We start from the raw sequence: 72,089 nt of genomic DNA, 5'->3' as shown, positions 1-72,089 counted from the left end.
TCAGAGCCCAGATGTCGAGGAGACGGTCCGCGGGGAAGTCGGCTGCCGAAGACCGCAGCATTCCCAGTAGCGGGCGACGGTCTTGTTCCCGACATTACCGCCGGCAGAACCGGCAGGAAAGACTTGGTGCAGGAGGAGGTGCTCCGTGGTGGTCCTGCGGGATGTATAAACCACCCGCAAGTCTGACACCCGTTGACTCAGATGAGTCCGGGGAAGAGGGATACCCTCCCTCAACGGAGAGCGTCTGAGGACGACTCTCCCACATGGAGCAACTTATGGAGAAGTTGCTCCAACAATGATCTGCTCCGAAGGAGGGAGCAGTATCAGCACGGGCCTCTACAGCAGGCCGTGCCAGCAACGGGGAAAATAAAACGGGCCAGGAGTACCTAGGCAAACCCAATTGGAGGGTAGGCCAGGAGGATCCCGGATGGAGAGGATAACCTCCTTCATGGGTAACGTGTTTAAACGTTCAAAACCCACATGGAGCACCTGATGGAGAGGTGCTCCACAATGATATACTCCAAAGGAGGGAGTTATCAGCCCGGGAATTATGGAGAACCCGCAGGCAGCGGCACCTGTTTCAGGGCTGCACAAATGTCTCCTGCTCTGAGGAGAGGAGCATCCACGGTCAGTTTCAGTCTGACCCAAAGCAAGAACCTCATTTAGGTCCGCTGGATGGGCCATGTCAGCGCAGGTATCCTCAGGGGCCTGCGGCAGCACCTGTTTTCAGGGCTGCCTACAAATCTCACTCTCAGTGGAGGGGAGTGTGAGTGATCAGTAGGTAACTGATCTCGAATTTAAAGTATGAACATACTGAAGCACATGCATATGGCCTCAAGAGCCAGCAGTTGGCAGAATATCCGGCAAGGGAACAGCGCTATCAGGGTGACATTGGAGAAACCAGCCGCCGAATCCTCTCTTCAGGTAAGACCAGAAGAAGGAAGCAAAAGCTGTCGGACCAATCAAGGTACAACGACAAGCAAACTTCATCAGTAGTCGACAAACACACCCCACACCTCCATAGGGGGTAAGCAGTTCACTGAAGCCGGTGGTAGCTTGAAAGCTGGGCACGGAAATATGATCAGAGTCGTCTTTCAAGGCAGACTCAGAATTATGGCCAGAATTGTCTTACAAGGCAAGCTCAGTATGATAAGGTTTTCAGACCAAGACCCAAGCAGAGGTCAGGAGAAACATGGAATCCACACTTCCTACCAGTCCTACTCCCAATCAAGGAGAGAAAAGGAACCCGCATCAGGGGCCTTTGGGCTTACCACAAGACCACCGGAAGCCATGGAGGTAGGTGGGTCTGGGTTTACTGAAACAAGGGATTGTGGACCATTTACATGTTGGTAATTTTACTCTTGTGTTTTTGTTCAAAATGACAATAACATGAATTTCAGATCTGGTTTTAGAAAACAGATAACAACATGTGATTATTTTACTGCACAACATACATAGGTTCCAAGCAGACTTAGAACTCGGACCGGAGTTGTCTTCGAGGCAGGCCCAGTATTATGGGCAGGATTGCCTTCCATGACAGGTGACAGATGGAGGATGTCACTTCATCCAGGTTTAACTCATTTGTGCAGTATAGACTTTCAGAACAGTAAAATTTTGTTATGGTCTAACAACTGTTTTATAGGAGCTTCCTATAAAATGGTCACATGGCATGCATCAACCTCAAAGATGCATACTATTCGGTGTCTATTCACTAAGAACAGGAGATATTTGAAGTTTAACTGGATGGCATGGCTCTGCCAAATGGGTTGACAGCAGCTCCTAGACTATTGACTAAACTACGGAAACCAATTCTGGGACTACAAAGGTCTCAAAACCACATAGTAATGGCATATTTGGAGGACATTTTCAATTTGGAGTCACCAAGAATTGGCAGAAGCATCAGTCAAAGCAAACCAAAACCCTGTTTGAAAGAATTGGTTACCTCATCCATCCAGTTAAATCAAAATTGACACCTACAAGGGTAATTGATTACCTAGGATTTACTATTAAAAACAGTAAATATGTTGGTGACTTTGCCTAGGGGCAAACGACAAGATTATGTAAGCCTGCTATGACCTGATAGTCAAATACTAGCCATCTATCAGGCAAACAGCGAGTGTAATTGGCAAATAGTAGCTGCATTTCCAGCAGTACGTCACGGGCCTTTGCATTACCAGAATTTACAGCGAGCAAAGGAACGAACACTCAGATTACATGCAGGCCAAATTGGCAAAACTATGGATTACCAGCAGAGGCCATTGTTGAATAACTATGGTGGATAACGAACGAGAGACAGCTCAAGGGAAATTTTGCTCGAAAGCCATCGGTGGTTCAGACCAATGCAAGCGGCTAAGGATGGGGAGCCACCAACACAGTCTAAGCTGTGGGGGCAGATGGAATGAGCAGGAGTCTGTAATTCCCCAACACAGGGAATCAATTACCCAGAATTGTTGGGGGCACAATTTGGACTCAAGGTTTTCTGTAGCGATATGCAACCGGTGCTTGTTCAAATTCAGATTGATAACACCACTGCGATGGCATATATCAATCACAAGGGTGGTGTAAAATCTGTATCTTGCGACAGATTGTCGAACCTCATTTGGCACTGGTGTATCAAGAGGAATATTTGGGGTACAACGGTCTATCTACGAGGTAGATATAACACGGTGACAGATGCTGGATCACGAATATTTAATAACAACACAGAATGGATGTTGAATCGGGCAGTATTTAACGAAATAACTACACGATTTGGCATACCAGATATTGATCTGTTTGCATCTAGACCAAACCATCAGTTACCCAGATATGTGTCCTGCGAGCTGGATCCAGGAGCTAATGCAGTGGATGCTTTCTCCCTCAATTGGGGAGGAATGTTTATGTATGCTTTCCGCCAATTTGTCTCACAAACCGATGCTTGACCAAAATCAAGCAAGACTGAGCCACAGGCATATTGGTAGTGCCAGATTGGCCTACTCAAGCCTGGTCCCCAAAAAATTGGGAATTATAGTCCAGCCAGTTATGGCTGTACCCAAGAGCAGGGACCTCCTAGTGAACCCAGTTACAGGGAGCAATCATCCACTACATGAACGTATTAACTTGTTGGTCTGCAGATTCTGAGGAGGCCATGTCAAGGCATAGGACTGTCCGAACAAATACAACACAGTTCGGATAACGGATGTCTTGGAGTTTCCTATCAACTGTACTATAACTATAAACTAAGTTATAGTGCAATCTATAGTGCCAGAGACGCATTCTCCTCCTATCTGATGCTGGAAGCAGGGCACGGGTCGATAGGAACGCATTCCTTTACAACACAATTCATGAAGGGAATTTACAACTTAATACCTCCAAGGCCAAGGTACACTGACACATGGGATGTGAGCGTGGTACTAACCCTACTTTGACAGTGGGGACCGCCTATAACTAACCCTGAAGGTGGTATGCTGACAAAGAGTCCAGACACTGCAAAAGCTACGGTTGGACTACATGACCACCAATATGAACAACATAACATTCCTAATCAGGAACCTGATAAAACAGAGCAGGCTAGGAATGCCAGGGATGGAGATCCAGTTCTTGGCATATCCAGAGGACCAACGGTTGTGTGTGTGGTAACACACTAACACCACTATCTGAGAGTTACGGAGAACCTCAGAGGCTCAGAACAATCGCTCCTCATCAGCCATAAAAAACCACACCAGAAGGTATCAACTCAAATCATCTCCAGATGGTCAAAGGAGGTAATGGCGGTAGCAGGAGTGAACATTTATATCGTTAAATCTCACCCCACCAGGGCTGCATCTACGTCAGCAGCAAGAGCTACGGACGTGCCCCTTAACGACATCCTAGTGGCTGCAGGATGGACGAACGAAATAACGGTCCACCGGTTTTTATAACAAACCCATAACCGGACTGGGGGTGTTTGCACGTACCATTTCAAGTTCTGTCCCTTAGTTTCCCCCCAAGGTTGGGAGGGGTAACTTTTAAAAAAACTTTTCTTTCATTTAAAGCATCAGTTTCTTTACTTAACTACGTAATGTCTGAATGCTTTAATGATTACACGCATCCATGGTCAATCCATTCAGTGTGTGACGCCTGGATTCGTAACCGGCGTAAAATCACAGAGCTTTGAAATCTTCACGTAGTCACTCACGTGACTCCGAAGTAAAATAGTAAGATTAAACGAGAACTTACCAGTTTGAAGTTTGATCTTGATTTTATGAGGAGTTACGATGAGCGATTACGTGCCCACCGCTCCCACCCTCATACTATCAAGGTCATATGGAAGTTCAAGTTTTTCACAATCTTACTATTCTCAGGTCTTCTTTTTTATCTGTGATTTAACACCGCTGCTTTGAAGATTGACGCGCACGCAGACGGACGGCCCTTCTTCACGTAATCGCTCATCGTAACTCCTCATAAAATCAAGATCAAACTTCAAACTGGTAAGTTCTCGTTTAATCTTACTATTCTATTCTATTCTATTCTATCTGACTGCCCAAAGTGTAACACCTCACATCTGCCATTTTTCTGTCCATATTTCCAACTGTATACTTTATCAATGTGCCTCAATGTACTTTCCATCACTCTACCAAATGTTGTGTCGTCAGCAAACTTACTGGTCATTTCTACATTTCAGTTCAAATCATTTCTATACAATATATATATAATCATTCATATCACAAACTAATGAGGCACGAGCATAGTTACTGTAAATTGCCAGTGGTCACAGACCTCCAGTCAGAATAATGCTCACCCTCCCCTACATTGCCCCACCACAACACTTACTCTTCTATGACATAGCCAATTTTGAATCCTGTGTGCCTGATCACCATGAAGACCATATGCCTATATCTACTGGATCAGCCTACCATGTGGGACAATGTTGAATGGTTTACTAAAATCCATGTCGACAATGTGTACAGCCCTACCCTAACCACTGCCCTACTCCTTAAAAATGTCAAAGCAAGGTTGTAAGACCTGACCTCCCTCACTCCTAATACGTTTATGCTTTTCCAAATGTGAGTAGATTGTATCCACAAGAATATTTTAGAATAATTCCCTCCCACTAATGGGATTACTGATCGATCGTTCCTTGGCTTTTGCTATCACGTTTCTTAACAAAAGGAACATTGGCTATTCTCCAGTCCTCTGGGGCTTTGCTACTTGCTAAGGAGGACACCATCTTCTGTGTGAGGGCCCCTGTCTCTCCTCTCTCAATTACCTGGGACAGATAAATAGAGGGATCAGGAGATTAATACCTGTCTGAAGAAAGGTTTTGGCCCGAAACTTTGCCTATTTCCTTCGCTCCATAGATGCTGCCTCACCCGCTGAGTTTCTCCAGCATTTTTGTCTACCCAGGAGACATGCTTATCAATTTACCCCTCCCCGATATTAGCCTCCAAGACCTACACTAAAGACCAGTGTAAAGTAATCATTTAATACCTTATCTACTTCCTCTGGATCCAGACATGGATTCCCTCCTTTGCCCTCGATTTACCCTATTGTTTTTAATGTTTGTATGAAATGCCTTGACATTTTTCATAATCCTACACACCAAGGGAATTTCATGGCCCATTTTGGTTCCTCCTGATCCCGTTTAATTTATTTCCTGTTTCCTTTATATTCTTCAAGAGCCGTGTCTAATTTCATTTTTTTGAATAAATTTGCAATATTTCTCTTCGTCTACAATTTCTGAATTTTACTATTCTTGTCTTTGTTGGTCTTAAATTCTGAGTGGTTGGCCTGTAAACATCACCATGTCAGATGCGGACTTATCCATTAACAACCGCTCCCAATCTACTCCCAATCTACAGCATTTCAACTCCCCCTCCCATTCCCCGTCCGACCTCTCTGTCCTAGGTCTCCTCCATGGTCAGAGTGAGCAACACCGGAAATTGGAGGAACAGCACCTCATATTCCGCTTGGGGAGTCTGCATCCTGCGGGCATGAATATTGAATTATCCCAATTTTGTTAGCCCTTGCTGTCTCCTCCCCTTCCTCAGCCCTCGGGCTGTCTGCTCCCATCCCTCAGCCCTCGGGCTCCTCCTCCTCCTTTTTCCTTCCTTCTCCCCGCCACCCCCTATCAGTCTGAAGAAGGGTTTCGGCCCGAAACGTTGGTTATTTCCTTCGCTCCATAGATGCTGCTGCACCCGCTGAGTTTCTCCAGCATTTTTGTGTACCCCCAATCTGCTCTCCCCAGTTCCTATCTTACACTGTTTTAATTAGCCTTTCCCCAATTTAGCACCTTACCCCCGAGCTCCAGTCTTATCCTTATCCATTATTAACAGAAAATGGAGTTGTGATCACTGTTCCCAAAATGGTCTCCCACTGAACTTCTCATCGCCAGCCAGGCTCATTTCCTAATGCAAGGACTATTATCGTCTATTCCCTGGTTGGATTATCTACATACCGTGTTAAGATGCCTCCTGGATGCATCTACAAAATTCTGCCAGATCTAAGCCTTCAGCACCAAGAGAGTTTCTGTTTCTGTGCCCCATGACTCTGTCTCTGTTGAAAGGATTTCTCTTGTGTTAAGAATTAATTAAGACTAATAGATAAATATGACCAATTCTTAAGGAGTTGGTCTCCTTTCATCGACTTTTTGGAATCATGTGATGCAGCGGTACCATAAGGATTGCTGATTTCAGTTCATGACGTGGATAGATCTACATCTCCGAATATAGATTTGAAAAATTCTCTTTTGGGGCCTTCTCTTCTATTTCTACTTTCCACCTTTTCTTTTTTATTTTATTTATTTATTTATTTTTTTTATATACACACTTCACATTTTTCTACTTTCTACCATCTATTTTCCCACTCTTTCCCCTTTCTATTGTTTTCTTTTTCTTGTCTTGCTTACTCATAACATAAAACTAGAGGTTGTACATGGAATGGATTACGGTATGACATAGTTGGCACCTAAAATTAGGTGCCACTGTATTGTTTTTGTATTGTATTAACTTCTAATAAAATAAACAAAAACAAAAAAAAACAAAAAAAAAGAATTAATTTGTTTCTCAGGGTTACTTGATGTCTTTATAATAGGCAACAGGCCCTTCATCCCCGATTTTTTAATATATAATAGGAAATAGGATGCCCACCATGTCCATATTTCATATTTTAAGATATGCTTTGTGTTCAATTTTGAAATAATTATAGGGAAGAAAGGAGCACTTTTCTGGTTTTGATATCAATCCTATCCAAAGCAGGTAACTGGATGCATAGTCCCAAATAACATTTCCAAGTGCGCCAACAGCAATAAAGCTAATATACTTCTCAGCTTCCAGTTTGGTTAAAGTAACTGAATGCGTATCTTTCTATGCTTCATGAAGCAGCTCGGCATGATACTGCTGCACACCAACTTTTACCAGGATCTTGCACAGCTGTTGTGCAGTGTGTAGAGCTGCTACCTTGCTGTTCCAGTGACCCAAGATTAAATCATAATCTCAGGTACTATCTGTATGGAGTTTACACATTCTCCCCGTGGCTCTCTGGATTTTTGCCAAATACTCTCTCATAAAAGGTGAGCCCATAAATAGAGTCATAGATATACACAGCATGGAAATAGGCCTTTCAACCTAACATGTCTCTATCGGCCAAGTTGGCATACTAGGCTAGTCCCATAGGCCTGCCTTTGGCCTGAAGCATTTCTCTTCATAAATCTGTCCAAATAGGGTGGCATAGTGGCACAGTTGGTGGAGCTGCTGCTTCACAACACCAGAAACCCAGGTACAATCCTGACCTCGGGTACTGTCTGTATGAAGTTTGCTGTGATTACGTCAGTTTCCACTGAATGCTCCGGTTTCCTCTCTCATCCACAAGATGTGTGGGTTTATAGGTTAATTGTCCTCTGAAATGCACTGAGTGATTGAGGAAGTGGGATAACATAGAACTAGTGTGAACAACTGATCGATGGTCGACGTGGGCTCGGTGGGCTGAAGTGCCTGTTTCCATGCTGTATCTCTAAACTAAACCGAATAAAATGTCTTTCGAAAGACGCAATTGCATCTGCTTCAACAGCTTCGACTGGTTGCTTATTCCAGTTACCAACCATTATCGGAGTGAAAAGATACGCCCTGAATTCCCTCTCACCATATGTTTCTGGCTGTTAGATGTAGGATCTTCTACCCTGGGGAAAAAGCCTGTGAATGTTCATTTTATCCATGCCCCTCATGATCTTGTGTGAAGAGGTGATCAATTCCTCAGCTTTCGTGATCTTCTCTGTAAAATTGGTTGAGAAGTATTGGAAAAATGCAGGGGAATTTAAAAGTTAAGCAGAGGATTACTGGAGCCAGCTGAAGCCAGCTATCGTGAGAGGTGGGACAGGAGCAGGACAGTTTGAAAGATAAGTGGTGCTGACATTCGATTTCACAATCGGAAGATTACTGAAGCCAGCTAACGAGAGGGGGACAATATAATGGTAACCAGTGGACAGGTTGGTTGATCAAAATTGGCTAATGGAGCACCAAATTAAATGAATGCAAGGTATGGCAGAGTGGTCTATTGGGAGTGGATATATTGGAGAGGTGCTAGGTGGAGGGCAAGAGTGAGTCTTCAGCTCAGGAGCATAATACTAAAGTGGATAAGATAAGAAAAGTGTGTGAGACTTACACATTGTTTTTCCTGGTTCAGTGCAGGGGCGAGGGCAGATAAATTGGTACAATGTTCCTCCTGCAGGATGTGGGAAGTCAGGGAAGCTGATGACTAGACCTGTGGGAATTGTGTCCAGGTGCAGCTCCTTAAATACTGATTTTGTGAACTGGAGTAGCAACTGAATGACCTCAGGACTACCTGGGAGAATAAGAGCTTCTTAGATAAAGCTTATAGTGAGGGTCACACCCAAGGTCAAGGAAGAGAGAAGACTTGCCAACCAACCCTTGACCTGCAAATAGACTCTACCAATCGACCTTTGCAAGTTCCCGCCTAATGCCTGCAAAATTGACCTTGCTCTAATTTAGGACCTTCACTTGTGGGCTAGTTCTATCCTTATCCAAACTACTTTAATAGAATTCTGGGCAAAGTCCTCCGCTTCTGACACTTCAGTCACTTGCCAAACCTCATTCCCCAAGAAGAGATTTATCTCTCTATTCTATATATTGATCAAGGAAGCCTTTTTGGACAAGGGGTGGCAGAGTGGCTCAGTGATAGAGTTGCTGCCTTATCACGCCACAGACGCGGGTTCGATCCTGAATATGGGTGCTGTCTGTACAGAGTTTGTAAGTTCCCCCTGTGACCGTGTAGGTTTACTCCGGGTGCTCCGGTTTCCTCGAAAGGCATACATGTTTCTAGATTAATTGGCTTCTGTGAAATGGAAGTTCTCCCTTGTGTGTTGGATAGTGCTAGTGTACGGGGGGATCGCTGGTCGGCGCGCTCGGTGGGTTGAAGGCCCTATTTCCACGCTGTATTTCTAAATCCTAAAGTCTAAAAGTAAAGACACATTGAGCAAATTCCACTCTCTAAGTCCATTACACAATGGGAGACCCAGTCAATATTAAGGAAATTGAAATCTCCCAGTCATACGATACCATTATTTTCAGTTATCTGCATCTGCTGCTCCAATTCATGCTGACTATTGGGACACTTCAGTCACTTGCTCCTTCAATCACATGACGTCAAAATGCTCGCTCCCTCACTACTTCCAAGTTCTGCCCAAATGGCCTCACTGAACGATTCCCATGAATATCCTCTGTGAGAACAGTGCTTATGTCCTCCCTAATCAAAAAGGCAACACCCCCCTCCCACCTCTCTTACCTGCATCTCCCTCATGGCTGCTGCATCTGAACCATGGAACATTGAGCTGCCTGTTTTGCCCTTCTCTCAGCTATGTTTCTGTTATGGCTATAATATATCAATTTTTCAGCCAGTCCATGTCCTGAGGTCATCATAAATATTTGCTACTGTCATTTGTATCTGATTGTATGTGGGTGATGGAATGTAATAATAATAATAATGGATGGGATTTATATAGCGCCTTTCTAATACTCAAGGCGCTTTTACATCGCATTATTCATTCACTCCTCAGTCACACTCGGTGGTGGTAAGCTACTTCTGTAGCCACAGCTGCCCTGGGGCAGACTGACGGAAGCGTGGCTGCCAATCTGCGCCTACGGCCCCTCCGACTACCACCAATCACTCACACACATTCACACACAGGCAAAGGTGGGTGAAGTGTCTTGCCCAAGGACACAATGACAGTATGCACTCCAAGCGGGATTCGAACCGGCTACCTTCCGGTTGCCAGCCGAACACTTAGCCCATTGTGCCATCTGTCGTCCCGAAATGTAGGGGAATATGATGGGGAAAGTGGGGAGAATATACATGTGGATTAATTTATATATACCATGCTTAGACAAGGTAGAATTTGTGTGGTGCATGCACGAGGGTTTCTTGAAACAGTGTGTAGATTGTTCAATAAGGGCACAGATTGCTGGATTAACTCAGCAGGTTTGGCAACATCTCTGGAGAACATGGATTTATTGAAGTTTCAGGTCGGAACCCATCTTCAGATGAACAGAAGGATATTCATTAGTGATAGCCCATCCCAAGCAGAGAACATTCTGGACCTTGTGTTTGGAAATAAGCCTGGGCAGGAAACCAATGTTTTAGTGGAAATGCATTTTGGAGATAGTGATCACATTGAGTCACAGAGTGTGGAACCATGTCCTCTGGTCCAACTTGCACACGCCAACCAACATGGTCCATCTAGCTACACTAGTCCCACCTGTGTAGTTTTGGTTGCCCCATCACAGGAGAAATTGAAGTCTTTGGAAAGGGTTCAGAGGAGGTTTATTGGAATGATTCCAGGATTAGGGCATATTGGTTACAGGGAGATGTTAGACAGATTTAGATTGATTTCTCTGGAATGCGGAGTTTGCAGGTAGACCTGATAGAATATATATACAATTATGGGAGGCATAACTAGGGTAGATAGCCAGAATATTTTTCCAGGATGGAAGAAGTAAAGACTAGAGGGCATAGTTTTAAGGTGAGAGGGGCAATGTTTGAAGGAGATGCACATGGCATTTTCTTCTTTACACAGAAGATGGTGAGTGCCTGGAATACATTGCCAGAGGTGGTGGTTGGAGCAGGTATATTAGTAGATATATTGAAAAGACTCTTGGACAGGCATAAGGCAATGCAAAGATTCGAGGGATATGGGTTATGGGTTACAAAAACTGCAGATGCTGGAATCTTGAGCAATACACAGTGATGAAGGGACTCAGTGGGCCAGGCAGCAACCGAATGGAGGGAGCGAAATAAACAGGCGATGTTTTGGGTTGGGTCCGTTCTTCAGACTTACTATAGAAAGGCGGCGGAGGATGTTGGAAAGGAAATGTCGAGGTGGGATAAACCCTGGCAAGTGATAGATGGATAAAGGTGAAACAATTTTTGGGAAGAAAAGATCCCTGTTATCATAGGGAATGCTGGAAACACTTAGCACATTGGACTGCATCTCTGCAAAGAGGAGCAGAATTAATGTCTTAACTTTGTCAAAGATTATTTGACTTGCTCTGGAAAATGAAGCTGTGCTGGATTTTTGATGTGCACAAGAATAGCTTTGGGGTGCAATATAGTGCAAATGTAACCTCAACAGGTTGTGTTTCCTCTTCAGTTTTATTTTAAATGCAACCGACTAGCCTTTGCTCTTTCGCTCAACATAATGTAATGCTGTGGTTTTATTTTTAGAGAGTGTGGAAACAGGGCCTTTGGCCTACCATGTCCATGTTGACCATCGATCACCAGTTCACACTATTTCTATGTTATTCCAGTCCCTGCACACTGGGAGCAATTTAAGAGGCCAATTAACCTACAAACACGTACGTCTTTGGAAAGTGGGAGGAAACTGGGGCATCTGGAAGAAACCCACGTGGTCACAGGGTGAACATGCAGACTCTACACAGACAGCTCCGGAGGTCAGGATGGAACCTGGGTCTCTGGTATTGAGGCAGCAGCTCTACCAGCTGCGCCACTGTGCCGCCCTCTTCTGTCTTTAATTTTGATGGCCATCGGTGGTTCTGCCAACATAATGGAACATCTGAGGTTGAGGGAGAATTGATAGAATTGTATGAAATTATGTGCGGCATACATAGAGAACATTAGTCAGATCTTTTTCCCCCAGTGTGGAAATGTCCAATGCTAGAGGCCATTGCTATAAAGTGAGAGGGGGAAAGGGAAAGTTTAACGGAGCAAGTTTTGTTTTACACAGAGAAGTAGAGAAGTAGAATGCATTGCCGGGGGGGGGGGGTGGTGGAGGCAGATAGATAGTGGCCTTTAAGAGGCTTTTAGATAGGCACATGGAAGTACAGGGAATAGAGGGATATGGATCATATGGAGGCAGATGAGATCAGTTTAACCTTTATGCTTGACACAAACATTGTTGGTCAAAGGGCTTGTTCCTGTGCTGAACTACATTATGTTCTAAATTGCTGGACGGATTTTGCCAAGAGCAGGGCTCGAGCTATAGGGAGAGGTTGGGCAGGCTAGGGATTTATTCCTTGGAGTGTAGAAAGATGAGGGGTGATCTCATAGAGGTGTATAAATTCATGAGGGGAAGAGATAGGGTAGATTGCTGTATTTTACCCAGTGTAGGAGAATCAAGAATCATAGGTTTAAGGTGTGAGAGGAAAGATTTAATGGGAACCTGAGTGGCAACTTTTCCATAGACAGTGATGGGTATATGTAGGTATGTTACAAAACTTACCTTCAACAGCACTGCAGTTCTGTCACTGCCCGTGTGCGCGACTTTGGCGCCTTTGAGAGGGGGGCGGGTTTAAAATGCCGTTTTCTCCAGGCTGTTCAAATCAATGTTCATCAGGCTGTTAAAGTTGCTGAAGAAAAATCGCTCCGACATTCGTTCTCTGGAGTTATTTTTAAACTGCGCTGGATAATTTAATTGCTAGAGTAAATTAAAAATCATCTTCTAAAGCCGTGAACACCGACAACTGGATGGATCTCACGTACGGGACAAAGCAAGGTACGCCGTTTATTTTTACATTAAAAAGTGCTTCTAAAGATGCTTTTAATCAAAATTTCATGTTGCGAGAAGGTGACTTGGGCCCCATCCGAACCGGCAATATTTTTCCTGCTGACATGGGGTTCAAATTCACTGCAACCGCAACGTTCCAAATGATCGCGTTCCAGAAAATCTCACTCGCAAGATGATTTAAATGGCCATTAATTTACGGGAATTAAACACTAAATTCCTTCCATTTGGCCTATGGAATGACAATGAGATTTAAAAATCATGTTATATTGTGAATTCTTGTGTGAATGTTATTTGGACACTTAGGCTATTTAAAAATGTTAACCTTTTCTTAAGAAATGGATAGATGTTTAGATCTAGTAATTGAATTTTGTAATTAGCTACAATTAGGTAACTAACTAATTAAATGCTTTAATTTCAGGTCATCCAAGTAAGATTGTTTCATATTTGTTTTTGAATGCTTCAATCTATAATAACTGAAAATTTCATTCAGTTCTCTTAATATTTAAGAAAGTTATGGGTTTTTGACTGTCCTCGATCACAGCTTTTGAGTTAAGTCAATAGAAAAGCAATAGGGAACAAGATGCTAATTCCAGAGTATGAAAAATGCCATAACTTTTTTAATACTGAAGATATGAAAGTGAATTAGGTGTCAAATTAAACTTCTTTACATGCTTTATTTGAGGGGATAAATTGCAGACTAGATTTTTAAAATCTCAACATTTTGTAGCATTGCTAGTATATGGAACGAGCCGCCAGAGGAGGTAGTTGAGGCAGGTACTGCATCAGTTAAGACATTTGGACAGATCCATGGATAGGAAAGGTTGACAGGGATATGGGCCAAACACAGCCAGGTGGGGCTAGTGTAAATGTAGCTTCATCTGCATGGGCAATATTTTGCTGAAGGGCTTGTTTCCATGCTGTATGATTCTGGCTTTAAATCAGTGGGACAATCCACAGGCTTACAAAAAGACCCAAAGTTTTGGAGGAACTCAGTAAGCGAGGCAGCATCTTTGGAGAACATGGATATTTGATGTCACCTATCTGTGTTCTCCTGAGATGCTGCCTGACACTGAGGTGCTCCAATACTTTATAGTTTTTTTAGCCAGGACCAGAGCCCAAGCTACAGGGAGAGGTTAGGCAGGCTAGGGCTTTATTCCTTTGTAAATCAGCATCTGCATTTCCATGTTCCTAGGGAAAATGACAGTTCACGTTTCCTGTAACAAGTCCTGATGCAGGGCCTCGACCCAAAACCTCGACTATACTATTGCCTGTACAGATGCTGCCTGACCCACTGAGTTCCACCAGCAGTTTGCCCCAGTTTCCATCAACTGGAGACTCTTGTGTTCCCAGGTTTTAGTTTCTTGAAGTTAGAATGACAATTATTCCAGCTAATTTATTTTGACGAATGGTGCCAACCCGAAATGTCATCTGTCCATTCCCTCCTCAGATGGCCATCAAGTTCCTCCAGCACTTTGTGTTTTGTTCAAGAATCCAGCATCTGCATTTCCTTGTCCCAGCTAAATCAATGTGCGTCCATTTCTCTCCATATAAGGACATTTTCAGCAGAAGTATCAAATTTAGTTATTTTGAGTCATAGATCATGGATGCTTCCAATGTCAGCTCTGTTTATTCTCCTCATACAGTCTGAAAGTCCCAATTAAACTAGTATCCCAATCCATTCTAAGATATAGTACTTTAGGTATGTTAATCTAGATATTAGTTCTTGCTCATTTCTGCTCTTGATGGCCTAGCATTCATTATTATGGTTTCTAAACTTCATTAATTACATTCCCATGCTAGAGAGAACAGTCATTCTGTGTTGAAGAATCCTTATACCATTCTAATCTCCCTTTTTCAGCTTATCCCTCAATCTTCAAGGGATATACTCGTTATGAAATCATTTACATTATTTAACCCTTTAAACTTTCTTTGTTTAGTTTAGTTTAGAGATACAACGCGAAAACAGACCCTTTGGCACACCGACCTGCGATGCCCACATATTAGTGCTATCTACACACACTAGGGGCAATTTACCAAGCTAATTAAACATGTACATCTTTGGAGTGTGGGAGGAAACTGGATATCCTGGAGAAAACCCACGCGGGTCACGGGGAGGATGTGACTGTACAGACAGCGCCAGTGGCAAATCAAGCCTTGGTCTTTGACGCTGTATGTCAGCAACTCTACTGCTACACAATCGTGCCACCTATGATCTTGATTCTGATGCTCCCTGAGCTGCTGAACATCAAATCAATTTTTACATGTAAGTTATTATTCCAAAAAGAAAATGTGCATTCCCACACTGGTAGCAAGTCTTTTGGGGCAGATTCAGGTTACACAAAGGAATTTTGTAAAATTCCTACATAATCTTACTCTGAATGAAAAGTTGATCTCACCTTATCTTTTGTTTGTACTAATTCATCTTTCAGGTACAACAGGGTTAAATGAAAGGAGTAGAGGTTTGTCCTCAAGCTTCAATGCTAGTTGACCATCAATAAAAACAGAAAATCCTCAGATCAGGCTACATTCATGGAGGGATGTTACAGATTCAAGTGAATGATCTTTTAGATTGGTTTCGAGATACAGCATGGAAACAGACTCTTTAGCCCACCAATGAAAGAATGAATACTTTGTCACATGTGACAAGTCAGAGTGATATTCTTTATTTTCTTCATACCCAAAGGTATGCAAAGAATCGCCACATAAAGAGCACTGAATAAGTCACAAAGTATCCCACGCCGGTTCTTCCTTTTTTTCTTCCCCTCCCCCCCCCACGCCGGGTCCTCCTTTGTTCAAGGGTGGCACGGTGGCGCAGTGGCAGAGTTTCTGCCTTACAGTGCCAGTAAACCCAGGATCGATCCTGACTAGGGTGCTGTCTGCATTGTACATTCTTCCCGTGAACGCATGGGTTTTCTCCGAGATCTTCGGTTTCCTCCCACACTCCAAAGATGTACAGGTTTGTAGGTTAATTAACTTGGTATAATTGTAAATTGTCCCCAATGTGTGTAAGATAGTGTTAAAGTGCGGGGATCGCTGGTTGGTGCGGATTCGGTGAGGCGAAGGGTCTGTTACCATGCTGTATCTCTAAACTAAACTAAACCTTTATGGAAACGTATTCTCAACTCCTGGACATTCAAGCCTGTGATATTTCAGTTATGAGGAGTGACTATATAACAGGTTGGTTTTATAGAGTAGGTGGCTAAGGGGTGACCTTATTGTTTTAACAATGAAAAGGGGTACACAAATTGATGAGCAACATAGATGGTATTGAAAGTAAGGATCCTCTCCCCTTAACAGAGATCTGTAAAACCATAGGGCATAGGATTAAGGTTTACGTGTAGAGGGATTAGAGAGAATTTTAGAATGTTTTTACTGTATGTGGTGCAAAATGAATGGGAAGGTAATGGAAGCTTGTTCTCAAAACATTTAAAAAAGAAGTTGGATGACCATTTAAAGTGCCAATAAATAAAAAGTGATAGACCCCGTGCTGATAAATGAGAATAGTATACATGCATACTTAATGGTCGGTGTAATGTATGCAACGTTTTTACAAGTCATCAACATGCACCCTCTGGACGTGAGGCTTTCTTTAAATGACTTGCAGATCTCATCGGTGTCGGACGTCTCTTTATTGTGCTAGTCACAACTGGGTTTTACACAAGACATTACATGGTGTCAGAAGTGGGATCCGATGTATTGTCTTGTACATGGATATCCATGGTTGGGTGAAGGGCTAGTGTGTATATGATGTAATGACATGAGTATGTGCAGCATCGGCAACTCTTCTCTGCATATTTGCAGTTTGGATTTGGAACATAATGGTGTTATAATTTAGGAAATAATTGAAGGCACTTTGCAGAACCATTGCTTTGTAAAGTAATGCCCTGCATCTTAATAAGGAAGGTATTTACTAGAATGTTGCCTGAGTTTCAACAACTAAGTTACAGAGAAAGGTTGAATAAGTTAGGTCTTTATTCTCTGGAGCGCAGAAGGTTAAGGGGGGACTTGATAGAGGTCTTTAAAATGATGAGAGGGATAGACAGAGTTGATGTGGACAAGCTTTTCCCTTTGAGAATAGGGAAAATTCAAACAAGAGGACATGACTTCAGAATTAAGGGACAGAAGTTTAGGGGTAACATGAGGGGGAACTTCTTTACTCAGAGAGTGGTAGCGGTGTGGAATGAGCTTCCAGTGGAAATGGTGGAGGCAGGTTCGTTTGTATCATTTAAAAATAAATTGGATAGGCATATGGATGAGAAGGGAATGGAGGGTTATGGTATGAGTGCAGGCAGGTGGGACTAAGGGAAAATAATTGTTCGGCACGGACTTGTAGGGCCGAGATGGCCTGTTTCCGTGCTGTAATTGTTATATGGTTATATGGTTATAAAGAGCAATACAGCATTTTAAACGGAATAGCCAACTTATTTTAATCGAGTTACCTGGACAGAGAGAATTACGTGAACTACTTGATTGGATTCAGATTAATTTTCTACTGGCCAAATCCAATTCAGTTTTTTATAGAAATTAATGACTAGCTTCAACTGGTCAGTCTTTCCATTTATAGTTAGTACAAGTAGGATATATTTACAAATAGTTACCGCTATGATAAAAATAGGAAGTGGTATTATCAGAAAGGAACTAAACTAGCACTCAGCAAATCTATTTAAAGCACACCATTGTGTAGCAGAGCAATCCCCACGTGTGACAAGACTTGCATTCAAATGCATTTGAAAGTACAGTGCAAAACTCTCAAAATGGAATACTTGAAATAAACTTTTAAAATTCTTTATCAAGGATTCACACTTTTGCCTTAGGGGAGAACATTTACAAATACTTCATATAAATATACAAAATTACTTTTAAAAAAATGATAGCAAGCTGGAGGCGTTGAGAGTTGGGAAACCCTCTTTCAATGTCCTTGTCTCTATTTGCAAAGAGACCATAAACAAGTTCTTCACCTTCAGTCTGCGAAATGGAGCTGAACACTGTTTTCATTGATTTCTTGCCGAGACAGTCTTCTCCGGAACTCGTCTGTTGTGAAGTAGTATATGATTGGGTCTAGACAACAGTTTAGACTGGCTAGACACAGGGCAATTGGGTGGAATTTGAGTATGAGCCTCCTGGTGGTACAATCTTCAATGCGTCCTGATAAAACCAAGAAATGCAAAGGAAAGGTGATGTGATATGGTGCAAAACAAATCAGGAAGACTATGGTGCAGGTCAAGACCATTTTTAAGGCTTTCGTCTTTTCCCCACTGTCTTGCAAGACGGAGTTTTTCTTTCGCAAGGACATGATGGTTTTCCACGAGCAGATCATCGTAATGATAAGTGGTAGCACAAAACCTGTTAGTTCAGCCAATGTGACCAAGGCAACAGAGGTAGGGGTATCAATTTCTATGATAGGAAGAGCTGTAAAGCAGCTGTTGAAATGGGCAGAGTTGTTTCTCGTATCTATTCTCATTAACGGAAAAGGCAGGCAAGCTGCCCCCACGATAAGCCAGCCTACGATGCTCACATAGACATCGTATCTCCGTTTGCAGTCCGTGTACTTGAAGGGCTGAATTAAGAACAGGCACCGTCGGACGCTGATGCAAACGAGAAAGAATATACTCGCGTACATGTTCACGTATTTAAGATAGAAGCAAAACATGCACAAAAATCTGCCAAAAGGCCAATCCTGGTTCAGGTAGTAGAATATCCGGAGGGGTAGGGACATTACTTGTGCCAAGTCCGCAATGGCCAAGTTGATCATGAATATCACTGCCCTCTTTGTTTCTTTGATATAGGCGTGGAATACCCAAAGAGCTAGGACATTCGCGATAAGGCCCGGTATAAATATTACAACGTACATGACAGCATACTGGAAATCAGCTGCATACCTATCATGACCGCAGTTCGATGAATTGTTTTTCATTTTCCAATTTCCTCAAACTGGGAATAAACCTGGCTAAACTGGGAAAAGGAGAATGAAATCTGAAGAATATTTGCCGTGATTAGAAAAAGACCATATGCTGGATGATATTCTTATGAAGACACTTTAAAGAGTTCTGAACAGCATATTTATAATTTGCCAGAATCTTTCTTCATTAAGATTGATCGTTGAATTCACCATTGATCCAAAGCTGATTTCAGGCTGCCGATTTATTGATGTATAAGGAGGGAAAATCCAGATTTAAGATGGGCACACAGACTTTAATAGGTGAGGTTCTTGCCATTTGCCCGGTGATGGTATCTCTTAGCTGGAAGTCTCGGTGAAGTTAACTTTCTGGAAATGACAGAAAACAAAAATTAAACAGAAGCTAAAACTTTGCTTTCCAGAACAGAAATGATATTGAACAAGGTCTCTGCACCCTCATCTTGGTCGGCTTGGCCAAATTGGGCCAAAGGGCCTGCTTCTGTGCTGTATGACTCTGGGATTCTACAGTGCAATCAGAACTTTCCTTATCTGTATGCAATACTTGGTGAGTGATCTAACTAGTGCTGTGTACTGTTCCAGTATAACCCATTATAACCCACTTGCTCCTACACAACAAGGGTGGGGGTTGGGGTCAGAGGAGGGCAAGGGAGTGGATGGAAGTTGAGGCGAGGTCCTGGGGGGGGGGGATGGTGGGTGTTCAGAGAAGAGGGGGGTGATGACTAGTGTATGGGTGGAGGGTAGCCGGGGTAACCTGGTTAAAAGGGGGTGAAGGGGAAGTCTCAGTGGAATCATTACTGAGGCTCCCTGCAGGGGTGGGGGAGGGGAGGGGGAGCAGTAGGACCCAGGAGAGTCAGACCACATGGTTTGGGAATATGCATCGTGGAGGCTATGGGCCTGGTGCTGAGCCTGGAACTCTGGTGAGGTGACGCTGCGGCCCGCTGGTGGGTAGTGGAGAGGCGAGGGTTGGCGGAGTCGCTGGCGGAGGCCCGTGGGGGGGGGGGGGTGGAGTAAAGGTAAGGGTCAACAATGGACCTGTGGGTTCCACCTTTCCAGAGACATTAATGCTGGCTCAGCTTTGTTCTGTACCATCCCATACCTCTAGTTTGTCATATCTCTCATTGTCACAAATTACCCTTCCATATCTCTATGTTTCCCTCCCCCCTGACAGTCTGAAGGAGGGTCTCGACCCGAAACGTCACCCATTCCTTCTATCCAGAGATGGTGCCTGTCCTAGAGTTACTCCAGCATTAGGAATCTAGTTTTCCCCTCCATGACTGTGTGAAGAAGGGTCTCGATCCAAAACGTTACCGATTCCTATTCTTCTGAGACATTGCCTGACCCGCAGAGTTACTCCAGCTTTTTGTGTCCATCCCCCTGTTCTTATATTCTATGTTCATAATAGATGCCATTTCAAATATTGACCTACCTTAAAACCTTTAAGATTCATGGGCATGCACATTAGGGTCCCTCTGTTCCTCAAAGCAACTCAATATCCTCCCATATATTATGGATTCCCTTCCCTCATTGTTACCCAAAAGTATTATCTAACACACTCTGGCTAAGTTGCCATTTGCCATGTTTTAGCATCTCACCAAGTCACCTATATCTTCCTGCGCTCTAAAACTTTCCTCCTCCTGGTACCAGCCATCTAATCACAAACATTCCCCTCAGCCAACACTGTTTCCTGCCATTATGCCAAATATGGATCCAATTTGCATTATCATAGAGTCTTACAGTGTGGGAACAGGCTCTTCAGCCCAGGTTGCTCACACCAGCCTTAAAGCTATGCTTCTCGATTTCCCCTACTCAGGGCAAGAGACTGTGCGTCTACCCGATCTATTCCTTCATGATTCCATTGCATGCATTTATACCATATCTTTCATCATACTTGTGCATCAAAGAATTTATAACCAATAAAATACACAAACATAGTATCCGAGTTAACATTGGCCATCTAAAGAAGACCACTTTAAGGAAGTACCAGGGTATGGAGGGGAAGAAGGAACAAAAACCAAATGTAGAAATAATTAAGTAACAGAAGAATGGTGGTGGTGATGAGAAAAACATGGGAAGATAAAGTAACTGCAGAACCAGGGGCTGCCATGCATTAAAAAATGAAATTGGTGCTTTAAGTTTTGAAATTGTTGAATTCTATGTTTAAGTGCATTGAGTTTTTAATGGTGTCGCCAGAACTCAAAGCTTAGAGGCGTAAAGTCACTGACCGGAAGCTTCGGGCAGATTCCGTCGGCAACAGTGAGCACTTTCAGATAAAGCAACAATAAACTTACCCCTGTCAATTTTCCCAAGAGAAAACCCTGGTGGAACAACCCCAACCTTAAAATGGGGCAGAAGATGTTGTCTGTTAAGCTGAAGCACTGTGGCACAAGTGGTAGAGCTGCTGCCTGACATGGACTCGGCAGTCGAAGGACTCGGCATGGACTCGGCATGGACTCGGCAGTCGAAGGCCTGGGTTCAATCCTGCCTATGGGTGCTGTCTGTGAAGTTTGCATGTTCTTCCCGTGACTGCATGGGTTTCCTCTGGGTGCTCTGGTTCCCCCCTCCACATCGTAGAGACATGTGGGTTTATAGGTTAATCGGCCTCTGTAAATTACTCCTGGTGTGTAGGGAGTGGATGAGATGGTGGAATAATGTAGAACTAGTGTGAACGGTTGGTCAATGGTCGGCATGGACTCGGCAGTCGAAGGGCTGTTCCCATGTCGTATCTCTAAATTAAACTGAAGCAAGTTCCTCAACTTGATATTTCAAGCACTTGAAACATAACACAGATACGCTCTGAATCTTTCAGTACATTCTTGAAAAATTCAAGGAACATTCACAAATGTTTAAGAACTTTAGATGCTAGGAAGTTAAAAAACTTTAAGCAACCTGAAGCACTCTAGTCCCCTCCCAGTTCTGTGGAAAGGTTGACAAAAAATGCTGGAGTAACTCAGCGGGACAGGCAGCATCTGGGCTTGTATACTCTGGAATTTAGAAGGATGAGAGGGTATCTTATTGAAACATATAAGATTATTAAGGGTTTGGACACGTTAGAGGCAGGAAACATGTTCCCGATGTTGGGGGAGTCCAGAACCAGGGGCCACAGTTTAAGAATAAGTGTTAAGCCATGTAGAACGGAGATGAGGAAACACTTTTTCACACAGAGAGTTGTCAGTCTGTGGAATTCTCTGCCTCAGAGGGCGGTGGAGGCCAGTTCGCTGGATACTTTCAAGAGAGAGCTAGATAGGGCTCTTAAAGATAGCAGTCAGGGGATATGGGGAGAAGGCAGGAACTGATTGTGGATGATCAGCCATGATCACATTGAATGGCGGTGCTGGCTCGAAGGGTCGAATGACCTACTCCTGCACCTATTGTCTCTCTGGATAGAAGGAATGGGTCATTTTTCAGATCGAGACCCTTCTTCACATTGAGAGTCAGGGGTGAGGGTGGCACAGAGAGAAGGAAGGATAAGGTGTAAAAATAAGACATCAAAGGGCATGCTGTTCAAGGAAAATGTACATTAGATCATGGTTAGCCAGGAGAAGGTGATGACGAAGCATACAGAGATAACATTTAATCAGGGGACAGTCAGACTGGTTGGAGTACTAGGAAGGGGGGGGGGGGGGGGAGAGGGTTGGAGAGGAGGGAAAGCAAGGGTTACTTGAAGTTAGATCCAAAACATTGGACTGGTTTGTCTTTGCACAGATACTACTTGACTGGCTGAATAACTCCAGTAACTTGGTTTGCGTTTAATAACCTTTAACTGCTGCCAGACACTTAATAACCGCATTATTATAAGCGATGAATCTATCAAAAACTATATTTCATATTAATAAATACTTACCCAAGCCTCACGCAGTTGTTCCCTTCAATTAAAACTAAGGAGAAAAAGTTGTGCTTCTTCCTCTTCGCTGAGGCAGAATCCTCTGGTGCATTTGGAATTTGTATAGGAAACAGCAAGCTACAGATCCTGTGCTGAAATCTACCAGGAGTTATCTGTCAGATTACAGCCTGCTATCTAGCAATAAATCACATGCAGAAATTTGTTTGTGGGCACATTCACAGAAGTCGCTTAAAGCTACAGGATAGCGAGAGCAGGTAGTTCCACTAATCTTTCCCCTCGTAGCTCAGGCTGATTACTTTTTGCTTCTCTTTCCATTTGGCTTTCTCTGTTTTTCAGACTGCCAACGTCGGCAATATTGTTTCAGTACATTTGATGAAGTGTGCTTGACATGGAAATGCAAGAACACATTTTGTGCAGAACAAAATTGTCACAAGTAGCAAAAGATATTGAAATACGATCTTTGAAAAAGAATATCATTACAGCTCAGCTAGTGTCTGGAATTGTTACTATGCATCAGGGAGAGTCCCTTAAATAATAATAAATTGCTGTCATTTGCATTTGATAAAAGTAAATTTCAAACAGTCCTTTTTGAATGGTTTGTCATTTTTAAATTGAATTTGTGATTAAAATGTCGTGGAAATTGTTACGTAGGTCTTTAATCCACAATTTGTGGAACAATGCAGCACAGGAAAAGGCCACAAGAATTATGGTGTCTGTGCCAAGAAAGGTCTCAGCCCGAAACGTCTCAGCCTGCATATGGTCTGTGTGCAAGCATTCACTGCCTGCTCACGTGTCTGTCTAAACGCCTCCTAAACAACGCTGCTACCTCTGCTTCCACCACCACCTGTAGCAGTCTGCTGGGCTTTAACCTTCAGGCATAGAGTCAAGATGTGCATCCAATCCTTCTCGCTCAGCAGTCAGTTCAAAAGTGTAAAAAACAAAAGCTTCTACATCATCCTTGCTCAGTCAGATCAGGGAGAAGCCCATGAGCTGGAGATATGCTTCTGCATGCACCCTTGGGCTGTGTGCCTTTGCTTGCATGAGGCAGCAGTGATCCTGTTACCCAAGTAAAGATTATGGGTCAACTCTTGGGTTGCCTGCTGTAGTTCTCAGATGACTCACTTTTGTTCAATGCTGGTCTCAAATAAATGTCAGATTTGGTGAGGGGACAGTGCACTCATGCCCATATTCTCCATCGATGTGTCATCCTCACTGACTGATTCCTGGCTGCTGTGGTTCTTGGCAGCTGCACTCCTGCCTTCACGAAGGTGATCATCTGGGTGGTGGGCCGTGCTCGTCTGCAGCTGCTCATTTCCATGCTGATGGTCGTGGTCGTGACGTGGTCGTGACGCCAGGTGTACCGGCCCTGCCCAAGAGCCTTTGGGCAGCAGCTCAGGATGTGTTCCAACGTCCCCTTGCCTGAGCATTGCGGGCACTCTGGAGATTCCGCTTTGCCCCAGATGAAGAGGTTCGATGGGCTGGGCAGGACATCGTACACTGTCTGGACCAGGAACTTGATGCGCTGTGGTTCAGCCTGCCAGAGCTCAGTCTATGTGACTTTTCGGTCCATGGCCTGTTCCCACCTTGTCCTGCCCCCTGTTGCCTCAATCCAACTGCTCTGGTAGACCTCTCCTCCTCCACCACTGCCCTCACTTCCTCCTGGACCAGCCTGCGCCTCTCCTTCCCCTTGGCCTTGTCAAACTGGGTAGTTGGGAAGATTCCCAGACCAGCTCTTCCTCGAGTCGCTGCTCCCACCAAGACTCTGTGGCGTATCCGAGACTCTGCTTGCAGCACGGCTTCACCGGCTCTCCACTTCCTCCCAGTTTTCCACCCCTGCCCGAGCCACCTTGGGGTCGCTGGAGTCCCTGTTCAGCATCACCTCTCTGGCCCGAGTCACCTCAAACTCCTCCTCCAGGGACTTCAGGGGCAGCTGGAGCTTGGTGTTATTTCCGTAAAGGGCGATGCTGCTAAGGCTCCTGGGCAGTCCCAGCCACCTTCTGAGAAAGCTACTGACTTTCCTCTCCAATCTCTCTACGATGGATATTGGGACTTCGTAGACAAGCAGTGGCCAGAGTATCCTTGGCAGGATACCATGCTGGTAAATCCATGCCTTGAACTTGCCGGGAAGCCCCGACCGGTCCACTGCTCTCAACCAGCTCTCCAGCTCCTGACAGGTTGCCTGGACAGATGCTGTATCCTTCAGGCTGCTGTTAAACACCTTGCCAAGACTCTTCACTGGCCTTTCGGAGACAGTTGGGATTGGTGTCCCTTCGATGCTGAAGCGGAACCTGTCCATGACTTTGCCCTTCTTCAGCACCAGTGACCTTGATTTTCCTGGCTTAAACCTCATCCTTGCCCATCCAATCAGTTTCTCCAACCCCTGCAGGATCCACCTGCCTCCTGGCACTGACTCAGTGGTGACAGTCAGGTCGTCCATGATTGGTGGTTGGAGCATTCCTGACTTGGTCCGAGGGTCCCGGCACTCTGGCTCAGCAGACTTGACGATCATGTTCATCGCCAAGGCAACAAGGATCACAGAGATGGTACAACCTGTGATGATCACAACCTCCCTTTTGCACTGAGCTGTCGATGTAGCCATTGCTGGAGAGGAAGTTGGTCAGCCGCCTCACCACTATGCTGAAGAAGATCTTGCCTTCAACGCTTAGCAAGGAGATGATTCTGAACTGATCGATCGTCTTGGAATCTTCCTCCTTTGAGATCCAGACTCCTTCAGCGAATCGCCACTGCTGCGCCACTTTTCCTCTCCTCCAGATGACTTTCAGGATCTTCCACAGCCGTTTCAGTAACAAGGGGCAGTTCTTGTAGACCCTGTAGGGGACTCCGCTCGGGCCAGGGGCTGAGCCAGATCTTGCTCTCTTCACAACGTCCTGGACCTCTTTCAGGAGTGGCTCTCTACTATCAAACTCCTTGATGGGTGGAGGTGGTTTTATCAGGATGTTGCACTGGCCCAGCTCCTGCTGCCTGACGGGGTCACTGTAGGTCGTCTGGATGTGCCGGTCGATCTCCTCCTTAGAGCAAGCCAAACTCCCACTGTGCTTCTGCCCGAGCAGTTGTTTGGTGAAGCCGAAGGGGTTGGCTATGAACGATGCTCGCTTCCTGGCTCTTTCCCTCCGGCGTCTTCGGTGCCACTCAGCTCTACGGAGGGTCATCAGCTTCTTCCTCAGGATGGTTCGCAGCTCAGCCAAGGGGGACATTGCTCTTCCCTGGCCTCTTTATACTGCTTCTTGAGGAACTTCAGCTCCTGCCGGATCTTGTGGATCTTTGTTGCTCGTTGGTTCATGGTGAAAGGTGTTCTGGCCGGCTTCTTCTCCACTTCTCCAAACCTTTCCACAGCTAGGCTGATGATGATTGTCATCATCGTCCGCAGCCTTCGGTCCACATCTCCCTTCGCAGTTGCTTCTAGCACCTTGTCGACGTCTTCGTCAAACTGATGCCAGACTGCCGTCTTGCAGGCCTGAGGCCATTTGACTCAAACCTTCTCCGGAGAACTGTTCCGAGGGACTAGTTGCGCCACTTGGAGGCTTCGGGCTCTATGGGGTGATTCCGGGCCCGGCTCCTCCTGCGTCTCACCAGGTAAAATACCTGTGCGATGTGACACTCCCTGTCCCTCCAAACACTTCATCCGGGTCTGGTGAATCTTCAGGCCTCGGCTGTTCTTGCAGACCTTGCCACATCTGCAATTCATACACATAGTCGGTTGTCCATTGCCATTAGTTGTTAGCCTTTGATCCGTCAAATTGGGGTACTTATCCTCCCCCCCCCTCTCAGGCACCCCTGGGGGTATTTTTCCATGTGTTTTTCTGTAGCGTGATTTGGGTCTCCTCCTCTCGGGGGATGCGGTTTGGGCTGCTAACCCGCCCCCCCCGCCCCGGTTGCCGTCTTTCCGAGCTGTCCACTGCCTCTCCAGTCGTCACCACCCTGTTCTTGGTTGTCAACCAGTCTATTCCTGGTCGCCACTGGTTTCACCAGCACAGTGATTGATACAAATACATCGATAGATGCTCCTGAACACATCATCAGTGATTTAACAGCTGGGAAGAAACTGTCCCTGAATCCTGAAGAGGACGTGTCGTCACGCCACTGATCTACTTGTGCTGCCTCCACCCTATCTACTTGTTACCAGTTTGTAACTCAACAAGTACTGGTGAATCATAGCCATTCCAGGGATATAGACACATCATTCATTGTCACAACTTACTTATTATCAATTTGTATTTGTTGGCCTGACGCAGTTTGGTTCCTCATTTTTCTTTGTCCTCATAAAATAATTCCGGGCTGGTTTCACAGTGTAAGTTTGTGTTGGACCTAGTTATCTACGAAACAGCAGAAAAATCAATGTTACCATTTAAAATATGTACTTCAGATCGTTACATAAACAATTCCACATTATTTGGTTCTTCTCAATTATCACTCCTAGTTCATTTTGACCTGTGTTTGTATTTTCAAGACTGCTTTTATGTGAATTTATCAGCTATCTAGTCATACCACCGTTGTCCCAGTTGCGAATAATTACTCATTTAAGAAGTACAGGATAGATCATTGGACTCGCCTTTGGTGGTGATATTACAAAATCTCCTGCAACTGTTGGTTCTAAATACTCATTTGCCTCTTATTTACACTATCCAGAGACTTGTTCAATCTCTTCCCACTCATTAGGTACCATGCGTTTCCTTAAATGCATCATTGCTTACTGCTGCAGTTGCTCCATGTGCAGCAAGCTCTCCTTCTCTCCTCTGTTGGGCCTATACCAACTCTATGTAAGAGGCTTTCAGCTAATTCCACACCCTGACCATGTACTCGATGAGATATGCAAATTATTTATTCGCAGATACCTCCTCTTCACCCTTCTAAACATCAGAATTGAATCTGCTTCCACTACCACCCCCGACATTGTCATATGAACTCTCGACCATTCAGTCACATAAATAAGTTTAATTTAGTTTAGAGATACAGCATGGAAACAGGCCCTTCGGTCCACCGAGACCGCACCGACCAACGATCCCCGCACACTAACACGACCCTACACCACTAGGGTCAATTTTCCACTTATACAATTATACCAAGCCAATTAACCTACGAGCCTGTATGTCTTTGGAGTGTGGAAGGAAACCAAAGTTCTCGGAGAAAACCCACGAAGGTCATAGGGAGAATGTACAGACAAGCACCAATAGTCGGCATCGAAGCAGGGTCTCTGGCCCTGTAAGGCAATAGCTGTACCGATGCGCCATTGTGCTGCCCAAAAGGTTTTGTCTTAACTGTAATGTATTCATGCATATTCATGTATATGTTAATGAGTGGTGTTGTATATAAGTAGTGAATGTTGGGAAATAAAGCTCTCTCTCGTGATCCAGGCAACCTGCGTGTAAGTTGTTATTCATTCTGCCGTCCGGAATATAACAAAATTGGCGAGGAGGATGGGATAGAGTTTGTGAACTCATCCTTTAAATACTGTGCAGGACTGTTTTGCAACATGCTGTATTGTTTAACATTTTAAACAGTAAATACGGAGTTGTGTCACAGTTGTTTGCGAGCTGGACACGATAGGCCGCAGACAGTTTAAAACAGCATTTGTACAAACGGCAAGAGTTTGTCAGGCTATCGCTATGTTGCGTCTACGTGGCAAGATGTCGTCCTTGAGATTACATAACATGTTAGACTGAGTTTTTTTTGTCGAGTTGCTCAAGCTGAATAGCCTTTATCCAGCTAAGTTTTAGGTGACATGTTACACCAGAACAGACAGGAATTCGGGGTCTTCAAACGGACGGACTTTTAAAAAAAGAGATCGACACGATGGCAGCATCCACGGGCTACATCGGAAACCTTGGCACTTTTGACAAGAGTAGGGAGACATTCAGCTCCAATAGTGAGAGAGAAAACATTTTTTTCATGGCAAACAATATAATGGAGAAATGTTGTTATATTCCGGACGGCAGAATGAATAACAACTTACACGTAGGCTGCCTGGATCAAGAGAGAGAGTTTTATTTCCCAACATTCCCTACTTATATACAACACCACTCATTAACATATACATGAATATGCATGAACACATTACACTGCTCTCCTTTTTTTAAGTATTAAATCTAAGTACACAGTTACAATTTTGTTGTTGTGATACTTGATTTAAACCAGTATTTATGAAATCTTAAATGATAAACAATATATTTATTTTACATAACTACACATTTTCGTTTTACTTATACAGTGAGTTACTTAATTTACAAATCTAATCTGACTACTGGTTTATGGATTTTGCCTGATCGTCTGACAGTAACAGGTGTAACAGGTTTAGGTGTTGACTCAACTGTTGGCTTGTTTGGCTCTGTTTTAGTACCCTGACTTTGACCAGAGAAATCTGTTTCTTTGTCTGTATTAACTGAACTTTGTGTTTCAATCACAGTGGTCTCTTCCAACTCACTTTCAGATGAAAACTCATGGATAAGGACTTCATGCTCAGTTTTTGGTTCATCTTTGGCTGGAATCATTTGATTAACATGAACACTTTTGGTCCTATCTCCAACTTCAACTAAGTATCTTTTTGTTCCACACACTTCCACTATTTTCCCAACATCCCATTTGTCTCAACTGGACTTGTTGGGAGGACTGAGAACATGAACCTGCTCATCTGGCTTGAAGTACCTCTCCTTTTTGTGGGAGTCAAAATGGCGTTTTTGAATTAACTGTTTTTGTTCAACTCTCAAAGCCAAATTGGGTTGAACTAGACTTAGGCTTATTCTTAGCCTCCTCTTCATCAACAGTTCTGCAGGTGAGTAACCTGTGTGTTGTGTGGTTCTGTACTTCAGCAAGAAACTAGTCAAACGATGTTTCATGCTGAGCTTTGAACTATCCTGCAAAACCTGTTTCTTGAGAGCGTCTTTGACAACTCTAACAGACATTTCCGCCGCCCCGTTGGAGGCTGGATGGTATGGGGGAACTAGTGTGTGTTTTACACCATTCCGCTGCATGAACTCTTTGAACCGTTCTGAACGAAACTGAGGCCGGTTATCAGAAACAAGTTCTTCCGGTAAACCACGGCATGCAAAAATGCATCTCAACTCATCTATGGTTAGATTAGATTAGATTAGATTATTCCTTTAATAATCCTTTTCAGGAAATTACAGTGCCACGACAGCTTCAAGACAAACATAACACCACGCTTTCATACATAACAAGTTAAAATACGTTAAAATACAAGTTAAAATACAATTAATTTAAAAAAAGTGCAGTTATTTATGCTCATTATAAAGTCTTATAGCAGCTGTTGGTAAACTCAGTAGTAGTGCTTGACCCCATATGTTTAACCACAATCCATTTGGAATGACTATCTACTAGTACCAGAAAGTGATCATTACCTTTTTCACAAAAATCTACATGAACTCTCTGAAAAGGTCTACTTGGCCATGACCAGGGTTGCAGTGGTGTTTTTGGTGGTTTACTCCGGCAATTTTGGCAGACGCTACATTTGCTCACCAGTGACTCGATGTCACTGTCAATACCAGGCCAATACACTAAACTTCTGGCAATTGACTTCATGCTTACTATGCCAGGATGTTCAGCATGAAGTTCGTTCATAATTTTGTTTCTCAAAGACTTTGGTACAACCACTCTGGAACCCCACTTAATACATCCTTGCTCACATGATCATTCATGGCGTCGATTATGGAAAGGTTTCAGCTCTGAGTTCAGAACTGAGTTCAATCCACTATCGATTTCAGTCCAACCATTCAATGTCTGTTCATAGACCCACTTCAGCACAGTGTCTTTCTTTGTTTCTACTGTAATTTCTGTTGCAGTCACTGGAAAGTCTTCATCTACCACTTGCATTGTGTAGATTGAGTTCTCGCTTCCCACATCAGAGTTCTCATGGGGCAACCGGGACAACAAATCTACCACTGTGTTTGACTTGGAGCTTCTGTACTCCACCTTGTAGTCATACTGGGACAGTAAAATTGCCCAGTGCTGCATCCTTGATGCCACCATGGAAGGTATAGCTGACTTGGGACCAAGTATCACTAGTAGTGGCTTGTGGTCAGTTACCAGGGTGAATGGGCTGCCGAGAAGAAACTGATGGAATTTCTTGATTCCGAACACGATGCTGAGTGCTTCCTTTTCTATCTGCGCATAATTACGTTCACTCGATGATAGGGTGCGGGATGCAAAAGCAACAGGCCTTTCCTGTCCGTCATTCATTACGTGGGAGATCACTGCACCTACACCATAACTTGAAGCATCACAAGCAAGTTTCATCTCACGTGTCGTATCATAGTGAACAAGAAATTTGTCACTTGTCAAGTTTTCCTTCCAGATGTCATATGCACGTTGCTGTTCCTTTCCCCACGTCCATTTCACATCTTTTTGTAGCAGATGATGTAGTGGCTTTAGCACAGTTGCTAAATCTGGAAGGAATCGTGCATAGAACTGCACCATCCCAAGGAATGATCGTAGCTCTGCCACATTGTTGGGTTTTGGGGCATTCACTATTGCTTCAACTTTCGCTTTCACAGGGCGAAGTCCGTTGACATCTACTTTGAGTCCAATGTACATTTACTTTGACGCAGTTTGACATAGTGGCAGTTCAGTCGTGTGAGAACTTGCTCAAGGATTTCCAGATGTTCTACCATGCCCTCTGTGAATATCAGTAGGTCATCCTGGTTGCACACACAGTGCGGAATGCCTTGTAATGACAGACTGAACATTTTTCGGGGAGGATTTCACACCATTGGGCAGCTTTGTATATGAATACAAACCCTTATGTGTGTTGATAGTCAAGTACTGCTGACTTTCCTTGTCAACATTGAGTTGGGCGTAAGCGTGAGACAAATCCAGTTTAGTGAAGACTCTTGCTCCGCTAAGTTCTGCGTATAGATCTTGCGAGGTTGGTAACGGATATTGTTCGTCAACAACGGCTTGGTTGATTGTGACTTTGTAGTCACCACATAGTCGAACAGTTTTGTTAGCCTTGGGTACGGCCACAATTGGCGTTGACCAGTTACTCTTGTCTGTCTTCACGAGTACTTCATTCCGCTCTAACCTGCTGAGTTCTTCCTCCACTTGTTGCTTTAGTGCATATGATACAGGTCTTGGTCGACAATACACAGGCCTCACATCTTGCTTAAGTCGAATGTGTGCAGAGTACCCTGTTATTCCCCGGTAACTGTCAGCAAAAATGTTTGCATGTTTGCTTATGACGTTTTCAAGACGTGTTTTGGACAAATCGACACTGATAATGTTCTTCCAGTCTAATTCTATTCTACTCAGCCAATCCTTTCTAAGGAGGGTTGGTTTATTTCTGTGGCTGGCCACTATGATGGGCAGTGTTAAGGGCCTGTCCCACGAGCATGCGACCTGCATGCGGCAAGCGCGACCAAACCGGAAGCGGGGGCCGCGCGGAGGTCGAGTGAGTGACGTGAAGTTCGAGCGAAGTCCATGGGAAATTCACGCGTGACGTACGGCGTCGAGGCGGCTGTGGGCTGGCAGGCCGTTGCCGCGCGGAACTTTTGAACACGGTCAGTTTTTCGGAGCCCCGCGCGATGTCGGGACCAGCTCCGCACAACTCCGTACGGCTCAAGCGACCACGTTACGTTGCGCTTGCCGCATGGAGTTGCATGCTCGTGGGACAGGCCCTTTACTAACTGACCATTATGCTGAACTTTACAGTTCATTTGTCCACATCTCCAAAATTTCACCCGAGTAGGTTCTCAGCTTGACCTTACTCTCAAACAATGGTATATGTGGGAACTTTGTTTCGTACAGGTCTTTGCTCATGACCGAACAATCTGTTACCGTGTCAATACACATATCGATTAACAGTTCATTAATCAATAGTTTAGTTCGAAAGTCCTTGCCTTGGCTGGTTGTAGGCTTATCGATGTTGGTTGCATAAATGGGTGTACAACCCAAGTTCATTTCCATCTGGGTTCATCTCCAAGCTATGAACTCCTTTCTGGTGTTGTCTCTTGTTTCCCGCAGATTGTTGGTTTCCTGTTTTAAGCTTGGCCCGACATGCTGAGGCGATATGGCAGTTATAGCACTTGACCATTTTGAACTGACAAAATTGGGATGAGTGATTACCGTTGCAACGATAACAACTGGCTGAACTCGGCTCCCCGCCATAGTTTGGTTTTGGTTTAGCGCCTCTTGGTTTGGCCATAGGCACTGCCTTGTGACTGTAAATGGCCACTGTGGTCCATGGTGGATGAAACTCGCGAGCATTCTTTGATGCCATCTCCATTGTGGTAGCTATCTTGCATGCTTTCTCGAATGTAAGATCTGGAGTGTTCATGAGTTTGGACTGAATTCGTTCATCCACTAGACCACAAACAAATCTGTCGCGTCATGCACGTCCGAGAAAGGTTCCAAAGTTACAGTGTAAAGTTAAGTTTTTCAAGGCAACAATTTATTCATTGATTATCGTAAGGTCTGAATGACAATAAAGGTATTCAATTCAATTCAATTCATCTCATTCTGCTTCTGGTTTCTTGTGCCAAATTTATAGCTTTCTGCAATTTCCAGAGGCTTTGGGTTGAAGTGCTCCTCCAAGTTCTTTATAATGTCATTGAATGACACGTGTTTTGCCTTTAAGGGTGCAAGGAGATTCACGAGTGTGCCGTACACTTCAGGACCGATCTCCGTGAGCAGAATCGCTTTCCTGCGTTCGCAAACGGCCTTATTTGTTTCATTTTCATCCATGATTGAATGGCAGAGTAGACTTGATGGGCTGAATGGCCTAATTCTGCTCCAATCACTTACGATCTTATGGTCTGTGGTAAGCAATTTGCCTCCTAATTCTACAAAGCCTAAACACCATCGACAGAGCTCATCAGGAGTATGACAGAACGCTCTTCACTTGCCTGGATGAGTACAGCTTCATCTGTACACCAAAACTTCATCACCATACAGGACATAGGACAGTGGTAAAGATGCTGCCTTACAGAGCTTATGGTGCCAGAGACCCGGGTTCGATTCCATCTACAGGTACTGTCTGTATAGTGTTTGTACGTTCTCCCGCGTGGGTTTTCTCTGAGATCTTCGATTACCTCCCACACTCCAAAGACGTACAGGTTTGTCGGTTAATTAGCTTGCTCTAATTGTAAATTGTCCCCAGTGAGTGTAGGATAGTGCTAGTGTGCAGGGGACGGCTAGTTGGTGCAGACTCTGTGGGCCGTAGGGCCTATTTCCACGCTGTATCACTAAACTAAACTAGACTAAGCTAAACATAGCAGCCATTTGATAGGCATCCGATCCACAACCATTCATACACTCCACCACTGAAACAGAGTCGCAGCAGTTTGCACCATTTACAGGATACATTGCAGCAACTCCTTGGACTGCACCGTCCACACCAACTATCTCTACCCGCTAAAGGACAAGGGCAACAAAAGCATGAGAACATCACTACCACCTGCATGTTGCCCTCAAAGTCACAAACCATTCTTTTTTATTTAAAAACATTTTCTTTTATTTTAATTAGAAGTACAGTAAATTACAGTAATACACATCACATATATCTTATTACATTTGTTGTACCACTTCGTTTTTCGAGCTTTAAAAAAAGGTAGAAATAAAAGAAGTAAGGAAAGTGAGCAAGAATCGTGAAGGTGCAGGAAAGTGTTGGGAAAAGAAAGCCCCTTATGGAAGAAGTTAGAGAAGGAAGTAAAGAAAGGAAATAGACCCTAGAAAGAAAAGAAAAAAAAGGAAATACAATCGCTCTATTATAACACAAAACTCCGCAAAAAAGGATATACCAACCGTGTTTTTTTATTTTTTATTTTATACCCCCCGTTACCAGATCCTGGCACCATTTATATTTTAAATTACTATTGCACCTTATGCTTGTAATAGTTCCATAAATGCAGACCACATCTTTTGGAAGTGGTCTGCTTTGCCTGCTAGGAGGAGTCTCATCTCTTCCAGGTGTAGTGTTTCGAACATGTTTGAAATCCACTCACAAACCATTCTGATTTGCAAATCTGTCTCCATTCCTTCACTCTCATTGGGTCAGAGTGGTGGAACTCCATCCTTAACAATATTGTGGGTATACTCGCACCCCAAGGAATGGAGTTCAAAATTGAAGCTCACATCCACCTGCTCAAGGCTAATCAGGGCCGAGCAATTAACTGTGTAGGGAGGAAGTGCAGATGATGGTTTACACCGAAGATAGACACAAAATGCTGGAGTAACTCAGCCAGACTGGCAGCATCTCTGGAGAGAAGGAATGGGTGACGTTTCAGGTCCCATCTGAGGAAGGGTCTTGACCAGAAACGTCACCTACTCCTTCCATCCAGCGATGCTGCCTGTCCTGCTGAGTTATTCCAGCATTTTGTATCTATCTTTCGGGCAATTAGCTCCTGGCACAACCTGTGAAGCCCACATTCCATGAATAAATAATGAAACAAATCATCCAGGCACCAAAATACTCCTCTCGCGAAGCAGGTTTCAACTCTTCTAATTCTGAACACACATGCAATGTTGGTAATAAGGGTTTCTCTTCATTGGAGCAACCAAACAGAGTCTGAAGAAGGGTCTCGACCCGAAATGTCACCCATCCCTGCCTCACCCGCTGAGTTACTCCAGCATTTTGTGTCTGCCTTCCATTTTATCCAACATCTGCAGTTCTTTCTCACACATAGATTCTGAATACGTCTGTTCCAGCTGCCTGGATTTTCCATCGCTAATTTTCCACTCATGGATCCGCTAAACTCCGTCAATGATCTCTGACTCTGTTCAAGTGAAACCGAGTAAATTGTGTGGAAGAATTGGATGCGAAAACATAGAACTAGTGTGAACAGGTGATCAATGGTTGGCATGGACTCAATTGGCTGAAGGACTGAAAGATGCTGTATCTTTCAATCAGATCAATCATCTATGTCCTATCTAACCTGGTTCCACTGTACATGGATAGCGAAGATTTAATGAATATGGGCCAAATGTGGGCACATTTGGCCCATATTCATTAAATCTTCGCTATCCATGTACATGTCTGTCCAGGTGTCTTTTACACGTTCTTACCTGCTCCAACTACCTCCTCTAGCAGCTCATTCCATATACCCAGACTGCTCTGAGTGAAACCGTTGCTCCTCAGGTTCCCATCAAATCTTTCCCCTCCCACTTTAAACCTATGTCCTCTGGTTCTCAATTTCCCTCACCTGACAAATGAAGGTCAATGTACCAAAAGCCTCCTTTACAACTTTTAGGGAACTGTGTATTTATACTCCTCTATCACTCTACTCTACAACACTTCCCAGGACACTACCATTCACTGTGAAGGTCCTGCCGTGGTTTAACTTCCCAAAATGCAACACCGAACACCATGCAGAACCTTATCAAAGGCCTTGCTGAAGTCCATATTGACAAGAAGACAGACACAAAATAAGTAACTCATCGGGTAAGGCAGCATCTCTGGAGAAAAGAATAGGTGACGTTTCGGGTCGAGACACTTCTTCAGACTGAGTGTCAGGGGAGATGGAAACAAGAGATATAGACGGTGATGTAGGGAGATATAGAATAAAAATGAATGAAATGTATGCAAAAACATATCGATGATAAAGGAAAAGAGCCATTGTTAGCTGTGAGCTAGGTGAAAACGAGTTGCAGACAATGAGACGCAACAGGACGACTTTGAAACTAGTACAATGACTTGGGTGGGAGAAGGGCGGAGAGAGAAGGGATGCAGGGGTTACTTGAAGTTAGAGAAATCAATATTCATACCGCTGGGTTGTAAGCTGCCCAAGCAAACTATGAGGTGCTGTTCACATCTATAGCCTTGCACCTGTCAAAGTTCTTGATGAGTCAACTAGCTGAATACTTTCAGTATTTTCTGTTTTTATTTCCCTTGGCATTATCACCCTGGTGCCATTGGGATCAGCTTCTCTTCATGATTTTCGATTCTTCTCTTTTTCAAGGAGATAGCTTCTTCAGTCTATTAAACTTCCTCATCTCTGAAATCACTTTGTACAGCTCTTTTTAGCATTTCTAAACCCATCACATCCTTTCTAACATGTGTTACTCAGAACTAAAATACTCCAATTGTGGTCAAAATAATGTGTTATAAAGATTCACCATAACTTCCTTGCTATTTTACTTCGGAGTCACGCGAGTGACTACGTGGAGAACCCCGCTAGGACGCATATCGCTACACGCATTGCAACGAGTCACAGAAGGGGGAAGGACGTTCCTCTTTAGCGGCAGAATTTAAAAGCCGGGAACAGCAGGTAAGGAGACTCTGCGTTTTTCCCACTTACCTTGCAGGTGGAAAGATGGACAGATCCACGAGAAAGAAGGCTGCGAAAAAGCTGGCGGGGGAGAACCGCGGAGTTGCGGACAGCCAGCAGCAACAGCAGCAGCCGACGGCACGCCAATCTCCCGAAATGGGAACAGCTGTGCCCGACTTCGCTCCCGCACCGCGAAGCCGGGCGGGAAAGCGAAGCAAAAAACGAACCGAATGCCAGACTCCGATGAGTCTGACTTTGAGCAGCCGCGAGCGGCCAGTGCCCATCAGCACCGGGGCCGGTTGGAGCGGCTGCAGGATGACGAGCAGCCGCGAGCGGCCAGTGCCCGTGAGCATTGGAGCCGGTTGGAGCGGCTGCAGGATGGGGAGCAGTCGCGAGCGGCCAGTGCCCGTGAGCATTGGAGCCGGTTGGAGCGGCTGCAGGATCATTCGTGTCCATAAAAAACAAGAAAGATGGTGGTTGCCGCATCATCATCGATTTGACGACTTTAAATACCTTTGTACAATATATTCATTTCAAGATGGAAACCTTTGTTACTGCTAAGCAATTGATTTCCGAAGGCTACTACATGGCAAGCATCGATTTAAAAGATGCTTACTATACAGTACCCATAAGAGGTGACCACAGATGTTATTTAAAATTCAACTGGATGGGTCAGCCCTGACAATACAGGGCACTACCTAATGGGCTGACATCAGCCCCCAGGTTATTCACAAACATTTTGAAACCAGCCCTAGCGTTACTGCGAAAACAAAAACACATGGTAATGGCATATCTAGATGACATATTTATTGTTGGCAAAACTTTGGAATTGACTAAACAAGCAGTAACAGCCACAAAACAATTGTTTGAAGAACTGGGATTTATCATCCCATCCAGTTAAGTCTAAATTAACGCCTTCAACAAAAATGGATTATCTGGGGTTCACCATTAACTCAGTTCTCATGTCAGTGACTTTGCCGAAAGAAAAGGTTACAGCCTTAAAAGAGGCTTGCAGCGAAATCATTGACATCACCAAACCATCCACTAGACTGGTAGCTAGAATAATTGGGAAAATAGTGGCTGCATTTCCAGCCACACAATTTGGACCTTTACACTCGTCTCTGTATAGTAACTCACTTACTATTATATATGGAACATACAAGAATCATCAGAGGCAAAGAAATGGCACTGTTAATCAGCCACAAACAGCCACACAAAAAAGTGACAGTCCAGACCATCTCAACATGGCTAAAACAGGTCCTAATAAAGGCGGGAGTAGATGCTAACATTTTTAAATCTCACTCCACCAGGGCTGCAGCTACATCAGCAGCAATACAGTTGGATGTTCCAATGGACCAAATCCTCAAGACTGCAGGATGGTCAACGGAAAGAAGGTTCCAACGATTTTATAATAAACCAGTCATTGAACCTGGAACATTTGCAGAAACACTTTTAAATTCTGTAATATGATTTTACCCATAAATAGGGGCTATGATTTGGTGTTAATAACATTTTTGTTGTTTCAATATCATATTGATATCTAATGATGTTAACACTATTCTCCCCATAATCAAGGCAGATGTGATGCATGGACTCGTTTCCACGGCATGAAATCACAGAGCTTTAAAATCTTCACGTAGTCACTCACGTGACTCCGAAGTAAAATAGTAGGATTAAACGAGAACTTACCAGTTTGAAGTTTGATCTTTATTTTATGAGGAGTAACGTTGAGGGAATACGTGCCCTCCGCTCCCACCCTTGATCATATACTCAACTGGTATCTCTTCTCTAATCTTACTATGTTTAGTCATTACAGTTATCTGTGATTTCACACCACTGCTTTGAAGAATGACACGCATGCGTCCTAGCGGGGTTCTTCACGTAATCCCTCAACGTTACTCCTCATAAAATACAGATCAAACTTCAAACTGGTAAGTTCTCGTTTAATCTTACTATTCTCCGCTGTACCTCTGTTTACAGTGCTACTGATCCTGCATGCCTTTTAAACCCGTTTTTTAACCATCCCATTCCCTCCCATTACACTGGTTACATATACCCCTCATTCTTTGTCATTTTCACTGGCCCCTGCACTTTCTCAGTGTTGATTGGGACTGCAAGAGTGTCAGGGGCTTAGGCAGGGTGGAAAATGTAAAATGTGTTCAGGAAAATTTTCCTTAGTCAATATGTAGAGGGCCCCACAAGGGAGAGGGCAGAGCTTGATTGATTGATTGATAGAATTTATTTGCCACACAACCAGGGTCGGTGGAATTTGGGTTGTCAGCAGCGGTACAATAATAAAGAACACACAGCCACAATAAATATGTAACACAAACATCCACCACAGCATTCATCACTGTGGTGGAAGGCACAGAACTTGGCCAGTCCTCCTCCATTTTCCCCCGTGGTCAGGACCTCCACCCTCCGCAGCCGTTGCTGCGGGCGTCCAGATGGTAAGGGACAAAGTCAAAGTAAGTCCAGGATCGGCTCTTCCCCACCGGAGACCGCGGCTTCAGGCTGGTGTAGGCCGCAGACCGGCGGTCGAAGATTTAAGGTTCCCGCCACGCCGCAGCCAGAAGCACCGCAGACCGCAGGGTCGGTGGTCGAAGCTCCCCTCCAGGGGAGATGGTAAGTCCATGCCGGACCCGCGGTAGAAGTTGGCCGCGGGCCGGCAGTGATGGCTTCTTCTTCCCCCGGGTCCCCCACGAGGGATCCCGGGCTGTAGACGCCGCGCCAGCTGGAGCTGTGCAGACCGCGGCTTCAGGCTGCCGGCTGCCCCGGGCCAGCGAAACGGAGCTTGACGTACTCTTAGGAAGTTGAGAACATAGAAACATAGAGAATAGGTGCAGGAGGAGGTCATTCGGCCCTTCGAGCCAGCACCGCCAATCATTGTGATCATGGCAGATCGTCCCCAATCAATAACCCGTGCCTGAAAGGCAAGTAGGTGTCAGTGGGTGAGCCATTTGGGAAGAGTGACCACAATTCTGTTAGCTTTAAAATAGTTTAGTTTAGTTTATTGTCATGTGTACCGAAGTACAGTGAAAAGCTTTTGTTTTCGTGCTATCTAGTCAGACAATAAATGATTACAATCAAGCCGTTCACAGTGTGTAGATACATGATAAGGGAATAACGTTTGGATAGCCTGAGAGTCACCAATGAGGTAGGATGATTCAGTTGCCTGGTAACAGCTGGGAAGAAATTGTCCCTGAATCTGGAGGTGTGCGTTTTCCCACTTCTAGTGTGGATAAGGACAGGGCTGATCCACAAGTTAAAGTTCTCGATTGGAACAATGTCAACTTTGATGGTATTGGGCATGAACTTGCAAAAGTGGATTGGAGTAGGTCATCAGCAAGCAAAGGGGTGTCCAGAAAGTGGGATGCTTTTAATAATAATAATAATAATAATAATAATATATCTTTTATTGTCATTGCACGTCAGTGCAACGAGATTTAGTGTGCAGCTCCACTGATGTACAAGGTAAATAAATACAATACATAAATAAACAAGCTGAATTGATTGACGTGACCATCTGAGGGAGACTGTCCAAAGGGGGTGGGTGGGGGGGCACTCATTAGGGCCGGTTCAGAGCCGCTATAGCTCTTGGGATGAAACTGTTCCTGAGTCTGGAGGTTCGGGCGTAGAAGGCCTTGTAACGTCTGCCGGAGGGAAGTAGTTGAAACAGACCGTGGCAGGGGTGTGATGAGTCCTTATGGATGCTGAGGGCCTTCCTGAGGCACCGCGTGTGGTAGATGCCCTCCAAGGCTGGTAGCTCTGTCCCGATGATCCTCTGCGCTCTGTTGACGGCGCGCTGTAGAGCTCTCCTCTCCGCCTCCGTGCAGCTGAGATACCACACAGAGATGCCATACGTTAGTATGCTCTCTGTGGTGCAGCGGTAGAACGTTGTCAGCAGCTGTTGGGGCAGACCAGTCTTTTTTAATGTCCTCAGGAAGAACAGTCGTTGCTGTGCCTTCTTGACCAGCGTGGCGGTGTTTGTGGACCATGTGAGGTCTTCTGAAATGTGAGTGCCCAGAAACTTAAAGCTGGACACTCTCTCCACACTTTCCCCATAAATGGAGATTGGGGCGTATTCTCCAGAATGGGACCTCCTGAAGTCTCATTCTGGACATAAATGTGTGAAAATGAGGTTCCCGTTGAAGCGAAGGGCAAGGAAGGCGGGAGTAAGGAAATCTCGATGACAAAAGATCTTGAGACACTGGTTACGGAAAAGAAAGAGGCATGGGACAGGTAGAGGCAGTGGGCGTCAAGTGTATCTTTGGAGAATTTTAGGGGACTGTGGAGCATTAGTAAGAAGAAAATCAGGAGGGCTAGAGATAAATCTGGCAGGTAAGGTAAAGGTAAAGGAGAATTAAAAGATATTTTATGTGGATTAAGGGAAAGGGGCAACCAAAGTGGTCATCTATGTGAGGAACCACAGCACATGTACAAGATCTTCCATGGATATTTCTTCTGTTTTTACTGTGGAGAAAGATGGCAAGATATAAAACTTGGGAGGGCAAATTGAAATGTCTTGAGGACTGTATTTTGGTTAAGGAGGTGCTGGATGGCCTGAAGGGTATAAAGTTAGATTAATCTCCTGAGCCTGATCTGATATATCCGAGGACATTCGAAAACTGGAGAACAAATTGCAGGAGCCTTGACTGAGATATATGAATCATCATTAGATATGGACGAGGTGGTGGATGACTGGAGGTTTGCTAATGTTGTGCCTCTATTTAAGAAAGGCTGCAAGGAAAAGCCTGGGTACTATAGACCAGTGAGCTTAATAGCTGTGGTAGGGAAGTTACTGGATAGGATTGTGAGGGTTAAGATATTTATACATTAGGATAGAAAAAGACTGATGAGTGATTGTCAGCAGTTTTGTATGTGGGAGATCGAGGCTCATGAATTTGAATGAGTTTTTTAAAGAAATAACCAAGAAGGTTGACGAGGGCATAGATGTGGTTCATATGGACTCCAATTAATAAGGTTCTACATGCGAGGCTGCTCTGGATGGATGGATTGCATGGCATCCAGGGAGAGCTGGATCCAGAGTTGGCTTCATGGAAGGAAGCAGAGGGTGGTGGTAGGTTGTTTTTTTTGTACTGGTTTATATCAACAATTTAGATTTGTGTGCAAGCCATGATTAGTAAGTTTGCAGATGGCACTAAAGTATCATAGACAGTGAAGATGGTTATCACAAATTACAGTAAATTAGCTGGGTTAATGGTGTTTAATGTAGATATGTGTGAGGTGTTCCATTCTGGGAAGTAGAACCTGCCCAGGAACTCCACAGTGAATAGTGGGCGCTGTGGGGTGTTGTAGAGCACTGAGATCTAAGAGTACAGGAATATAGATACATCGTTCCCTGAATGTGTGTACCAGGTACATTGGGTAGTAAAGGAGGTTTTTGGTACATTGCCCTTCATCATTCAGTGTATTGAGTATAGAGGTTTGGACATTGTTACAGTGGTGAGGCTGCATTTGGAGTATTGTGCTCAGTTTTGGCCACCCTCCTATAGAAAGGATGCCATTAAGCTAGAAAGAGTGGGAGAGAAGATTTATTAAGATTTTGCCAACACTCGAGAAATGGGTTGAATGCACAGATAGGAAATGATGGGATGAATGTACAGCGTTTTTTTAAATCCAGGATAGGGGAATGAAGAACCAGAGCATATTGGTTTAACATGAGAAGGGAAAGATTTAGTTTAGTTTAATTTAAAGACACAGCACAGAAACAGGCCCTTTGGCCCTTTGGTCCACCGAGTCCGCATCAACCACCGATCCCTGCACATTAACACTACCCAACACACACTAAGGACAGCCTTACATTTATACCAAGCCAGTCCATCACCGGCTTTGACCTCCCCACCGTCGAAGGGATCTATCGTAGTCGCTGCCTCAAGAAGGCAGCCAAAATCATCAAGGACCCACACCATCCTGGCCACACACTCATCTCACCACTGCTATCAGGAAGAAGGCACAGGAGCCTGAAAACTGTAACATCCAGGTTCAGGAACAGCTACTTCCCCACAGCCATCAGGCTATTAAACACAACAAATAAGCTATGAGCTCTGAACTGCAAAAGACTATATTATTATTTGTTATTTGCCCTATGTTTGTTATTTATTGAACTTTTTCTTTTTTTCCCCGTTATATACAATGTTTTCATATTCACATATTCTGTTGTGCTGCAGCAAGTAAGAATTTAATTGTCCCATCTTTGGGAACATGTCAATATGATGAAAGGGGAAGTGTAGGGCAGTCTTGAAAAGGTGGAAAATCCCCAAGTCCTGAGCAAACACATCCTAGCATGTTATGGGAAATAACAATGAAAATGGCTGGGGCTCCGACAGACATTTTTATACGTTTGTATTCCACATGTAAGACATCGGAATACCGAAGGGTCACCACTGAAGGGCAGCAGTGATAAGCTGAGGCTCGACCAGCCAGTGTGCTTTCATCAGCAGTGGGAAAGTTATTGGAAGGGATTATGAGAGACAGGAAAGGCAAGAACTGATTAAGAATGGAGGAACTCAGCGGGTGAGGCAGCATCTATGGAGCGAAGGAAATAGGCGACGTCTCGGGTCAAGACCCTTCTTCAGCATTTTGTTGATTTTCCAGCATCTGCAATTCCTTCTTAAACAACTGATTAAGGATAGTCAGCGTGGCTTTCTTTGTGGGATATCATGCCTCTTAAATGTAAGCACATTTTTGAAGAAAAGACTGAGCAGGCAGGGTGGTTGTAGCTGTCTACATGGGCATTCACAAAGCCTTTGACAAGGTCCCTCATGTTGGGCTAGTCTGAATGTTTCAGGTTCAGTTTAGTGCCACGTGCATCGAGGTACAGTGAAAAGCTTTTGTTGCATGCTATCTAATCAGCAGAAAGACAATATATGATTGCAATCGAGCCATTTACAGTGTATAAATACATGATAAGGGAATATTAGATACAGTGCATGTAACCTAGGTTGAGCTAGCCAAATGGGTACAATATTGTTTTGTAGGAGTCAGTGGGTGTGAGTCGAGAGTTGTTTTTCAGGTTGGAGGCCACGAGTATTCCATGGGGATTGATGTGAGAAAGGACTAGTGTGGTAGAATGGAGAGATCTTGGGCAACAAGCACATTGTTCCCTAAAAATGGCTACACATTTCTTTCAATGAATGAGGCAATGAGTGCAAGAGATGAGACGGGACATTACAGTTGTCAATCTGAAGAAGGGTCTCGACCCGGAACGTCACCGATTTCTTCTCTCCAGAGATGCTGCCTGTCCCACTGTTACTCCAGCATTTTATATCTATCCACAGTTGTACGAACCATTGGTTTGGCAGCACATGGATTATTGTGTGCAGGTCTCTTCACCACACTACAGGAAAGATGTGATTGAACTAGAGGGCGCGCAGAAAAAATTTCACGGATGTTGGCTGGAGTCATAGTGATACAGTGTGGAAACAGGCCCTTCGGCCCAACTCGCCCACACCGTTCAACAATGTCCCAGCTACCCTAGTCCCACTTGACTGAATAGTTTGAGTTATTAGAACAGATTGGATAGTCTGGGTTTGCTTTCCCTTAGTTAAAGGAAACCGTGAGATGATGTGATAGGGGTATGTAAAATTATGGGAGCCATATGTGGAGCAGATAACTGAGGAAGTCTGAAATGTCAAATACAAGCAAATGGGAGTCACCCAAGAAACAAAATTCGTTATCAATAGGCAAGTGCTGTCAATGGGACTGTTTGTGCATTGTACAGCCCTATGATTGTATGACACGGAAATACGGAATTAATGTAGGCATGTGGCATTAGTGGTGGTTGGCATAGGTGCAGTGGTCCAAATACTGTACATCTGACCGAGGGCAATTTATGGAGAGATAGCAGAGGTAAGAGGTAGGAGGATTAAAGGGATCCGAGGAGAAAATTGGTCACACAAATCTCTCCCACACAATAGCATGAGGTCACCACACCACAGGAAATATGTGATTAAGCAAGAAAGACCACAGTCTGTTCATATTGGTGGAAATGTGTCAGCTTCGATAACAATCAGCACGGGAGCACCTCAAGGCTGCGTGATCAGCCCCCTGCTGTACTCACTCTATACTCATGACTGCGTAGCCGGTCATAGTGCAAACTCCATCATCAAGTTCGTTGATCACACCACTGTTGTGGGACGTATCACTGATGGGGATGAGTCAGAGTATAGAAGAGAGATCGAGCAACTGTCCATATGGTGCCAGCGAAATAACCTGGCCCTCAACACCAGCAAAACCAAGGAACGGATTGTGGGACTTTGGAAGGAGTAGGATGGGGAACCACAGCCCCGTTTATATCAACGGGTCGATGGTTGAAAGGGTCAAGAGCTTCAAAAACCTGGGCGTGCACATCTCTGAAGATCTTTCCTGGTCCAAGAACACTAATGCAATCATCAAGAAAGCTCATCAGCGCCTCTACTTCCTGAGAAGATTACGGAGAGTCGGTTTGTCAAGGAGGACTCTCTCTAACTTCTACAGGTGCACAGTAGAGAGTATGCTGACCAGTTGCATCGTGGCTTGGTTCGGCAACTTGAGCGCCCTGGAGAGGAAAAGACTACAAAAAGTAGTAAACACTGCCCAGTCCATCATCGGCTCTGATCTTCCTTCCATCGAGGGGATTTATCGCAGTCGCTGCCTCAAAAAGGCTGGCAGTATCATCAATGACCCGCAACATCCTGGCCACACACTCATCTCCCTGCTACCTTCAGGTAGAAGGTACAGGAGCCTGAAGACTGCAACAACCAGGTTCAGGAATAGCTACTTCCCCACAGCCATCAGGCTATTAAACCTGGCTCGGACAAATACCTGATTATTAATAACCCATTATCGGTTATTTGCACTTTATCAGTTTATTTATTCATGTGTGTATATATTTATATTATGGTATATGGACACACTGATCTGTTTTGTAGTAAATGCCTACTATGTTCTGTGTGCTGAAGCAAAGCAAGAATTTCATTGTCCTATCAGGGACACATGACAATAATCTCACTTGAGCTTGAACTTGAACTTGAACTTGAATGGGTACAGAAGAGGTTTACCCGAATATTGTAGGAAGGAACTGCAGATGCTGGTATGAATCAAAGATAGACATAAAAATGTCACCTATTCCTTTTCTCCAGAGATGCTGTCTGACCCGCTGAGTTACTCCAGTTTTTTGTGTTTACCAGAATGTTGCCTGGAGTGGAGAATATTAACTATAAGAAGAGGTAGACAAACTTAAATTATTTTTGCTGGAGCATCAGAGGCTGAGGGATAACCTGCCAGATGTTTATAGAGTTATGAGAGGTATGGATAGGGTAGATAGTCAGTCTTTATCCAAGGACAGAAATGTCAAACACAAGATGGCATAGCTTTGTTAGAAAATGAACTTTAAAGGAAATGTATGAAGCAAGTTCCTTTCGGTAGAGATTGTAGCTGCTAAAAACGCAATGCGAGGGGAGATGGTAGAAGCAGATGTAATAGTGACATTTAAGAGGCATTTAGCCAAACACGTGAACAGACAGGAAATTAAGGGTACAGACCATATATAGCAGATGGGCTTAATTTAGATTTTCATCATGGCCACCACAGATATGGTGGGCCCAAGAACCTGTTCCTGTGCTCATCTCTTCCGTTCTAAGGCTGGTTTGCTAGTAATGCCCAATTCCTGAAATAAAAACTAAAAAAATGAGTGCACTACTCTAATGATAAACCTACGCAAGTCACAATATAAACTGACAAAAGAATGCACCCAGATTATGAAAGGTTCAGTATCTATATTGTAACCAACAAAGTTGCAACATGGAATAAAAAAGTAGTCAAGCTACAATTTACATAAATGTGCTTGTACACATGTTTTACAATCTCTTACTTTACCTTTGAAACAAATTAATCAATTACATTTTTCACAATGCAAGAATATTTTCTTGCATTGTGAAAAACCAGCTGTGCTATTTCATTGTATCTCATTACTTTCATACATTTTTCACACTACATCAATGTTCCATTCATGTATAGAAACAGGCTTATCAGGCAGCAGATAATTTTTACTTAATGGAGTTACATATTCAGTTTGTAGGTCAAATGCAGATCGCTGCATTTTAAGTTGAAAGTTTGTTTCATAATTTGGAACGATATATCCTAATGCAACTATTCATTATTTTCCTTTGAAAAGGTCAGAAAACTCAGATCTTTAGGTACAGTGCACCAAAGAAGACAAATTTGCTGTTTAAAAATAAAATCCTTCTAGTTAATAGGAGTGTCATAGAGTTGTACAACACAGAAACAAGTGCTTAGACCCACCATGTTCATGCCAACTTTGTTGCCTACCCACACTAATCACATTTTCTTGCATTAGGACCATATCCTAAGGGAAGAGAAGAGATTTGAACTTTTTTTTCGCCATCCATCACAGTGAGGAATGTGGAGGAGTCACTGTGGTGGATGTTTATGTTAAAATGTATTTTGTGTGTTCCGTTGCTTTTTATTTGTATGACTGACTTGGCAAATGAAATTCCTTTTATGTTGCAAAACAAACCTGGCTAATAAAGTATTAATGTATTGTATCGTATTATTTTATTGTCTGTCTAAATGCCGCTTAAATTTAAAATTATTTATGATTTCACCCCCTCTGGTCGTACATTCCAAATATCAACTACAGAGTAAATAACAAACTTCTTCCTACCATTGTAATCCAATACCTTACAGCTTTTGATATTGATATTCCTACCATGTTTTGATATTCCTACCATGGGAAAAAGATTGAAAGATCTAACTCACCTGCGCCTCTCAAAATGTATTTCCTTCTGTCATCTCTCAGTCTCCTTCACTGCATGGAAAACAAGCCCAATGTGTCCATTCCCTCATCAAAATAAAAGTTCTCCAATCCCTACAGCATCCTGGTGAATCTCGCTAAATCAATCCATCTTTTCTATAATGTGGTGACCAGAACTGTACAAGATAGTTCAATATGTGGCCTGGCCAAGTGGTTTGTCAACATCCCAACTCTTATATTCTGTGTCCCAACCTATGAGGCTAGTTCCATATGCCCTCTTCACCAGCCTATCAGCCAGTGTTGTCACTTCCAAGAAACTTTGGACTTGGTCTCTGTCTATTCATCAACATACCGTATCATTTACCCCAATGTCCTAACCCTATTTGACTTCCCAAACAGGTACATGGGTGGGAAGGCATGAAGTAATAAAGGCATGCTTGCCTTTATCAGTTAGTATTTTGGTACAGGGTGTCAAGTTATAAGACGTTTGTAAGGCCATGCTTGGGATTCTGTGCACAGTATTGGTTCCTCTTCTATAGGAAGGGTGTGATTAGACTGAAGAGGGTGCAAAAAGGATTTACCAGATCTGAAAGGTTTGAGTTATTCGAACAGGACAGACTGTTTTTTTTTTCCCTGGAGATTAGGAGGCCAAGAGTGATTTTTTAATTAAATAATTTGACACCCCACCCCCCTTATTCAGTTTAAAACACGGGTGGTTTTAAACTGAATAAGGGGGGTGGGGTGTCGAATGGGATCGTTGAGGATGGAGTTAGAGGGAAAGGGTTTCTTAAATGTGTGAGCGTAGAGACAGAGGGGTGTAAAATGAGGGTAGAAGCAATAAGTAGCAAGGTGAAAAGTAAAAGAGGCAGGCAGGCAAATCCAGGGCAAAAATCAAAAAGGGCCACTTTTCAGCATAATAGTATAAGGGGCAAGAGTGTTGTAAAAACAAGCCTGAAGGCTTTGTGTCTCAATGCAAGGAGCATTCGTAACAAGGTGGATGAGTTGAATGTGCAGATAGCTATTAATGACTATGATATAGTTGGGATCACGGAGACATGGCTCCAGGGTGACCAAGGCTGGGAGCTGAACATCCAGGGATATTCAATATTCAGGAGGGATAGACAGAAAGGGAAAGGAGGTGGGGTAGCGTTGCTGGTTAGAGAGCAGATTAACGCAATAGAAAGGAAGGACATTAGCTTGGAGGATGTGGAATCGATATGGGTAGAGCTGCGAAACACTATGGGGCAGAAAACGCTAGTGGGAGTTGTGTACGGGCCACCTAACAGTAGTAGCGGAGTTGGGGATGGCATCAAACAGGAAATTAGAAATGCGTGCAACAAAGGTAAAACAGTTATAATGGGTGACTTCAATCTACATATAGATTGGGTGAATCAAATTGGCAAGGGTGCTGAGGAAGAGGATTTCTTGGAATGTATGCGGGATAGTTTTCTAAACCAACATGTAGAGGAACCAACGAGAGAGCAGGCTATTCTAGATTGGGTATTGAGTAATGAGGAAGGGTTAGTTAGCAGTCTTGTTGTGCGTGGCCCCTTGGGCAAGAGTGACCATAATATGGTTGAGTTCTTCATTAGGATGGAGAGTGACATTGTTAATTCAGAAACAAGGGTCCTGAACTTAAAGAAAGGTAACTTTGAGGGTATGAGATGTGAATTGGCCAAGATAGACTGGCAATTGATTCTTAATGGGTGGATATGCAATGGAAGGCATTTGAAGACTGCATGGCTAAATACAACAATTGTTCATCCCAGTTTGGCAAAAAAATAAATCAGGGAAGGTAGTGCATCCGTGGATAACAAGGGAAATCAGGGATAGTATCAAAACAAAAGATGAAGCATACAAATTAGCCAGAAAAAGCAGCCTACCGGAGGACTGGGAGAAATTCAGTCCAGCAGAGGAGGACAAAGGGCTTAATTAGGAAAGGGAAAATAGATTATGAAAGAAAACTGGCAGGGAACATAAAAACTGACTGCAAAAGCTTTTATAGATATGTGAAGAGAAAAAGATTAGTTAAAACAAATGTAGGTCCCTTGCAGTAAGAAACAGGTGAATTGATCATGGGGAACAAGGACATGGCAGACCAAATGAATAACTACTTTGGTTCTGTCTTCACTGAGGAAGACTTAAATAATCTGCCGGAAATAGCAGGGGACCGGGGGTCAAATGAGATGGAGGAACTAAGTGAAATCCAGGTTAGCGGGGAAGTGGTGTTAGGTAAATTGAATGGATTAAAGGCCGATAAATCCCCAGGGCCTGATAGGCTGCATCCCAGAGTACTTAAGGAAGTAGCCCCAGATATAGTGGATGTATTAGTGATAATTTTTCAAAACTCTTTAGATTCTGGAGTAGTTCCTGAGGATTGGAGGGTAGCTAATGTAACCCCACTTTTTAAAAAGGGAGGGAGAGAGAAAACGGGGAATTACAGACCAGTTAGTCTAACGTCGGTAGTGGGGAAACTGCTAGAATCAGTTATTAAAGATGGGATAGCAGCACATTTGGAAAGTGGTGAAATCATTGGACAAAGTCAGCATGGTTTTATGAAAGATAAATCATGTCTGACGAATCTTATAGAAATTTTCGGGGATGTAACTAGTAGAGTAGATAAGGGAGAACCAGTGGATGTGTTATATCTGGACTTTCAGAAGGCTTTCGACAAGGTCCCACATAAGAGATTAGTATACAAACTTAAAGCACACGGTATTGGGGGTTCAGTATTGATGTGGATAGAGAACTGGCTGGCAGACAGGAAGCAAAGAGTAGGAGTAAACGGGTCCTTTTCACAATGGCAGGCGGTGACTAGTGGGGTACCGCAAGGCTCAGTGCTGGGACTCCAGCTATTTACGAAATATATTAATGATTTGGACGAGGGAATTGAATGCAACATCTCCAAGTTTGCGGATGACACGAAGCTGGGGGGCAGTGTTAGCTGTGTAGAGGATGCTAGGTAGCTGCAAGGTGACTTGGATAGGTTGGGTGAGTGGGCAAATGCATGGCAGATGCAGTATAATGTGGATAAATGTGAGGTTATCCACTTTGGTGGCAAAAACAGGAAAGTAGACTTTTATCTGAATGGTGGCCGATTAGGAAAGGGGAGATGCAACGAGACCTGGGTGTCATGGTACACCAGTCATTAAAAGTAGGCATGCAGGTGCAGCAGGCAGTGAAGAAAGCGAATGGTATGTTAGCATTCATAGCAAAAGGATTTGAGTATAGGAGCAGGGAGGTTCTACTGCAGTTGTACAGGGTCTTGGTGAGACCACACCTGGAGTATTGCGTACAGTTTTGGTCTCCTAATCTGAGGAAAGACATTCTTGCCATAGAGAGAGTACAGAGAAGGTTCACCAGACTGATTCCTGGGATGTCAGGACTTTCATATGAAGAAAGACTGGATAGACTTGGTTTGTACTCGCTAGAATTTAGAAGATTGAGGGGGTATCTTATAGAAACTTACAAAATTCTTAAGGGGTTGGACAGGCTAGATGCAGGAAGATTGTTCCCGATGTTGGGGAAGTCCAGAACAAGGGGTCACAGTTTAAGGATAAGGGGGAAATCTTTTGGGACCGAGATGAGGAAAACATTTTTCACACAGAGAGTGGTGAGTCTCTGGAATTCTCTGCCACAGAAGGTAGTTGAGGCCAGTTCATTGGCTATATTTAAGAGGGAGTTAGATGTGGCCCTTGTGGCTAAAAGGATCAGGGGGTATGGAGAGAAGGCAGGTACAGGATACTGAGTTGGATGATCAGCCATGATCATATTGAATGGCGGTGCAGGCTCGAAGGGCCGAATGGCCTACTCCTGCACCTATTTTCTATGTACCTATGTAAAACTAGAGGCATAGATAAGGTGAATAGCCATGGTCTTTCCTTCATGGTGGGAGTGTCAAAAGCTAGAGGACATAGGTTTAAGGTAAGAGGGGAATGATTTAAAAAAGACTTGAAGGGCAATCTTTTCACATAGAGGTGGATTATATATTTATGGGATGGGATGTCCGATATGGGATGAGCAGCCAGAGGAAGTGGGTGCTGTCGGTAGCTTAGTTTCCTAAAATAGGAGAATTCAGTGTTCATGTCATAGAAACAAGGAATGATAGATACTGGTTTTTACAAAAGGATACAAAGCACTGGAATAACTCAACAGGTCAGGCATCCAACCTCTCCCTATAGCTCAGGCCCTCAATACATACTTATAAGTCTTCTCTGCACTCTTTGTAGCTCAACAACATTGTTCCTACAGCTGGGTGACCACAACTGAACACAAATGCAGCCTCACCAACATATTGTACAACTCTAATAGAACATTACAGTTCATTCTAGAACATTCTACACTCAATACCCTGGCTGATGCCACTTTCAGGGAACTACGAACCTTAACTCCAAGATTGCTCTGTTCTACAACACCCCCCAGAGCCCTGCCATTCAGTGTGAAGGTACTTCCCTAGTTTGACTTCCCAAAATATAACCTCTCACACAAATCTGCATTAAACGCCATTAACCATTGCTCAGCCCACTTGCCCAGCTGATTAAGATCCTTCTGCAGTTATTTCATAACAATATTTGTTATCTGCAATATTACACACTTTAGTGTCATCTGCAAACTCACTAATCAAGCTTTGTAGATTGTTTGATTGAAAAGCAAGGACATTTAAAGAACGGGCCAAGAGACAAGGCATCCAATAATAGGAACGCAAATACAGGCCTACGTTTTTTTCGACCTTAAATCATGCAGATAGTGGGTGAGCAGCCATTTTGAGAGGAGACAATTTAATTTTGATAAATTGGCTGGAAAATAGAGAGATTTTTTTGATTGAATAGGTGGAACATTTAGAGCAGCAGGCATTTGATTGGCTAAGAAAGGGACACCGCAGCCACTAAAAGGAAGGTAAGATTTAGTGTAGTGACTGTGTTGGGGATAGAGCGCTGGGTTGAGGCCCAACTGCAAAACTGAGGCTTTGGCTCCAGGAGCTATGCTGAGAAGGATTGAGGAAACGACTGTTGAGCTCGCAAGTGAGTTTGTTTCAAGCCCGGTGGGGCAGCAAGAGAAAGCAGGGACTAAAAAAGAGCCGTTGGGATTAAATAAAGTAGGGGTGCAGCAAGAGAAAACCCACTCGGTCACATGGAGAAAATAAAAACTCTGTACAGACAGCACCCGTAGTCAGGATTGAACCCCTGTCTCTGGCGCTAAAAGGCAGCAATTCTACTGCTGCGCTAAAGTGCCACTCAGTTCAGTTTAGTTTATTGTCACACGTACAGCGGGACAGTGAAAAGCTTTGTTGCGGACTAACCAGTCAGCAGTAAACCATACATGATTACAATCGATCCATTTACAGTGTATAGATATATGATAAGGGAATAACATTTAGTGCAAGCTAAAGCCAGCAAAGTCCATTCAAGGATAGTCCGAGGATCACCAAAGAAGTAGATAGTAGCTCAGCACTGCTCCTAGGGTTTATAGTTCATTTATGGTTCCCAGGCTTTTCCTTGCAGCCTTTCTTTAGTAGAGGCACAACAGGAGCCACCCTCCAGTCTACCAGCACCTCGCCTGTGTCTATGATGATTAATACATCTCAGCCAAGGCTCCCACAATTACTTCGATATCTTCCCAAAGTATCCTTGGATATATCTGCTCAGGCCCAGGAGATTTATCTAACTTCATACGCCTTAGTATAGCCAGCACCACCTCGACCATAATCCAGTCTGTCCTCAAGACATCCCCATTAATTGTCCCAAGTTTCCCAATCTTCATGACTATCTCCATGGTATAAACAATGGAGAAATGCTCATTGTGAACCTTCCCCATCTCATGCGACTCCACAGACATGTCTGCTTTGGTTTCTGAGGGGCCCTTTCTCCATTTCCTGTATTATGCTCATAAAATCTCTTTGGATTGTCCTTAATATTATCTGGCAGAGCTATATCCAGCCCTATTTGCCTTCCTGATTTCCTTAAGTATGCTCCTGAGTTCCCAAATTATTCCAGGGATACACTTGATCCCAGCTGCCTATACCTGTCCCATGCCTCCTTTGTCCTGACCAAAGCCTCATTTTCTCTCATCCCCCAAGCTTCCTTACTCCCACCTGCCATGCCCTTCACTCTCACAGGAACATGCATGTCCTGAATTCTCGTCATCACTCTTTAAAAAAGCATTCCACTTTCCGGATGTTCTTTTGCCTAGAAACAACCTACCCAAATCAACTTCACTAATTCCCTCTCTAATACCCTCAAATCTAGCCTTTCCCCAGTTCAAAATTTTAACTGGGGCCACCCCTGTCTTTATCCATAGAGGGCCTGTCCCACTTTCCCAGGTCCTCTGCCGAGTTGAAAGGACCTTAAAAAAAAAAACTCAAGATTTTTGTGATCTACGAACTCCTCCTCCCGACTGTCTTTGTACTCGTGGACATTTTTTGTCAGGCTGGAAAAAATGTCCCGACTTACCTGATGCCCTAAGTACCTACGGCTGGCATAATATATCTACAGGCTCCTACGGCTTCCTACGGACTCGCTACGGATATTCTCCGAATTTGAATCAAGGGGAAAACTCGGGAGAATTTGTGAGTAACTCTGGAAAGTGGGACAGGCCCTTAACTATTTTAAAGCTAAAAGAACTGTGGTTGTTGGTCCCAAACAAATTCCCCACAGACACTACAGTTACTTGGCTTCCCATTCAACTAGGAGTACATCCAGCTTTGCCCTCTCACTTGTAGGGGCTTTACATATTGCTTGAGGAAACTTTCCTGAACACATTTGACAAATGTTACCTGTCTACAGCCTTGACACTAAGACAATCCTTCTCTATATTGGGACATTTAAACTCCCCTACCATCACAATCATATTGTCCTACAGCTGCCTTCAAAACCCCAGCATGTTTGTTGTTCTAATTCCTGTTGACTATACATTGGCCTATAATACACTCCCAACAAGTTGGTTATCCCCTTTTTACTTTTCAGATCCACCCATATAACATCACTGTATGAACCAATAGTATTATCATTTCAAAATCCTGCCACCCTCCTTAATCGGTAAAGCAACATCCCCTCCTCTTTTACCACAACCTCTATCTCACCTGCAGCACCTGTACCTGGAACATTAAGCTACCAGTCCTGTCCCTCTCTTCGCCTGGTTTAGTTTAGTTTAGCTTATTGTCACATGTTTTGTTGCGTGCTAACCAGGCAGCGGAAATACATGATTACAATCGAGTCATTCACAGTGTGAAGATACATGATAAGGTAAGAATGTTTAGTGCAAAGTGAAGCCAGCAAAGTCTGAAGAAGGATTTTGGCCCGAAACGTTGCCTATTTCCTTCGCTCCATAGAAGCTGCTGCACCCGCTGAGTTTCTCCAGCATTTTTGTGTACCTTCAATCAAAGATAGTCTGAGGGTCACCAAAGAGGTAGAAAGTAGCTCAGGACTTCTCCCCTCTCCGATGGGAGAGGGGAGAAGAGGGAGTGGCCAGGGTGCGACTCATCCTTGATCATGTTGCTGGCCTTGCCGAATCAGTGCGAGGTATAAATGGAGTCAATGAAAAGGAGGTTGGTTTGTGTGATGGTCTGGGCTGCGTACGCAATTCGCTGCAATTTCTTGCAGTCTTGGATGGAGCTGTTCCCAAATCAAGCCGTGATGCATCCTGATAAAATGCGTTCTATGGAGCATCTGTAATAATAATAATAATGGATGGGATTTATATAGCGCCTTTCTAATACTCAAGGCGCTTTACATCGCATTATTCATTCACTCCTCAGTCACACTCGGTGGTGGTAAGCTACTTCTGTAGCCACAGCTGCCCTGGGGCAGACTGACGGAAGCGTGGCTGCCAATCTGCGCCTACGGCCCCTCCGACCACCACCAATCACTCACACACATTCACACACAGGCAAAGGTGGGTGAAGTGTCTTGCCCAAGGACACAACGACAGTATGCACTCCAAGCGGGATTCGAACCGGCTACCTTCCGGTTGCCAGCCGAACACTTGGCCCATTGCGCCATCTGTCGTCTGTAGAAGTTGGTGAAAGTTATTGGGGACATGCCAAACTTCCTAAGCCTTCTAAGGAAGTAGAGGCATTGGTGTGCTTTCTTGGTCATTGTTTCATTATGGGAGGCCCAGGAGAAGTTGTTGGTGATATTGACTCCAAGGAATTTGTAGTTCTCAACCATCTCTACTTTGGTGCCGTCAATGCAAACTGGGGCTTCCTGAAGTCGATCACTATATCCCTTTGGCTTGCTGTCATTGGGAGAAAGGTTGCTGTGTCGACACCAGGACACGAGCTTCTCAATCTCCTTCCCCTAATCTGTCTCATCATTATTTGATATTCGGGTTACAATGGTGGTGTCGTCTATGAATTTGTAAGTTGAAAATATTTGTACGTTGCTGCACAATCGTGGGTGTACAACGAGGAAAGAAGGCGGCTGAGAACGTCCAGTATTGAGGATTATCGTGGAGGATGATTTGTTCACTCTCCTCACTGATTGGGGTCTGGTGGTCAAGGATCCAGATGCAGAGATGAGTGCTGACACCAAGTCCAACAAGTTTGGTGATGAGCTTGGATGATATAATGCTATTAAAGGCAGAGCTGTAGTCGATGAAGCTGGAGACTGACGTAGGTGTCTCTCTCATCCAGATGTTCCTGGGATGAGTGTAGGAATAGCGTGATAGCATCGGCCGTGGACCAGTTGTGGCAGTAGGTGAACTGCAGTGAGTCAAGCCCGCTGGGTTGACTGGATTTAATGCGTTTCACAACTAGTCTCTCAAAACATTTCATGATGGTGGATGTCAAGGCCATTGGACAGTAGTCGTTTAGGCACGAGGTCTTGCTTTTCTTCGGCATCGGGATGATGGTGGTCTTTAAGCCGGTGGGTACCTCAGAGCGGAGTAGGGAGAAATTAAATACTCCCGCTAGCTGGTCCACACAGCTACTAAGGACATGGCCAGGAGCTCTGTCTGGATCAGTTGCTTTTTGTGAGTTTACCCCCAGGAAAGTTGATCTAACCTCTGCTACAGGGCCAGGTGTCACCTCCCTGTTGGCCTTCTGTTCGAAGCGAGCATAGAAAGCGTTCAGTTCATCGGGTCAGGTCACACTATCACCAATAATGATGTTACTTTGCAGCCAGTTATCTTATTCAGACCTTGCCACATTCTCCGTATGTCTGAGTGATTATACTGGGACTCAAGTTTGTCCCGGTATTGTCTCTTGGCATCCTTGATGGATTTGCAGAGTTCATCACCGGCTTTCTTGCATCGCTCAGGGTCGTTTGACTTGTATGCAGTGGGCCTTATCCTGTGCATGTACCGCGCGGTTCATCCATGGTTTCCATTTGGGGTTTTTGTAATCATTTCTGTAATGGTTTCTGCGATGATTACAACATCCCAGTCACAGGTACCTATGCACGCCTGAGCTTCATCCACCTGAACCATCAGGCTCCTCACATTTTTAAAAATTGCAATTCAATCCAACAGTCTTTCTTTGCTCCCTGCCCTGCTCCTGCCTATCCTGTCCACTAAACTTTCTTTCATTACTGTCCATATGGACTCTCACCTGCCTCTGTCCTGCATTGAATCTACCTTCTCTGCCAATCTGGTTTAAATACTCCCAAGTAGTACACACAGAACTACCTGTCAGGATGTTGATTCCCCTCCAGTTCAGGTATAACCCGTTGCCCTTGTACAGGTCACCTCTGCCCCACAGGAGACCCCAATGGTCCAAAAATCTGAGTTCCTGCTCCCTGCACCAACTCATCAGCCAGGCATCCATCCATGCTATCTCCCTGTTGCTATTCTCACTAGCATGTGGCACCCAGAGTAATCCTGAGATCATTATCTTGTATATTTTATCCTTTTGCCTAACTCCCTAATATTCATTTTACAGGACCTCATCACTTCTCATACCCATGTGTTTTGTGCAACATGCACAATGACTCCTAGCTTGCAACAGCCCCTTTGTGAATGTCGTGTAGCTGTTGTGGCACCAGAGAGGCAACAAACCATTCTGGAGTCTCAATTGGTGCCACAGAATCTCCAGTCTCTCCCCCTAACTGATGGGTTTCCTGCCACTATGGCTGTGCCTGACATTACCCTTCCTCGCTGTGCCTTAGAGCCAAGCATGGAGCCACTGACCTCCCACTGCTGCTTAACCCAGGCGGGTCATTCCAATATCTGAAAGTTTTGTTCTGAAGGGGAATGGCACAGACGCCGCCTGCACTCTTTTCCTGCTGCCTATGCTGGTGGTCAACTATCTACTCTCTCCCACTACCTTAGACATGACCTCCTCGTTGTAGCTCCTATCTATGAACACCATGTAGGACAACATGGAGGCACAGCGGTAGAGTTGCTGCCTTATAGCGCCAGAGACCGGGTTCAAACCTGACTATGGGTGCTGTCTATACGGAGTCTGTACGTCCCCCCCGTAACCATGTGGGTTTTGTCCGAATTCTTCGGTTTCCTGCCACACTCCAAAGACGTACAGGTTTGTAGGTTAATTGGCTTGGTATAAGTGTAAATTGTCCCTAGCGTGTGTAGGATAGTGATAACGTGTGCGGGTCGGTGCGGACTCGGTGGGCCGAAGTTGCCTGTTTCCGTGCTGTGTCTTTAAACTAAACTAATTGAAAGTAAACTAAACTATGGATCTACTCAGTCTCAACTTTCTGCCATCCATTGACATTGAGCCATAGACAAGAAACCAAATGAACAAAAATATCTAATTTTTAATATGCAATGTCAAACCTTTGAACTGTGACTTGCAATTGCATATTTGTCCATGCCCTTGGGGCCTGAAGTTAATGATGAGACAATTTTTATTATTTAGAAGCTCATTAATCTCCAGCATAAATTCCCTTCCAACCATCATTGTAACTATTTTTCTCGTGTCATTGTCCCTCTATTAATTGAAAATCTGGCCAATACATTTGTTTACAAATTAGCAATAAGAATGCACATCCGTTGTGGGTCAGTGAATGGAAATTGCTGTAACTTAGTTGTAAAATGTTTTTGTGGGGCCAACCAGAATGTATTAACTCTGTGACCACCAACTTTACATACTTAATGTACATTCACAATTGTAATCTGACATTTTTATGAATCACACAAACAAACTTCCCTTCCATTGACTCCATTTATACCTCGCACTGCCTAGGCAAGACCAGCAGCATAATCAAGGACGCGTCACACCCTGGCCACTCCCGCTTCTCCCCTCTCCCATCGGGCAAAAGGTATAGAAGTGTGGAGACACACACCTCCAGATTCAGGAACAATTTCCTCCCAGCTGTTATCAGGCAACTGAATCATCTTACCACAACCAGAGAGCAATCCTGAACTACTAACTACCTCATTGGTTACCCTTGGACTATTCTTGATCGGACTTTGCTGGCTTTACCTTGCACTAAACGTTATTTCCTTATCATGTATCTATACACTGTAAATGGATCGAATGTAATCATGTATTGTCTTTCTGCTGACTGGTTAGCACGGAAAAGCTTTTCACTGTACCTCGGTACACGTAACAATAAACTAAACTGATAATGTAATCTTATTTATCAATTTAGTAATTTGTATTTAGCGTGTTACTTGTTGTATTAAATAAGGTGCATTTTAAAGAATGTTACTTGTGTGTCATGATTATCCTTCATCCATAATCTTTATTTGATTTGATAAATTAGAGAGGTTAAATTACAATGAGAACACAAAGTACTTGTGCTATAACTCCAGGATAAGCGCTCAACTAAGAAAACCAAGCCCAAAGCCAAATTATTATCTAACTATCGAACTAAATATATCAACTTACAATAAATAACTCAGTATGCAAAAGACAGCTGCCCACATATTAACTAGCTGTTAAAAAAACTAATCCTGTATATGTAAGTATATAATTGGCGTTATCACGTGGCATCTCCCTTCACTGTGCAGGGCTGGTCCTGACATCGCGCGGGGCTCCGAAATTCCTGCAGTGTCTGAAAATATCGCGCGCCTACGGCCTGTCCGCACGCAGGCACATTGCGGTCGTACGCAGCATCTTGCGTTTTTGTCGTATACAGCATCATGACGGCATACACAGCATCTTGACGGCGTACGCCTAGCGCGTGGCGTTGCACGATGACGTCACCGCCCGGCGTGGCATTGCGTGATGACGTCACTGCCCAACGCTGTGCGATGCCCAAATTCAGTCGGCCCGCCTCCTGCCCAGCTGATTGGTCAGCATCACACAAATGATGTCACGCGCGAACTTAGCGCATACTTAGCGCGTACTTAGCCCGTACTTAGCCCGTACTTCACGTGAACTCCACTTCCGTTTGGTCGCGCCAAACGCACGCAATCGCATGCAAGTGGGACAGGCCCTTTGGGCCCACAGCACCTCAGGAACGCTCAACAGTTGGTTCTGGTGTCCCAGAACAGATATCGGAAAGGATTGTAAGACTGGTGGAGATATCAGAGACAGGGATGGTAAAACTTAACTAAAGGTTTTGAAATGTATGAAAAAAGTTTGAACTTCCATTTCTTAATTCAATTCAATTCAATTCAATGGCCCTTTATTGTCATTCAAACATTTTTAGGTTTGAACGAAATTTCGTGCCTGCAGTCATAACAGCAAAAAAAAACAACAAAACCCACAATTAACACAGTTCCACATAAACATCCATCACAGTGAATCTCCAAACACCTCCTCACTGTGATGGAAGGCAAAAGTCTTATCTCTTCCTTGTGCTTTGTTCTCCTAACTGCAACGTCAAGGCGATTGTGGCTCCCGATGTTAAAGCCCCCGGCGGGCGATAGTAAGTCCCGCGGCTGTTTAAGCCACGCCGGGCGATGTAAGCCCCTGCTTCGGGCCGATTCAAACCCCTCGATTCGGGCGGGAGAAGTTGCCATTGCAGGAGCTCCCCGAAAATCGGTCTCCCACCAGGGACCTGTGAGCTCCCGTCTCCACCGTCCACAGGGCCTGCGGACGAACCTACGAAGCTCCGAAGTCGGGTGCAGCTGCAGCGCCAACACAGCTACGAAGTCAGCCTGCTCCGCAATGGTGAGTCCGCAGGCTCTATGGCTGGAGCCCTCAGGTCGATTCCGGATGGAGGCCGCCAGCTCCACGATGTTAGGCCCCAACGACAACGGAGACACGACAAGGGAAAAGTCGCGTCCCCCGTTCAGGGAAGAGATTAAAAAGTTTCCCCCAGACCCCCTCCCCCCGCCCCCTCACATATACACAGCTAAAAATAAACCAAAAACATATGCTAACAGGACAAAAAAAAAGAAAAAAGACAGACGAACTGCAGGCAACCGCTGCCACAAGGCACCACCAGTTCTCCATGACCTGGTCCAATCAGCTAGGTCAGGTGGCACAGTCAAGTAAGTCAGAATACACACAGGGCAGCACAGTGGCACATCAGTAGAGTTGCTGCCTTACACCACCAGAGACCTGGCTTCGATCTTGCCTATGGATGTTGTCTGAATGGAATTTTACATACTCCCTGTGACCATGTGGGTTTTCTCCGGGTGCTCCGGATTCCTCCCACATTCCAAAGATGTGCAGGTTTGGAGGTTAATTTGCTTCTGTAAATTGTCCCTAGAATGTAGGATAGAACTAGTTTACTAGATTGTCGGTTGGTGCAGACTTGGTAGGCCGAAGGACCTGTTTCCACGCTATATCTCTAAACTGAACTAATATAACAGAAATGATGATCAGATTCAGATTCAGATTCAGATGATAAGGCTGGAGGGGCAGTTATGAGAAGAAAAAAATGCTACATTGGGAAAATAAGTGTAAAACATCCTTTCCTCTGATCTGCCTGCAGATTCACGTCTGAGCATCTGACCATTTTATTCTTGTTAAATTAATAAAGCATTGCAATGAGATACCTTGTTATTTTCCTAAAATACCCAAGTCCAATATGTGAAATGTCTCCTCCTAGAACAGACATGCCATTCCAGAATCAATCTGGTGAACCTTCACTTCACTTCCTCTATTGCATAGGAGGGTAGACCTACACAATATTCCAGATGATGTATTATTTGATCTCCATCTTCTCTTATGCTCTTGCAATCAAGGCCGGATTACCATTTGCCTTCCTACATGTTTGCTAAACCTGCATGTTAACTTACAGCGGTTCATTTTCAAGAACCCCAAGTCTCATTCAGCATCAACTATCTCCAATTCTGTTTTTCTCCCACGGTCAACACCTCGCATGTTTCCACATTCTGTGCACCATACCCTTCCCCATTCCCTTATTCTGTCTGTCCATAACTTCTCAAAGTTTCTCTACATTGTCATCCCAACCCAAACTGCCACTAAGCTTTGCATCTCCTCATCGTGTGGAGAAGGTAGTTTCTGTCATTGCAAATGTTGCTTTCTAGTGAACTTGCCCTTCCATCTCTTCAAGGCCGGGTATAATTTGTTATATAGAAACATAATATTCTGGTAACATTCAGCAGTTCAGGCAACGTCTGTCAAAAGAGAACCAAAGTTTCCAGGTTGAGACACTTCCACCACAACTGGAATAATGAAAATGTCCAAGTTCTGATGAAAAGTCTTTCACCTGCAAGTTTCACTCAACTTCTCTTTCAACAAATCTGCTAAGTGTGATCAGGATATTTTTAATTTTGATCTCAAGAGTTCTGCAGTGTTTTGATTTTAGTTTTTGTTTAGTTTAGAGATACAGTGCAGAAACAGGCCCTTTTTCCCACCGAGTCTGCACCGACCAGCGATCCCTGGACATTAACACTATCCTACACACACTAGGGACACTTTACATTTATACCAAGCCAAATAACCTGTACGTCTGTAAATAACATGTGGAGGGAAACCAAATATCTGGGAGAAACCCCACGCAGGTCATGGGGAGAATGTACAAATTTCGTAAGGACAGCACCCGCTTTCAGGATTGAACCAGTGTCTCTGGCACTGTAAAGCAGTAGCTGTACTGCTACGCCACTGTGCAGATAGTTCTTTTCTAGGACACTGTGCCCAAATATTGAAATGTTCATAGAGTCACAGAATGATATTATATTAAAATGAGCCCACCGAGTCCATGCTGACCATCAACATATTTACACTAATCCTGTATTAATATCACTTTTTCATTCTCCCCACATTCTCATCATCTCCCCCCTGATTCTACCATACACCTTGGGACAATTACGGTGTCAAATTAATCTATCACTTCTTTCAGCTATGGACGGAAATCCATCTGATCTCAGGGAAATTGTGCACACTCCACACAGACAGCATCCAATGATGGATTTGAGCCCAGGTCTCTAGTGCTGAGAGGCAGTGGTTGTACTAGTTACACTGCTTTGATGCCCAAGATATGGTCTGACCAAGGCTCTTTGCTTTTCAAACTTGTATTTGTTGGTGGTGAAGGAGCACAATTTTACCTTGTAACAGCAATACATTTCATCCTGATTTGGATCCCTTATCATGGAAAACATCGCAGCAAAGATAACTTGCCATTGGAGGCATAAACATTAATATGGAGATAGGGTGATTATCGACCGCATTGTGTCCTATTAAAAGGTGGCCAAGTTCCATGACACCCACATATGCAAAGTGTGTGCTTCTGCAATCAGATGTACAAAGTTGCCGAGTGTGGATTCAGTAAAGCATCGAAAGCCATCTGCATTTGAATGTTTGGTTTCTCTTGATCATTAACACAATCATTTCCCTCACTTCCCATTGCAATCTGTTTGTTACCATAACTACTATTTTGATATAGTCATCATAAGATTTTTAGATCATGTGATTAGGCCATTCGGCTCATCGTCGACTCTGCCATTCAATCGTGACTCCCTCCTAACCCCATTCTCCTGCCTTCTCCACATTACCTCTGACAACCGTACTAATCAAGAATCTATCTCTGCCTTAAATATGTCCACTGACTTGGTCTCCACAGCCTTCTGTGGCAAAGAATTCCAGAGTTTCATCACCCTCTGATCAAAGAAATTATTCCTCATCTCCTTCGTCCTTGAATTCTGAGGCTATGACCTCTAGTCCTAGACACTCCCACTAGTGGAAACATCCTCTCCACATTCACTCTATTCAAGCCTTTCACTATCCTTTACGTTTCAATGAGGCCCCCCCTCATTCTTCTAAACTCCAGCGAGTATATGCCCAGTACCGTCAAACACTCATTATATGTTAACCTGCTAATTCCTGGGATAATTCTTGTAAACCTTCTCTGGACCCTCTCCAGAGCCAGCACATCCTTTCTCAGATATGGTGGCCAAAATTGCTCATAATACTCCAAATGCGGCCTGACCAGCGCCTTATAGAGCCCCAGCATTACAACCCTGTTTTTTTGTATTCTGTCCCTCTTGAAATAAATGCTAGCATTGGGTTTGCATTCGTTTATATAACGTTTATACAATAGAATATTTCACTGATTATACTGCTCTATGATGTAAGGCTCCTTATTTCCTCCTAACTTCTGACAAACTCATGGTGACTAATGTTTCCCCTTTGAGCAGTATTCGTTGTTAACGTGGACTGTTCCGGAATAGAATCTGACAGATTCTACTGCAGCCTTTGGATGAACAGATCACAGTCCATTTTCCTTCACAAATGGTCCACATCGGGTTTCCACAGCCGCTTGTTTTTTTCCCCCCTCAACATCTTTCCCCGGTGTCTCCACATCACTGGCATTTCCGTGTTGAAAGATTAAGGGTTGAAACCCTTCAAGAGATTTAGGGTTCATCTTTTAACCCTAAACATTTAAGGGTGAAAACCCTTAACCCTTTCGATTAAGGGGTTGAACCCATAGCATATCGCATTACTTCAAAGGCCTTGGTAATGCGGCGGACTTGTTCGTGAACACAATGCTGCTACATTTCCAAGGGTCGAACATGCAAGTTTCGTACATATTCCCCACTGAGAACACTTACCCGCCGCGGTCAACTGTTGAAACATGTCGCGAGTGTGATCTGCTATCAAGACTTCAACTGATGTAACAGTAATTCGGCCACCAGACCAGCGAAGGTGCGGTTCTGTTCGAAGCGAAGCTGCGTGGACTGTGTAAAGCCTGTACATTTTACATTTCCGTTTTTTTTTTCCACTCGGCTTGTGTTTGCGGTGGTTTTTTTTATGTAAATGAAGTCTGCAAGCGGCGGGGGATTTCTTTGCCTGCTGGTAAACTGGAGAGCGGGCAGTTTCGGCAGGGTGTTGTTGAAATGTGTTTGAACTTCTGGGGGTTTCACAGAACACAACGAAATGCGGGCGTCCAAGTTGCCAACGAGAGCATCTGCACATATTCAGCTCCCTGCTCAGTCATACAGCATGGAAACAGGCCCTTCCGCCTACTAGCCCACGCCGACTAACATGCCCCATCCACACAAGTCCCAACTCTGCATTTGGCCCATATTCCTCTAAACCTTTCCTATCCATGCACCTGTCCAAATGTTTTTTTTTTAAACGTTGCATAGCACCTGCCTCAACTACCTTCTCTGGCAGTTGGTTCCATAAACCCACCACCTTTTGTGTCAAAACAAAATTGTCCCTCAGGTTCCTATTAAATAGCCCCCCCAGGACACAAGGACCCAAGCAGTCGTTCCAGGTGCGACAGAGGTTCACCTGCATCTCTTCCAACCTCATCTATTGCATCCGCTGCTCTAGATGTCAGCTGATCTACATCGGTGAGACCAAGCGTACGCTTGGTGATCATTTCGCCGAACACCTCCGCTCGGTCCGCATTAACCAACCTGAACTCTTGGTGGCCTTGCACTTCAACTCCCCCTCCCATTCCGTATCCGACCTCTCTGTCCTGGGCCGCCTCTATGGCCAGAGTGAGCACCACCGGAAATTGGAAGAACAGCACCTCATATTCCACTTGGGGAGTCTGCATCCTGGTGGCATGAACATTGAATTCTCCCAATTCTGTTAGCCTTTACTGTCTCCTCCCCTTCCAATCTCTCCCTCAGCCCTCGGGCTCCTCCTCCTCCTTTTTCCTTTCTTCTCTCTCCCCCCCCCCCTCCCCCCATCAGTCTGAAGAAGGGTTTTGGCCTGAAATGTTACCTATTTCCTTCACTCCATAGATGCTGCTGCACCCGCTGAGTTTCTCCAGCTTTTTTTTGTGTACCCCCAGCATAAACTAATGTCCTCTGGTTCTTGATTGCCCTACTCTGGGTAAAAAACTGCACATTTACCAAATCTATTTCTCCTATGATCCTATAGACCTCTATACGATCAGATCCCATCCTCCTGTGCTCCAAGGAATAAAGTCCTAGCCTGCTCAACCTCTTACTCTAGCTCAGTCCCTCCAGTCCAAGTGGCATCTTCGTAAATCTTCCCTGCGCCCTTTCCAGCTTAACATCGTTCCTCTAACAGGGTGACGAAAACTGAACACAACACGTATAGTGGCCTCACCAATGTCATAAAGTCATAAGGTCATAAGTGATACGAGTGGAATTAGGCCATTTGGCACATCAAGTCTACTCCCACCATTCAATCATGGTTGGCCTATCCCTCCCTCCTAACCTCATTGTCCTGCCTTCTCCCCATAACCGCTGACACCTGTACTAATCTATCTATCTCTGCCTTAAAAATATCCACTGACTTGGCATCTACAGCCTTCTGTGGCAAATAATTCCATAGATTCACCACCCTCTGACTAAAGAAATTTCTCCTAATTTCTCCTCATTTCCTTCCTAAAAACAATGTAATGCACAACTATAAAACAACTTCCCAACTTCTATACTCAATACTCTGACTAATGAAGGCTTGTATGCTGAAAGGATTTTTGACCAACCCATCTATCTGCGATGCCACTTTTAACAAATGATGTACCAGCACTCCTAGATCACTCTGCTCAACGACATTCACCAGGGCCCTGCCATTCACTGTGTATGTTTTGCTCTGGTTAGACTTCTCAAAATGCAACACCTCAAATGTATGTGCATTAAACTCCATCAACAATCCCTCAGCTGATCTGCCCAACTGATCAATATCCTGCTGCAATTTTTGACAACCATCTTCACTATCTACAATACAACCACTTTAGTGTCATCTACAAACTTGCAAATCATGCCTTGCACCTTTTCATCCAAATCATTGATATAGATGACAAACAGCAATGGGCCAAGCATCGAACCCCGAGGCACACCACTGGTCACCGGCTTCCAGTCCAAAAAACAACCTGCCATCATCACCCTCTGCTTCCTTCCATGAAGTCAATTTTCCACCCATTCGGCTATCTCTCCTTGGATCCCATGCAATCTTATGCCCCTGTCCCACTTAGGAAACCTGAACGGAAAACCATGGAGACGATGCACCCTGCCCAAGGTTTCCATGCGGTTCCAGGAGGTTGCAGGTGGTTGCCGGAAGTTGCAGGTAGTGGAAGCAGGTAGGGAGACTGACAAAAACCTCCGGGAACCTCACGGAAACCTTGGGTGGGGCGCAAAGTCTCCAGAGGTTTCCGTTCAGGTTTCCTAAGTGGGACAGGGGCATAACCTTCCAGAACAGCCTACCATGCAGAACATTGTCAAATTCCTTGCTGAAATCCATATATACAACGTCGACAGCTCTGCCTTCATCAAACATTTTGGTCACATCATCGAAATTAATGAGACATGACCTCCCACGTACTGACTATCCCTAATCAGTCATTGTCCATCTACAGTAAATGCATGTACAGTATATCTTAACCCTCAGAATACTCTCTAGTAGCTTTCTGACCACAGATGTTAACCTCACTGGTGTGTAGTTCCCAGATTTGTCCCTACAGCCCTTCTTGAATAGAGAAACATTTGCCAGTCTCCAGTCTTCTGGCACCTCATCAGTATTTGTTGATGACTCATAGATCTCAGTCAGGGCTCCTGCAATTTCCTCTCTAACTTCCCAGTGTCCTCGGATATATCTGAGATTTGTCTGCCTTCATACGCAGCAAGACCATCTGCACCTCTTCTACTGAAATACTGACTGCTCTCAAGATAGTCCCAGTGATTGCCCCGGGTTCCTCAGTTCTCATGTCTTTCTCTATGGGACAAACAGTGGAGAAATATGCATTGAGGACCTTGCCCGTCTTCTGTGGCTCTGTGCACCACTTTGATTCCTGAGCGGTCCCACTCTCTCTCTGGTCACTCTTTTTTCCTCTATGTACTTATAAAATATCTAGGGATTATCTTTAATAGTGCAGGTAAATGGGACTAGGGGAAAATAAGTGTTCGGCACGGACTTGAAGGGCCGAGATGGCCTGTTTCCGTGCTGTAATTGTTATATGGTTATATGGTTAATGCTATCTGCCAGAGTGATCTCCTGTAGTTTTATTAGCCTTCAGATTTTGATTTTTAGATTGCTCCTAAATTCCTGAAACTCTTCCATGGATACACTTGATCCTAGTACCTGTCCCATGTCACCTTCTTGCTCCTGACCAAAGTCTCAATTTCCCTCTTCATCCAAGCTGATCATCATTGTTCAAAAATCTCTATCAGATTTATGAGCCACAATCTCCCTTGTCTAAAGCTGTGCTGACTATACCTAATCAGCCATTATCCATCTAAATGCATGTATACTTATCCCTCAGAATACGCTCTAGAAACATTCCGACCACAGATGTTAGACTCACTGGCCTATGGTTCAGAGGCTTTTCCCTGCAGCCCTTCTTAAATTGAGGCACTACATTTGCCCCCCTCAGTCTTCCAGCACCTCACCCTTATTTAATGATAACTTAAAATCTCAGACAGGGCACCTGCAATTTCCTCTCTGGCTTCCCACAGTGTCCTCAGATATATCTGATCAGGCCCAGGAGATTTGTCTATCCTCATACAATTCAGGACCTTCCACATCTCCTTGACTGCCCCAAGCTCCCCACTCCACATATCTTTCTTCGCCGTGCAAACAAAGGGGGAATACTCACTGACGATCTTGCTCATCTCCTGAGGCTCCAAACTCTTTGATTCCTGAGGGGCCCCGATTCTCTCTCTAGTTCCCTTTTTCCTTTACTGTACTTTAAAATCCCTTACGATTATCCTTAACAATATCTACCAGAATGATCTCCTGTCCCCTTTTTGCCCTTCTGATTTCCTTTTTTAGAGTAATCCTCAGATCCCAAAACTCTCCCAGGGATACACTTGATCCCAGCTGCTTATACCTGACCCATGCTTCCTTCTGACTCTTGACCAGAACCGCAATTTCTCTTGTCATCCCTGCTTCCTTACGCTCACCTGCCTTGCCCTTCACTCTAACAGGAACATGCATGCCCTGAACTCTTGTCAGCGCACTTTCACAAATACCCCACTTTCCTGATGTTCCCTTTCCTTCATACAACCTGCTCCAATCAACTTGAGAATGTCCTGTCTAATCCCTTCAAAGTTGGCCTTGCCCTATTTAGAATTTTTAATTATTGACCCACCCCGTCTCCTTCCATTATTTTCTTAAACCTGCTAGAACAGTGGTCGCTAGTCCCAAAAGGCTCACTTCATCCATTTGCTCCTCCCAATTTCCTAAGACCAGATCAACCATTGGCCTCTCCTGTGTCTGGCCCTCGACATATTACGAGGACATTTTCCTGAACACATTTGACAAATTTTGCCCCATCTGAAGCTTTTGCACCATGACATTCACAGTCAATATTGGGAAAGTTAAAATCCTCTATGACATCCTTGTTCATTCTGGAGCTGTCTGCAATATCCTGGCATATTTGCTCTTCTAATTCCCATTGACTATTTGGGGGCCTGTAGTAAACTCCCAACAAAGTGATCACCCCTTTCCTATTTCTCAGCTTCACCCATATAACCTCTCTGGTAAAAACATTAGTAATGTCATCTCTGACCACTGTCATGACACCTTTCTTAATCAATAATTCAATGCCCTTCCTCTTTACCCCCATGTCTATCTCTCCTGAAACATCTGTACCCTGGAACATTGAGGTGCTGCTCCTTCCCCTCTCTTTACCAGGTTTCTGCAATGGCTACAAAGTCCCAGTTGGCTGTCCACACTCTGAGTACCTATTCACATCTGCCTTATCCATCAGGCCTCTTGCATAAAAATAAGTGGAATTCAAATCAACAGCCTTTTTCACTCAATTCAAATCAACTGCCTATTCTGTTCACTGAGCTTTCTTTCATTACCATCCATATCGATTTCTTCTCACCTGTCTTGGTCCTGCATAGGATCCCACCCCCTGCCAATCTAGTATAAACCCATGTAACAATGTACCCTGCCTGCCAGGGTATTGGTTCCCCTCCAGTAAAGGTACAGGTCACCTATGCCCCAGAAGAGATCCCATGGTCCACAAATCTGAATCCCAGCTCCCTGCACCAACTCCTCAGCCACACATTCATCCCCCTTGTCTTCCTGTTCCCACCCTCACTAGTATGTGGCAGTGGATGCAACCCAGAGATCACTATGCTGAAAGCCCTACTTTTTAGCCATTTACCTAACTCCCTATACGCGTATTGCCATATCTCATTCCTTTTCCTACCAATGTCATTTGTGCCAAGATGCCCAACAACTTCCAACTGTTCAACCTCCCCCTTGAGAAGTGTGGGAAGTAACTGCAGATGCTGGTTTAAACCGAAGATAGACACAAAAAGTTGAAGTAACACAGCGGGTCAGACAGCATCTCTGGAGAAAAGGAATAGGTGATGTTTTGGGTCGAGACTTTTCTTCAGACTGAAAACGTCACCTATTTCTTTTCGCTGGAGATGCAGTCTGACCCGCTGAGTTACTCCAGTTTTTGTGGTTATCAGAACGTTGCCTGGATTGGAGTGTATTAACTATAAGAAGAGGCAGACAAAATTAAATTGTTTTCACTGGAGCATCAGAGGCTGAGGGATAAACTGCCAGAGGTTTATAGAGTTATGAGAGATATGGATAGGGTAGATAGTCAGTCTTTATCCAAGGAGAGAAATATCAAACACAAGATGGCATAGCGAAATGTCACCTATTCTGTTTTCCAGAGATGCTGTCTGACCTGCTGAGTTACTCCAGCTTTTTGCATCTATCTCCCCCTTGAGGATGTCATGCAGCCACTCTGCTATGTCCTGGGCCCTGGTACCAGAGAGGCAGCTCATCATCCTGGAGCCACAGCTTCTCCTGCCTGCACCTCTAAAGAGTCACGTACCATGATGTATCTCCCTGACGTCCCCCTACACTGCTGAGCCTCAGAGCCAGTGTCAGTGCCTCTGCCCTGCCTGATTCTGCTGTTGAACAGTGCTATGTCCCACCCCCACCCCCACCCCACCTCTCCCCAATCCCCCACCACCACCCCTAAGCTATTTTCTTTCCTTGTGGTCAACCACCTACTTTGTTTGTGGACCTTGGGCATGACGGCCTCGCTATATGTCCTGTCCAAGAAGCTCTCATTCTCCCGGATGGTCCCAAGGTCATCCAACGGCAACCCCGCTAACCCTACCGCGGTCTTGAAGGAGGTGCACATGGACACAGTACCCACAGGGGTAGTAGTCATGCTGTTTAACTTCACCATGCAAAGGAGGCAGCGCCGCGTTCATCAGACAGAGCCATTAACAAGGATGTCCAGATCCAGACTGGACAGTGTGTTTGTTACAAGATGTTACCACAACCGAACGGGGACGTCAATCTGCAAGTATCTCAGTTGTGTTAACCGGACCATTTTCAGAAGATAGACAAGAAATGCTGGAGTAACTCAGCGCGTCAGGCATCATCTCTGGAGAGAAGGAATGGGTGACGAACTCGGAACATCATCCATTCCTTCACTCCAGAGATGCGGCCTGTCCCCTGAGTTACTCCAGCATTTTGTGTTTACGGTGTAAACCAGCATCTGCAGTTCCTTCCTGCAATGGACCGTTTTTCTAAGCGCAAAGTCCTTACCACCGACCCGGCTGCAGGCGGGTTTCCCAGCTGTGAGTTTTCTTGTCCATGTAACTCTCCCATTCACATGGAAATGTTGCCACTGGTGAATCTTCTCGTCTTGGTTATCACTGTTCTATATTAGTACTTTAAACTGTAGGATCATGCTTCTTTCCATCGGATCAGGCTTTGGCAGTCGCCAGTCGGGAAGTGATGTGCTCGGGTGGCTGCTTATCACCCACAGGGACGTCCAGTTTCGCTTTAGACGGCTTTGCTGCAAGGCGGATCACCACCAACAACAACAACAAAAAACACACACACAGTACGTTCCGGCCGTTCTTGTTACACGCCGTGGCATTGTGAAGAAGGCATGATGAGTAATGCTGAGAATCCCAAGCGAGAGGGTTGGGTCGATTCAGTTGCAGTTCAGCAGTCGGTGAGAATAAAAACTAGCGTGTTTAGGGAGGAAAGGGAGAGGCGGTGTAGCTATGCATATGAAAGAGAACTTCTTTAGATTTACATTGAGTCGAAAGAAAAATAAACCATCTATTGCCCATTAAATCGATTGGAAATTAGTGAAAGGGAA

General features: G+C 44.4%; 1 protein-coding gene across 2 annotated transcripts; it reads right to left on the bottom strand.

Annotated features, from left to right (window-relative positions):
- Positions 1 to 17,799: 17,799 nt before the first annotated feature.
- LOC116978856 (probable G-protein coupled receptor 174) lies at positions 17,800 to 64,782 on the bottom strand. 2 transcript variants are annotated; one of them, XM_033030102.1, is made up of 3 exons: positions 64,624 to 64,782; positions 26,969 to 27,083; positions 17,800 to 19,256 (listed from the first exon to the last, which is right to left on the bottom strand). In XM_033030102.1, the coding sequence occupies exon 3, from the start codon at positions 18,903 to 18,905 to the stop codon at positions 17,952 to 17,954; it is 954 nt and encodes a 317-aa protein (XP_032885993.1). In that variant the 5' UTR covers positions 18,906 to 19,256; positions 26,969 to 27,083; positions 64,624 to 64,782; the 3' UTR covers positions 17,800 to 17,951. The 2 variants fall into 2 exon arrangements, with proteins under 2 accessions (XP_032885993.1, XP_032885994.1); XM_033030103.1 differs by lacking the exon at positions 26,969 to 27,083.
- Positions 64,783 to 72,089: the final 7,307 nt, after the last annotated feature.

Source organism: Amblyraja radiata, chromosome 12, assembly GCF_010909765.2.
Source record: "Amblyraja radiata isolate CabotCenter1 chromosome 12, sAmbRad1.1.pri, whole genome shotgun sequence".
Classification (NCBI taxonomy): domain Eukaryota; kingdom Metazoa; phylum Chordata; class Chondrichthyes; order Rajiformes; family Rajidae; genus Amblyraja; species Amblyraja radiata.
This window is presented reverse-complemented; position numbering and strand designations above follow the sequence as displayed.

Bases quoted from the DNA above. Each gene is read 5' to 3' on its own strand.
- LOC116978856 (XM_033030102.1), bottom strand. From the start codon at position 18,905: ATGAAAAACAATTCATCGAACTGCGGTCATGATAGGTATGCAGCTGAT.